General features: G+C 41.2%; 1 protein-coding gene across 1 annotated transcript; it reads right to left on the bottom strand.

The window, feature by feature from the left end:
- Nucleotides 1-12,828: 12,828 nt before the first annotated feature.
- Nucleotides 12,829-54,898, bottom strand: CDX1 (caudal type homeobox 1). Its single transcript, XM_073621083.1, has 3 exons — nt 54,304-54,898; nt 18,176-18,321; nt 12,829-13,815 (listed from the first exon to the last, which is right to left on the bottom strand). Exons 1-3 carry the CDS (start codon nt 54,758-54,760, stop codon nt 13,615-13,617), a joined length of 804 nt encoding a protein of 267 aa, XP_073477184.1. The 5' UTR covers nt 54,761-54,898; the 3' UTR covers nt 12,829-13,614.
- Nucleotides 54,899-72,089: the final 17,191 nt, after the last annotated feature.

Below are 72,089 nucleotides of genomic sequence, written 5' to 3'. Positions count from 1 at the left end.
GTGAGTGAAATTAGTACATTTGTCTTCAATAAATTCTTCTACCCAGGATAGTATCCAGGTGAAAATGTACTCCTGTGCATTTAAATAAATGGGATTATCCTTTAAAGAGTATAAAAATTCACTTTTAGTCTGGGTTCACACTATCTTTGCATGTGGCTCACAGCAGGGGTCCGGTGCGTCCCCGTTCACCATTTCAGGTCCGATTTCAGCCTGAAATTTTGGCAAAATTCGGAACTTTAACGGACCAAAAGACGCACAGGACCCCGTGCAAATTTGCACCAGAGATATGTGAACCGGCTCTGTAGAGAGCCGCTCAGAATCTCCTGCTATTGCTAATTGGATGCGGGGAACCTGCATCCAATTTGCAATAGTGTGAACCCGACCTTAACACATCTTCTGAATGTGGCAAAAGCGTGTATACCGGCTCTTTGGAAACAAACTACTCCACCCACACTTGCACATTGGTGAACCAGGGTATATGACATCCAAGTTATGGAACAGTTAACTGCATTTATTAACCACTTAATGACCGGGCCTATTTTTCAAAATTGTTGTTTTGAAAAAAGGTAAAATCTGTATTTTTTTGCTAGAAAATTACTTAGAACCCCCAAACATTATTTTTTTTTTTCAAACACCCTAGAGAATAAAATGGCGGTCATTGCAATACTGTATGTCACACTGTATTTGCACAATTTTGGGGGGAAAAAAATACACTTTTTTAAATTAAAAAATAAGAAAACAGAAAAGTTAGCCCAATTGTTTTCTATATTGTGAAAGATAATGTTACGCCAAGTAAATTGATACCCAACATGTCATTTCGCCTGCTTGTGGAATGGCGACAGACTTTGGTATTTAAAAATCTCCATAGGCAATATTTAAAATTGTTAGGAGGAGTGGTGCAGCGCTAGAAAATACGTCTAAATGTCCCCATAAAGGTAAAAATAACAATAGCTGAACAAAGTCCTCTTCATCAGAAGGAAGTGGTGACACTCTGTTTAGCGGGATCCATAATGAAAGGACACTCAGAAAAGAGATGTAAACACCATCACCGACACCCAAACAAACTGACCCTTACCATCAGTGTATGGGTTATACACGTGTGTAGAAAACAGATAGCGAGAGGCAGTCTTCCTGGGAAAGACCAACAATCCTCCAGTGGAGTAGCAAAAACATATTCCTTTCCCTCTAAACTAAATGGAAGGCTTTAGGTCTCCTCCTTGTGACAAGATTAAGAGCCAGGTATAGTCCAGTGGGTATATGCGCCTCAAGAATCGTGGTATATGGGGAGTAAAGAGAAAACGCTCATTGCGCAAATTCCATCAAAAACGATAATTTATTGTATAAAAAGTAAAAGTCACTCACATTTCGTAAGAAGGTACAGAGCAGTATGAAGCGTCCAGCGCTTCTAACCACAAAGATGGTCACCGTCCAACCGCGTCCAGCGTCACCAGTCTCTAGTCGCCCAACGTTTCATCATCAACATGCGTCATCAGGGGCGTGATGGTGACAGTGTTTAGATCTCCTTTCTGAGTGTCCTTTCATTATGGATCCCGCTAAACAGAGTGTCACCACTTCCTTCTGATGAAGAGGACATTGTTCAGCTATTGTTATTTTTACCTTTATGGGGATATTTAGACTTATTTTCTAGCGCTGCACTACTCCTCCTAATATCTCCTTATTGTACCCAGCAATTTTTTGTGTCAGCAGCTTTTATTTTACATCATATTAAGCGCAACAGATCTTGTTTTTTATAACATTTAAAATTGTCTGTAATTAAGTTACAGAGGAAGTGCTAGGATTATTGCTCTCGCTCTAATGATCGTGGCGATACCTCACATGTGTGGTTTAAACACCGTTTACATATGTGGACGTGACTTGCATATGCGTTCGATCTGCGCGGGAGCTCGGAGGGACAGGGCGCTTTCAATTTATTTATTTTTTTCTTATTTATTTTACTTTTTATCTTTTAGTTTTACACTGTCTTAAAAAAAAAATAGTAATTTGATCACTTATATTTCTATTACAAGGAATGGAAACATCCATTGTAATAGAAATAGGTGGGACAGGGCCTCTTTAATGTGAGATCTGGGTTAAAAAGACCTCATATCCAACATTTAGACTTAAAAACAATTAAAATAAATAAATAAATAAATAAATAAATAATGTCTTTAAAAAAAAAAAAATTCCCCTTTAAGACCATTGAGCGGAAGTGACGTTTGACGTCACTTCTGTCATCCAATGGTATGGAGTCGAGTGGGGGCCATCATTCCCTCACTCAGCTTCCTGACTCTCAGGGGAGAGGATCAGATCATCTTTGGCGCTACTGACGGATCCGGTAAGCTTTGGAGATGACCGGAGCGCACCTCTCCCGCCGCCGATAAAAGTGATCTTGCGGCGAATCTGCCGGGAAGACCACTTTTATCTTGCAGCGGACCGCCTGCCTTTTTAAAAAAATACCGGGGTTATGGCACCTATCTGCTGCCATAACAATGGTATTTAGCGTCAAAGTACCGACATATAACAATGGCAGGCGTTCCGGAAGTGGTTGAAGATTAGTCGGAGAAACATTGTTCGCTGGAAGGATCGGTCTGTCAGTCGCAGGAAGGAACACAGTAAGGAAGGATCGTTCAATCAATTGCAAGAAGGATCTGTCAACCTATTGCAGTAAAGATCAAAGTAAGGAAGGTTTGTTTGATTAATCGCAAGGAAGGATTGGTCAGTCTAAAGAAAGATCAAAGGATTGATCGAAGGTATGATTTGATCAATCACAAGAAGGATCGGTTGGTCCATCGCAAGAAGTATTGGTCAGTTAATTGCAGGAAGGATCGATTGGTCAATCGCAAGAAGGATCAAAATAAGGAAGAATCGATTGATCGATTGATTGAAGGTTTGATCAAAGGAAGGATCGTCGATTGCAGAAAGGATTGGTTGGTTGATTGTTCATCCCTTGTGAAAGCTATAAAGTTGATAAAAAAAGTTATAGACAGTGTAAAAAAAGGTTTGAATGAAATAAATAATAAAAAATAATAATAAAAAATTTTTAAGCGCCCCCTCCCCCGGTGCTTACATGTAAACACCAATGCATGCGTAAGTTGCGCACGCATATGTAAATGGTAATCGCACCACACATGTGAGGTATTGCTGCGAACATCACAGTGAGAACAATAATTATAGCACCAGACCTCCCGTGTAACTCTAAATTGATAACCTGTAAAGGCTTTGGAAGCGTCGCTAATAGAGATTTTTAGGTACCGTAGTTTGGTGTCGTTCCACAGGCATATGCAGTTTTAAGGTGTGCCATGTTTGGTATCTATTTACCCAGCATAACATCATATTTTATATTTTAACAAAGAAAATGGGTATTATACAGTGTTTGTGTGCAAATAAATTCATTCCCAAAAAATACAGCCCACCAGACATCGCCATGTGGCCCTCGCACCAAATTTTCCAGCTGGAACATGGCAGAACTCTATTTTCTCACCTCCGGCTCTTAACCTCCGTTCCCTCTCCCCTTTGGGCCATGTAGGAGAGAGAGAGATGCAAGGCCCCTTTCACACTTGTGCTACTCCAAAGTCACGCGATTTTGCTGCAATTTCACGGCCACGATTTTGACAAGACAGTCATACGACTGTGGATCCGACTTTGCCCCACGACTTGAAGTACGACTTCAATGAGCAGGGACACGACTTTGATTACCAAATAATTAAGGGGAACTCCATGCCAGGGTTTCCCCTTAAAATCCATACCAGACCGAAGGGCCCGGCATGCTCATGAAGGGGGAACCCATGGCGTTTTTTTCTTTAAAAAAAATTGGCGTGAAGTTCCCCTATATGCACAAGTCGCATGCCAAAGTCAGATCAGTTAATATGGAATCCGACTTTGATCCGACTTCAGAAAAAAAGTAGTGCAGGAACTACTTTGAAGTCGGCATGACTTAAAGTCGTGCCAATATGAATGGTAGTCATTCAAAATCATGGAGAATGACTTGTCAAGCGATTTTGCAGTCCAAAATTGTCCAAAAGTCGTATAAGTGTAAAAGGGGGCTTAGGGTTGCACTCTGTAGGTAGCGCACTCCTAAACCCTGTACTCTGTAGGTAGCGCACTCCTGAATCCTGCACTCTGTATGTAACGCACCCCAGATACAACCGGCCTTTTGAGGGCAACCATACTGCTGATGCAGCCCATAATGAAATTGAGCTTGACACCCCTGCTCTAAGTAATTTTCTAGCAAAAAAATACTGGTTTTTACATGTTGGAGAGAAATGTCAGAATTGCACTGGCTGGAATTTCCCGAACTGATTGTTCGGGAAAACAAAACAATGCTGTTCCACCTAATGAACACAGCCAAAAGTTGAATTTCATCCTTGTGGGTGAATGGCTCTTGAGGGTTTACAAATCTGCTTAATGGATTAAATTAGAATTGTTAACCACATTTATGAGGCTTTTTACTCCTCCTGGGCAGGCTGGAAAACTTAAAAAAATGTAAAAACCTGCAGTGATCAGACTGCTAGTGTATCTGCTGATTGTGTAGTGGGGGAGACTGGCACTTACTTTGATGGAGGTGGTGAAGATGGATCGTAGTCGCAGATGTGTGTGCAGCACTCCTCTGTTTACATATAGTAGGAAGAATTTCGGAAGCTGGCGTGGAATCAATGTTGTTGACCTGTAGGGTGCTGGGTTGTCATGAGAAGTCATCTCTCATGGCTGTTGTTGTACCATAAGAATAAAGGGAGAAACAAAATAGAACAAGCTGTAGGTGGAACAAACAGAACAGGGTTATAAAAAGAGAATCCGCAGTGGGATTCATGGACACAGAACGTTGTGCATGAACCTTGAGGGGAATTTGAAAGACGTCCATGCTTATCCATAGCCGGGGGATAGGTTTTTGCATTAGTAGTTGAAATATGATCAGTAGCCCCAGTAGACTTTTTCTTTTTTGATGATCTTTTGCGGGACACAACTTGCCATTCCGGTTGAGTGCTCATTGACATGTTTAACGTTATGTGTAATGGAGAGTAAGGCTGGGTACTTCTATTTATGTGGAATTTGGTGGTTGCTTTGGTAATTGTAGCCAAGTTGCGCCTATGTTGGAGAGTGTGCCTTGAGAGGTCTGGGAGTAGCTGTAGTGAAGCATATTGTGCTGGGTGCTGGTCGGCTCTGGGCACATCATTTGACAGAAGTTAGGGTTTTGGTTTTGGTATGTATTCTGTCTACCGTGAGCTTAAGTGCCGATAGAGCAGGTGCAATGGAAAACAATTATTGGGCATATTGTGGTAGCTGGGCAGTTGGTACCGTTTCAGGTATGCCTCTTATTTTTATATTGTTTCTTCAAGACCTGTCTTCCAGGTCGGCTATTTTATCCTTTATCCACATTATATTATTCCTTTGGGCACTGTGGGCATCTACCAGTGTGTTGAAAGATGTGGAATGCTTTTTTCCACATGATCTATTTTGTCTCCCATTGCTTGAACCCCCTACTGGCATTTCTTTACTGTGGAAATCATGTCATTGCGCTAAGATGATCTGAGAGACATCAACATTTCTTTTAGAACTGTGTCTGACACTGGTTGGCCTGATTCGGGGAATCCAGCAATGGGGTCAGGTGTAGTGAGTGTATTAGACTCTTGATAGGCCTGAGGCCCTTTTACCTCCATGCCTTGGTCTCAGTGTCCTTCTCCTGGGGAGGCTGTGCGCTGCTTTGTTTTAGCTGGGCTTCTTTTTGTGGGTGTGGAGGCCTCTGAGGATGATCCGCTGGTCGGGAGAGCTGTTACCCCAGCCAGATGCAGGATATTAGAGCTGGATGGCAGGGGTGCGGCCTTCTTGTTCAGCCGCGTGCCGTGGGTGCCGTCCCCATTTTGTTACGGACCTCTGGCAGCTGTGGGGGAAGAAGCCTGTCAGTTTGTGCGGTTGCGTTTTTTTCCTTTTACGTGTCATCATCCAGGCTGCTCAAATTCCGCAATGTGACTGGATGTCTTTTGCGGGCAGATTGGGCTCCGATGGATGTGGATTCCCCTGGCTGTCTGGCGGAGCTCCTAGGCTAAGCGGCCATCACGGAGCTCAGTCGCCACGCCCCCACTCTGCCTTATATTGATAGATTTTAGCTTGCATTGCTGCATCTTTTTCTAGTAGAACTAGATTAAGGCAGGCCATAGGTTAAGTGATTTTATTTCCTGCAAAGAAAATGGCTTGATTCCCCCACAGTCAGTTTTGATGGGGGAATCCCTCCCACAGAGCTATTGTGTTCTCCTGGCGGGGGGATGCAGGGAGTGGTCTCTAGAAATTTGACATGCTGGTTGTACCCAAGTTGATCCATTGATCCATTGATCAACTTGGGTGCAATCAGCCTGCCCATAGATGGATTGAATCTTAGCCAGTCCCTGCTGAACCGGCCAAGCTAGGGCTGGCGTAAAGCTGGCCATAGATGGGTAGAATTTTAATGAAAATTCTTAGGAAAAGAACGTTCTAAGAACATTTGTTCACTTTTCTAACCATTAGAGAGGTCCAATTGACATTGCTTTCTACTGTAGTGACGAGAAAATTCAAAGGAGCGGGATGGAAATTTTTTTTTGAACAAATGAATTTCTAACAACATTCCAAATGTTAAAAGCAAACAAAAGCTTTCAAAGAACATTTGAATGTTATGAGAGATTTTATATGTAAGATTTTTTCTAAGATTTATTTTTTATCCATCTATGGCCAGCTTAGCCACTTGCCGACCCGCCACAGTACATAGGCAGGATGGGACGTGCAGGCACAATAATGTACACGTACACGCCTACTCCGGTTTGGGAGCGGGCTGCGTTCACCCCCCTCCCCTGTCAGAGTACGGGTCCCGGTACCGAGGCGCCTTCTGCTATGCGATCATATGATTACAACGTAAACAAAGCTATTATGAATGAATTAATTCATACAACTTTTCTTCCTGTACCAGTGAGCTGTGATTGTACCACAGCTATCTCATGGTACTTGGGTCATTCACAACACCCTGTACCATGTGATTAGCTGTAGCCAATCACAAATCACTAGTAAGCACAGCTGTCATGAAAGGAACCCACTCATGGCAGTTGAAAACATGGCTGTTACAATGATCATCACAGCAATCAAAGTGTATAAAACAAAATAAAAAAAAAAAACCCGACTCTGATGTATGTAAAAAATAAACGTTAAAAAAATAAGAAAAATATGAAAAACTATTTAAATTTTTTTTTTTTTTTTTATAACATACTGTCACCAGTCAGTGTCCCTGATCACCACCACACCAGTAATATGATGACTCTATACTGCGCTGGTGACAATTATGGAAAAAACAAATTGTGCAAAAAAAAAAAAATGTAATTTCTTTTTTCCAAAAAATTGCAACAAAAAATTACACCTCCAAAAAACTCCATGCCTCTTACTAAATGCCTCAGACTGTCTACTTTCCAAAGGGGGGGGGGCTATTTGTACCATTCTGACATTTTAAGGGCCTCGAGAAATTAGATAGGCCATCAGTACATCAGGATTGATCAGGTTTCAGATATATACCATAGTTTGTAGAGTTAAAGTAGGGCAGTGTCAAATAGCAAAAAACTACCTGTTTATGAAGAGGGTTAAATCTTCCGGGGGTGAGGTGGTTAAAGTTATTGTAAAAGTTACTTACCTGCTCTGTAAGTGAGGAGAGAGGGAGAGGAGAAAGCCACTGCTGGATCATTGTCCCTTTGGACGAAACGTGTCAGCCAGGATATTTGGCACCGACGTCTTACTGCTGTGCGATTCTGGGTCAACACCAGCTGCCTATGTGAGCTCTTTACATTTGTTTACTTGCTGTTATGTGGCTTTTATCTTTGCAATAAATATACTACACTATGAAATTCCTTCCGGGCTCTTGGTGAGCTTATTTATTCTCAGTTGGACTCTGGCCAGAGCTATCTGTGGGATTGATCCACTGTGACATTTCCATAGGGAATTCCATAAGTGTCTAAGGTCTCTATGCTGCTGTAACGGCAGCCACAAAGTCCGGTGAGTTTGCATTTCACTTGATGGTGGCGGTTTACTGGGCTAGACATCACTACTATACATCTTTCTCGCTGGATTGGTGGCTTCAGGTATTGAATGCTTCTCATTTATATGGACTATTTCTTTGATTTTACTTTGGACTACCTTCTACAGTCAAAAGACATCACAATTATGTCTATGTCATCTAATTTTCATTTGTGTTTTATTGATCATTTACTTTAGCATTGGGTTTCTGGGCGCTACACTCTTTATGCAGGTTGATACTTGAGCCATTGATTTTGACAGAGAAATCAGGGGAAGAGGCACGTGGGGGAGGAAATATTATGAGCTCCATCCAGGCTGATATATCTGTTAGCTGAGCTGAGGAGTAGAGAGATCAATTTGGGTATCATCAGCATAGAAATGGTATTGAAAGCCATGGGAGGCAATCAACTGACCCAGGGAGGAGTTGTAGATCGAGAATAGGAGAGGTCCAAGAACAGAATCTTGGGGAACTCCGACAGAGAAAGGAAGAGGAGAAGAAGGAGTAGAATTGTAAGTGATACCCAAGGTGCAGTGGGATAGGTAAGATGAGAACCAGTGAAGTGTACAGTCATGGAGACAAAAGAAGTGGAGTTTTTTGAGGAGGAGGGCTGTGTCAATGGCAGCAGAGAAGTTCAGGAGTAGCAGTACAGAATAGTGTCATTGGTTGTAGCCATTAGTAGATCATTTGTGAGTTTGAGGAGAGCCGTTTCCGTGGAGTGTTGAGGGCGAAATCCGGACTGAAGGGGATCAAGAAGTTTGTTCTCAGTCAGATGGTTGCTCAGTCGTAGACCAGATGTTCCAGCTGCCACTGTCTTGTACCCTCTTCTCTTCTTCTTCTCTTCTTCTCTTCTTCCGATGTTGACACAATGCTCTCTCCTGCTGGAATGCTGTGTGTGAGCTGCGCAGCCATTTATATAGGCGGTGACCCCGCCCCCTTGTGACGTCACAGTCCCAGCATGCGCAGGGACTCTGGGGTCACGCCCCCTTATGACGCCAGAGTCCCTGCGCATGCTGGGACTGTGACGTCACAAGGGGGCAGGGTCCTATATAAATGGCTGCGCAGCTCGCACACAGCATTCCAGCAGGAGAGAGCGTCGTGTCAACATCGGAAGAAGAGAAGAAGAGAAGAGGAGACAAGACAGCGGCAGCAGACTGGGCCCCTGCTAGCAAAAGAGTTGGAAGAAGATAGCGGAAGAGCCCGGGAGAAGAGGCGGAACACCGGGAGAAGGAGCCGAACACCGGGAGAAGGAGCCGAACACCGGGAGGAGAGCCCCAAAGTCGGAAGAAGACCCCCCGAGCTGCCTAATAAATTACCTTTAAAACCTGTGTACTGTGTTTTTTTATTGACACTTTTTTTTCCCTAGGTGAATGGTACGATGTACCCCATACTCATTCACATAGGGTGGAGGGTCGGGATCTGGGGGCCCCCTTATTAAAGGGGGCTCCCGGATTCCGCCCTTGTCCTCATCAACATGGGGACAAGGTGCTTTGGGGTCGGGGGGCTGCAGGGCGCCCCCCTCCCCCAAAGCACCCACCCCCCCATGTTGAGGGCATGCGGCCTGGTACGGTTCAGGAGGGGGGGCGCTCGCTCGTCCCCACCCCCTTTCCTGACCGGCCAGGCTGCGTGCTCGGATAAGGGTCTGGTATGGATTTTGGGGGGGACCCCCACGCCGATTTTTCAGCGTAGGGGGTTCCCCTTACAGTCCATACCAGACCGAAGGGCCTGGTATGCTCCCGGGGGGGGGAACCCAGGCACGGCGTCCCCCCTCATGATTCATACCAGACAGCTGTCAGCACTGCCTGTCACTCATCGCGAAAGGAAAAAAAAGTTTTCCTTTCCCGATCAGCGAGCCATCTCGGCGCTGGCTCCCGCGAAGGGGCTCGCAGGTGTCAAATCTCGCCGATAAAAGTGTCGAGATTGACACAATATCGCGGTCACCTACTGTACCTCCCATAGAGAGCAGAGTGTTTCGCGGGATAATGCCTTGATCAGATTTTCTTTCCAGAAGGACAGAGACATCTTTTTTCAGGCCTGAGATGCTGGCTTAGATACAGCACTATCATGTCAATCCTGCTACCTGTGCAGTTCTTGTCCATGTTCACAAATGTCTGATACAGATTAGCCCTCTGCAGCAGCCTCTAGGCTTCATGTACACGGGACGTTGTTCAACCTCTCCTGAACAATTTAACTTGACAGCTAGAAACCGGCATCTAAAAACGGGCGTCTAGCTGCGTCTACATGCCACGTTTAGTCGCGTTTAGCCACGTTTGCATCTAGAAGCGTTTGTAAAAAAGAAAAAATTATTATTTTTTCGTTAAAATGAAAAACGTCTGTAAACGAAACGCTGCTAAACATGGGTTACCGCGTTTAGCAGCGTTTACAAGCTGTTACAGGCATTTGGCGTTTCAAATGCCTCTGAACATCCGTCTGCACCCACTTTTTTGCGTTCCAAAAAATGCTTCTAAACTCAACTGCCTAGAAACGACAATAAACGACCCTGTGTACATGTACTGATAAGATAACATAGAGGAGAGTTCAGGGGCAGCTGAAAAAAATGCCCAACTACTCCTAAATAGCCATTTACCAGCAGCAGTGTACATGAGGCCTAACCGTACGAGGTTCTACCAAGTCACATTGTTGTAGTCTGATCACTGGAGACTGGGGAAATGTTTCCTGCTGCCTGCAGCAGACTGCCAATATCATTTCAAGCAAGAAATAGTCACTGGATATCTTTATAATAATAAAAGATACATATTTTATGAGAACTGTAGAGGTTAAATTCTACCATTGCCATATCTTTAGACCTTAGAATTAATTCTAAAATTAAAGTTCACTTTTAGTCAATAACCCGAATCAAATATGCAAACAAGGTTTTCTACCTTTCCTGATATCCATACTTGTTAAAGCGGGGTTCCACCCAAATTTTGAACAATATCTGTATGTATTCTCTTCCTTGCCTAGATGCTGACATGCCGTTTAAAAAAATTTAAATCGCCGTAATTACCTTTAATTTTTCTATTCTTCTTTGCACTTCCTGGTTCTCCTCCCGTGGGAGTAGGCGTGTTTCTAGCCTCTCCCAGACTCCTGGGAGCTAGTCTCAGGCTTCCCAGGATGCCACTGAGCATGTGCGGGAACGAGCGGTGAATGCTGGGAGCACAGCATTCACCACATCCAGGAAATAAATGCTTGTGGGCTTCAAATGCCCACAATGAAGATGGAAACCACCTGCAGTGAATAATATAAGTTATTCTTTCCGACGAAATCTGACACAGGCGGACATATTACACACAATATGTGAGTATGTAATGCTGAGAAGAAAAGTTTGTGAATGAACTAAAAAAAAAAAAAATGATAGATAGGTGGACCCCCGCTTTAAGGGTAGTGGCTTAATGTGTTGAAGCTACTGGGACAACATAAGAGCCAGGTATCTAAGATTATTATTAGGGGGGCATCAGAGCCTTTCTGCAATTGTCTTGTACAATTTTCCTTTAGATTTACCAAAATCATATAATATGACATCAAAACAAAACACTTTCAATTTGTATGTAATCGGACAGGCCCTTGCACTACATAGTTGAAAGTAAATCTATAGGAAATTGAACAAGAAAATTGAATAATGTATGGCCAGCTTAAAGTGGTTGTAAAGCAGAAGGTTTTTTTTTAATCTTAATGCATTCTGAATGCAGCAGCCCCCCTCAGTCCTCCTAATACTTACCTGAGCCCCATCTCTATCCAGCGATGTGCATGACTGCTTCAGCTGTCCGAGGAAACATGGAAACATGTTATACATACGTACTATGTGAAATGGTTTTTGCACAGAGCAGCCCAGATCCTCCTCTTTTCGGGTTCCTCTTCGACACTCCTGTCCCCTCTCTCCTGTTGAGTGCCCCCACAGCAAGCACTTACTATGCCAAGCCGCAGCTCGGTGTGTCTATTCAGACATGGATAAATAGATATTCGCCAGCCCACCAAGGATCATCAGTTTCGTCCAAATAGCTAGGCAACTGGCATTTTGAAAAGAGGGCTAGCAATGGCAGTTCTCATTCATTTCTAATCACAAAATCAAGTTAACAAGCACCAAAGCAATGTTTTTCTATGTCTCCAGCTATTTCAACACTTGAAACCTTTATCAACTGCTTTCCCAGGAGAGATAAGGATGTCTTTACATACTGAGATCATGGTGCAAGCCACAGACAGAAAAATCACAATTGTGAATCTAGGAAACCATCCAGCAACTGAGGTTGATTATAAAGAAGAAACACAATGGCAGAAGCGGTTTGATTGAGCAGATGAGTTACCCTATTTATAGGTAAATCAGGCTCACTCCTGGTCCAACTTGCCTGCTGCTTCTCTGACACTTTTGGTTTTGGTTACAGTTAAAGCCCCCGATCACATTGACTGCGGCTTTGAAATCATGCAACTTCACCTGAAATCAAAAGTCACACCCAAAATCGACAAAAGTATTGCAGGAACTACTTTCTCAAATCGGTGCGGCACCACAAAGTCGGACGGTGCACCAATCGGAACAGTGCGATTGCATGACAAGTCGCTCCAATGTGAACAGGGACTTAGTCAGGTGCTTCATTAGCAGCCAATTAGCACCTTGCATTTAACAGAACCCATCCTGAATCAGCTGAGAACCGGAAATGTCAGAGAAGCACTGCACCAGTTGAACATGAAGGGAGCTTGCACTATCTAATGGGTGAAAATGTAATATTTTAGCGGACAGTAGGGGCACATAACACAAGAGGCTCCAGAAATATTTCAAATATTTATGTGTTGGGAAATTTGGTAATAAATGTCTAATATTTTTTCAGTGATAAGTGATACCAGCTGGCTTTACAACTCTACCATTGAATGGCTTTTATTCCAACAATAAAACAATAAAAATAGACTTTTGTGCAAACTTTTATCTTTAGAAAATAGATAACCACCATACCCTAATTAAATCTATGTATAAACATACACACTGTTTACATTATGCACGCATTCAACAATAGTGACCCTTTAAATTAGAAGGACTGAAGCCTGTGACTTCATTATCTGAGCAATTAGGCCACTTGATTTCTAAAGTGGTTTTCACAAATACACAATTTTTTGAAAATTTACCCAAAAAGGAAACAGTTATTAGAACTAAAAAAAAACATAATATACAACATACAAAAATGCCTCCTTTAGATTACAATTTCGTTTTTAAATACGATAAAACTAACTACTTAAGAGAGAGTCCAGTTTGGGTACAAATTAATTATTTTTCTTGTGCTAGATATTTATGAAATTGTACCAGCAGTTCTTTTAGAAAGCAGAAAAAAAGCTATTCTTATTGGTCCACAGCAATCAGTCAAGTTATCACGGTTACTCTCCCTGTGCAGTGTGAGAGAATGGATGAGAGAATCTGACTGGCTGCTATGGGCAGCAAGGACAGTTCTTCCTTTAGACATTTCTGATAAATAAGACGTGTCTTCCATTCTGCTGCAACAGTTGGCACCAAAATGTTGCACTTTTCTTCTAGCATACAGGTTTGTTAGATCACTGCAAAGAATGAATATATGGCATCCTCTTGAGTCCCAGTGTGTTTGAAGGCCTGATAAAATTTATGGAAGATATTCTTCTTTTATAGTCAGTGCACCTGGTGATACCATGTTACTGTTGCTGCTGCTACAAAGAGGGCCCATGCCAATGGTGGAGCCTACAGCGGGGGGTGTTGGTGTTGTGGTGCTGGCCTGTTGGCTCTGCATTTTCTTCTTATTCACTTTCCTTTCTTTTGCCCTTCGATTTTGGAACCAAATTTTTACCTGTACAAAAAAGAAATCACAATATAAAATGATGTGTAGGAACTCTTCCCTTCCTGTAGCTTGGTTGACCTGTAATAATACAGTAACACTGATATGAAAGCAGTTCATTCATGGAAATGCAAGGTCTGATGGTGGCCTAGATCAGCATGGAAGTCTAACAACTAGAATTTCTGGAAAGGGGAAGGTATTCAATTGCAGCCTATGTGTTTCTCTTAAAAGATAACTAAACCCAAAAACAAAAAAAAAGTAATACATTGCAGCTTACTGGTCCTTAGTGCACTGGTTACATTCATTTACATTTTTCAGGCCGGGATCATTTTCAGCAAATACAAAATCACCTCTTGATCATGCCATTGCAATTTCTGTGAGTTGAATTGAAATTACTGCTGCTGCAACAATTTTGGCACCAAAATATGTGTGGTGCTTATCCCCTTAGTGTTTCTAGAATATAAAATTGTTGGGTCATTACAAATAAAGACGATTTGTCATCCTTTATAGTCCCCAAATTCAGATGTGTAATTTAAAATGTTATATCCATGATGGACTTTCAACTGGGAAAGTATATATTGAACCCAAGGGGTAAAGAAGCCTACCAGAGCATAAGTAATGGATGCTTGGTTGGGGGGGATTGCTTGGGTATTCTTTACAGCTTTCCCTCCATTAGTTAAGTAATCAAATATAAAATGTGCTTGCAAAACCTTCATCTGTGTGATTGGCCACATTCTAGTGTGATTGGCCACATGCATTTTTCATTCCCTGTGGAATTATTTGGTGTTTTATTGGATTATGCTCAGATTGCATAGACCAGTGGTCTCAAAAGCCCTTTGCCTGCATTAATCCGGCTTGCCTTTACCTTGGGACACTTTTCCTCCAACTGACACCAATGATAGGGCACCATTCCGAACACTGATCCCATGGATGGGGCATTATTCCTCCCACTCATACTAACAATGAGGCACTATTCCTCCAACTAATAGCAACAATGAGGCATTGTTTACTCCCATTATTGCTGGGGCATTTTCCCCTCCCACTCGCCACAGTTTTGCCCCCCTAAAGCCTAAGGCTGCATTCACACCTGGGCGTATCGTTTTCAGGCAGAAAGACACGCTTTTTTTGCCACGATTTTGCTGTGATTTTGAACAGGTCAAAAGGCCACCAATGCAAAAAGCAGAAAAACGCCCAAATCTGCCCAAATTGAGCTCCAAAAAAAGCTCCAAAACTTTTTTGAGCTTCAGACGTTTGGCTTCAGGCAATTTGGAGTGGAGATGTGAACCATCTCCATAGAGAATAATACATTTTTTCTCCCCCAGCTATTTGGAGCTTCAGGCTTCAAGCTATGAAGCGCTGAGGTGTAAATGGGGCCTAAAGGACAATAACCTGGCCCTTTGTTCAGAAGGTTTGGAAACCCCTGGTATAGGCAATGCCTTTTTTTAATCATGTTGCCCCCAAAGTCCTTTCTTTATGACATTTTAAAGAGATCTGTAAACAAGGGTTGGAGATGAAGATTGCTGCAATCTCATATTGCATGACCTGCAGGCCAGAAATACATGGAATATCCTATCAGTTCAGCTTTCTGAACATGACAGCATTACTATGTGGGTAAGACTAGATGCTTTACATCATAACATCATACAGATAATGACTTTACTTCTTACCAAATTGAGTGGGCAATGTTGTTGTCTTTCTTCCTATGCTACTTCTGTGAATTTTTAAGACAAGTCCCCCCGTTGACTGTGGTCCTAACAAACTTACTGTTTAAAGCTGGGTACACATGGCCCAAAATTCAGCTGGTGAAATACAATAGCACAGCAGTGAGGATTCCGCAATTCCCCTTGCTTGCGTGGACTGGGGAATCCATGTGTCTGTTTTTTTTTATTCAGCCCGCCGAATGAACGAACAAAAAAAACAAAACAAAACATGTATATCCAGCTAAGAGTGACAACAATACTTCATAGATACAGTACAGTGAGTAAGCAATTGTTACCCTAAGGCAGGATCAGCAGGTTAAAGCAAAGGGGAAATAAAACTAGTGCTGCCATCACATCTAAGGATTGGTAAGCTGCAATGTAATATAAATTACATTTTTTGTTCTTGGGTTTAGATCACCAAAAGGTGGAAAGAGGTCCTGATTCCCCTAGATACAGTATATCCTTAGTGAGACCTCATTTGGCATACAGTATTGTGTCTAGTTTTGGTGACCTCGCTTATAAAAAGATATTAGTAAGATAGAACAAGCCCAGAAATGGGCAAGAAAAATGGTCTAAGTTTTGAGGGGTAAAACATATCAGGAGAGATTGCTAAGATCAAGAACATGGAGACATGACCTCAAACTAGCAGTAAGAAAGTTCAAAACTAAAAAAGTAGTGGATGCTGGGAACAGATTTGATTGGGAACAATAAAAAAAATGGCAAACAAAAAAAATGAAAAAAAGAGGCGGACTCGATGGATCACTAGATAATTTTTCTGCTGTCGCTTTTCAATGTTCCTAAGAAACTCACTTTTTGATTTAATTATCCCATCCAAAAGCAGTACAGACCGGAATTTCAGATTTCATAAAACTATAAATACATTTATTGTTTTATGTGTAAGAAAAATGAGTATGCTGGAGCCACAGTTCTGCAACAACAAAATTTTTCGCCTTCAGAACATTACTACAAAACAATAGGGATATGTTTTGCCATTTATGATGTTATTGCACCTATGTACTGTATATTTTTAGACTGCTGCAAATTTACAAAATCGTCATCTAAAAAGTTTTGGTACTGCCATTTAAAGGTACACTCCAGGCTATTTGAGATAGGCACCTCTCTTCTTCCCACACCCCCTTGGCTCCAGTGTTTGATAACCTGGAGTTTGAGTCGGGGACGCATTCTATTGAGAAACCCTTTCTTTCCTTTCTTCTTTTTCTGACCTACCCTCTCTTTTTTCTGTTGGATTTGATGTGACTCTATCCTAGTGGACATTGATTTTTCATTGGTGCCTTAAGGGCACTTTTGTGAAGATAAGGGCACCTATACCTTTTATTATCATAAGTATGGGCCTGTTTGGTCTGGATATGTTCCAGTTCATACCTTGCACATGTTATATGACAGGTGCTCTTATTATTGTGATGTTTGATAGCTATGTAACGTACCCTTGCTACTTATAGGAGATGTTCACTTATATGTTCCTTGTTGTTTTTGTAACTGCAACATTTATGAAGTATATGGTTTGCTATGTTTGCAAAAAAACTTTAATAAAACAGATTGAAATATAAAGGTTCAATCCACTCAGAAATAAACACTGTGTATGTGAATTCATTTAGATGAGGACCTGTTGAATGGCTCATAAATTTGATCCTGCCATTTACTTTGCGCAGATGGACCCCTGCTAGATAAATCTACTCAGTCACATGCATGTTTAGTTTCTGAATGGCTTAAATATGGTTCTATGAGAATGCACAACAGGGTGTTCGTTGGCTTATACATCGCCATAGAAGAAGAAGGGTTCTCATGTCAAGTGCAGGAGTGCCTGTATATATCTGCAGTAGCCTAAATACCCTGCATTTACAGGCAAATTGCTGTTTTGACAGCAACATTTTGACACTTCCAGGAGTGCCTGAGCTTGCCACAATCTTCCATCTCCATAAATTTGATGGGCTGCCTCACTGGGCAATAGGGATGTGCAGGAGGCAGAAAGGGCCAGGAAAGCTTTGGCACTCACTAACTGTAGCATAACCACTGCCCCTACACTACACTTTTTAGCAGCTCAGTCTTGATACTAAAATGACTAGAGATAAATCAGTAGGAATTGCAATTGCTTGTTGAACAAATTAAACAAAAGGCTGTCTGGGGTTGATTTACTAAAGGCAAATAGACTGTGCACTTTGCAAAGTGTATTTGCACTCCACAAGAGCAGTTGCTCCAGAGCATAGTAAATGAGCAGAAGCTCTACTGACTTCCATATCCAATCATGTGCAATCCAAAATTATTATTTATTTTTTTTCCTTGAACGTGATTGGGTATTTGCCTGTGAAGTGAAGCCTTACCTCATTTAATAAGCTCTGGGGCAACTGCACTAGCAGAGTGCAATTGCACTTTGAAAAGTGCACAGTCCTTTTGCCTTTAGTAAATCAACCCCTCTATGTAGTAAAGTACACAAATAGCTCATAAATAGAGATCAACTAACCCCCGATATCACCGTTGTGTCCTTCACTGATGTAGGGGTCGAAGGAAGGAACCCCAGCATGCAGTAGGGGACACAAGCATATGACACTCCCAGACGTGTTGAATGCCAAATGCTGCAGCCCTGGAATGGAGGGGAGATGGGGGGCCGCTAAGGAGGTGACTGCCGGAGATGTAAATATATATAAATGGATTACCTGTCGTTCTGTTAGTGACAATGAAGCTGCAAGTTCTGCCTTCCTGCGTATTGTGATGTAGCGACTGTAGTGAAATTCCTTCTCCAATTCTAGGCGCTGATGATCCGTGTATACAACACGGTATTTGTCTTTTGTTCTGGTCTTTCCTGAAAGGTAAAACAGGCAGATGTCAGTTAGCGGTGAAGCCAAACATCACTGGTGAAAAGTGTACACTGGTCTGCATACTTATTCCAACCCAGAAAGTACGGAAGCCATTGACAATCCGGCTTAAAGCCAAAATCCAATAATACACTATTGTTTGTATTTTTTAATGCAAGCAGTGCACATTGAGTAGCTTTAAGAGCAGAGTGACAAAGATGTGAACTCAGCCTGTTGCTTCTCCTTTACTGTCCAATCAAAGACAGGGGAAAAATTAAGTTACTTAGAGCTGAACTCTGGGCAGATACAGAAGACACAAATTAATGCAGGCCTGTATTTATTAATACACCATTGAATATGTTTTTAAATGCAAGCAATGTAAGTACCTGACCTGATATCAGCTTCTTGCAGTCTCTGTACAGCAGGGCTGAAGTATAAGAGGAAGAAGTAGCACAAGGAACCAATCAGTACATGTGCTGACAAGAAGCATGCTAATAGGTGGAGAAAGCAGGGAGATAAGCTCATCACTGTGTTGTTTCCATTTTACTGTCCATAAACAAGAAGGGGTAGGTCCAGGACAATTTGGGCTCAGAGAAAGTAAGATGAAAGATTCTGCCTATCAGAATGGGGACATCCAGCGACAAAAAAATTATTGTTTTTTCCACGTATTGCAAGAGTAATCTTTGAATTGAACTTAAATATTGGAGTAAAGTAGGTTTTGTTATTTTAACTTTTATTAGGCTATTCATTTTATCTTGCTACTTTTGGCAGGAGATCTCTGCTTTAACTGCAGGAAAAAAAATCAGGTCTTCTGCCCTACCTGACAGGGTTGTGCAGTGTAGTAGAGTTCTGTAAATATTGATTGGTAGACAACATTTCAAATCCTTTGGCAGATAAAAAGCTCCCTTATACATGTGTGTGTGTGTGTAATATATATATACAGCTTAAAGCAGAACTAAATTCACCAAATTAAAGTGGAACTTTAGTCAGAAAATTAAGTCCTGCTAGCTTTCTTCAGGCTGGCCCTTTTTGCAGGTATAGCTATGTAAAACATTTTAAATAAGTGCCTTTACTGTTTAAAATCCAGTAATACACAGTCTCACCCTGCTCTGCACATGCTCAATTGCTCTCTATTTTAGGGCACGGTGCCGGTGTTCTGCCGAGAAAGTTCCTCTCGGCGGATAAGGACCCCCCTCTACTGCGCAGGCGCAGCGCTTGCGCAGTAGGAGCCGGCGGAAATAGCCGAAGCCGAATAGACTAGAATTCAGCTGTACACGGCGCCTGTAAGAGGGCCCCTCGCGGGCTCCCTTCGCTCGCCACGCTTCGAGCACGGCCTCGCTTCGCTCGGCACTTTTTTATTCTCCCTCTAGGTCTACATGGATGGTGGGGCTTCAACCTGGACCTAGGGCGCAGACACCGTGTACAGCTGATTGAAGTTTTTCAGCTTCGGCTATTTTCGGCGGCTGCTAGTCCTCCGTACTGCGCAAGCGCTGCGCCTGCGCAGTACAGGGGGTCCTTATCCGCAGAGGGAACTTTCTCGGCAAGACACCGGATTTGTAGAGGCTGACCTGCTAACATCCTAAAGATTTACTGCTGTTCAGAGGCTCTGGGCTTCAGCAAAATGGCAGCCTCCAGTAAGAAAAAAAAAGGAGCAATGCTGACGGCAATTTACAGCATACACTCAATTTGGTAGCATAATTATTCATGTGAAATGTATGTTGTTTGCTAAAGGACATTGTTTTTTATACAGTTGTTATGGGTAAAGTTCCACTTTAACTATTGCCCAAAACAGTTACATTCAAGGTATGCCGTGAATGATAATTGTCAAAGTTGTATGAGCCCTAAACCAAACTGCTGGTGTCCTAGCTGATCACATGTACTGCACCATGGCAACTGCAGATCAAATAGAGGCTAAGATGGCAGCTTCCTTGGGTGTAAAAGATAGTAGGGTTTAGTTCTGCTTTGAGTTTCTAGAAATAACCAATAAAGAAGCTATGTTTGCCTTTCTATCAACTAAGCAAATGAAGGTTGTATTTTAGCTATGTAACCAAACAAATCTGTATTACAGCCAATATAACATTTACAGTTATATAACAGAATAAACTATAGTTAAGCTTGACAATAAAAGACTGCATTTAACCATCCACTCTTTGAGTTATTTATCATTCTGATTGTAAATTATGAGTACGGATATAGTGGGGTTGATTTACTAAAGGTAAATAGACTGCACTTTGCTAGTGCAAGTTGCACTCTGCAAATGCAATTGCTCCAGAGCTTAGTAGAGGAGGGAAAGCTCTGCTGACTTCCAACATCCAATCATGTGCAAGCAAAAAAGCATTTTTTTAAATTTTCCTTGCATGTTATCGGGTATTCTTTAAAAAGTAAAGCTTCATCTCATTTACTAAGTTATGTATCAACTGCACTTGTCAAGTGTACAGTCTACAGTATTTGCCTTTAGTAAACCCACCCAACTATGTTGCTAGTTTATCAATGCTATATCATTTCAATTTGTTTTAACTGCACTTTGTTCCACCCTTTTAGGCCTAATTAACCCATGATGCTTGACGGAATTTCGGAACGCCTCTGAACTAAACCTAATATGCCATAGGGAATCTGAATGGAGTAATCTCAAATGTACCTCCAGAGGAACCCTATACAGAAAAATAAAGTGGGTGGGCTTCATTTCGGAGTCGATTTCTGCTGCCCTATGTAATGTCTTTATGGCAACCCATTTCTTGGGTTGTTGCATGGTACTACTTTCCATATTGTTGCTGCTCCCTGTCATATAACACAGGAACCAATCTCTGACAGTAACAGGACCTCACAGGGGAAGATCTACCTTTTGGGGGTCACACACAGCAATACGAAACTGACAGACATTGTAACTCTTCTTGATTGTACTTAAAAGGTGGTTTTCTAACTTTTTGATTTTATGTTAGAAGATTATCCCATCAATTCTTGTTCTGGTCAAAGGAAATGGGAAGTGAGGGGTAATATGGGGTTAGGGTTAAAATACAATGAGTATCCATGTGGGGATACAGGGAGAATTAGTGTTAGGGTTGGATATAGACCGCTTTCACACTGGGGCCGCCTGGGCGTTTGCTGTAAAGCTCCGCTCGTTTTAGTGGCGCTTTACTGCTGTTTAAGCGGCGCTTTACCGCTGTGTAAGCGGTGCCTTTACGTTGCTTTTCGGCCGCTAGTGGGGTGGTTTTAACCCCAAAAAAGGGGTTAAAAAGTCCCGTGTTGTGGTGCTTCAGAAGCGCTTTTCAGGTGATTCGGAAAGCGCTCATTCTTTGCAATGGGCAGAAGTATTTTGGGGGTGCTGTATACGGTGCTCCCAAACCGCCCCAAGATGCTGCTTGCAGGACTTTTTCTAACATCCCGCAAGCGCACCGCCCGGGTGTGAAAGCACCCATTGCAATGAATGGGAGGCAGTTTTCATGCGCTTTACAGGCGCTATTTCTAGCGCTAAAACGCCTGAAAACTGCCTCAGTGTGAAAGGGTTCTTAGGTTTAATTGTAGGGTTAGTTCAAGGGTTGGGGTCAGGTTACAGGGAGGCATAGTGTGAGGATTGGGTTGAGGGTGAAATAGAGGCTTAAAGTGACTGTAAACTCTGTTACACCACTTTTACCTACAGGTAAGCCTATAATAAGGCTTACCTGTAGGTAGGTACCTTGAATATCTCCTAAACTTGCACATTTTAGGAGATATTCAGTATATGCGCTTCTGCCGACATAATCAGTGCATGGCCGCTGGTGCCGTTTCTTCAAGACTCGTGCCATAACTGGTGGCTCCCGAGCAGCGCTGGACCCGCGAACCCGGAAGTAACTCCGGTTGAAGATGTCCGCCATGTACTTGGGAGTGCCGACGCCGATTCGGGGCATCGTTCTAAGGTAAGTATTTCATAATGAGCTAGTATGCCATTCATACTAGCTCATTATGCCTTTGTCTTGCAGGGTTTGTTTGTTTTTTTTGTTTTTTTCTGAGGTTTACAACCTGTGAAAAAACATGTGCAATATCTGCGCTATTTCAAACCATGTGAATATAGCAGCCACTTGAACTGTCTGTGATATAAAGCAGCGCTAATAAATGAATATCAGTGTTATGAAAACATAGATAAAATTAAACATAACGAAATAGACTTATAAAGTGAAAAAAATTGGTAAAAAAAGTTTACTAAATAAACCAAAAAGTCCATCATAGTCCTTTAAAACATTGGCTAAAATAAATGTGCACCACAAAAAAAGTTCAACAAAAAGGGGAGGGCAGGTTATGCACAGATCACTTCATCCGCAAGTGTCCCCACATCCATGAATTCACAATGCTTCCACCACCAAGTGACACCAAGTGCTCATGCCTCTTACCAGATCAAATGGACCATCATATAGTATGGTCAAATGCGTGTATTAAATCTCCTTATGCAGGATGAACTCTAGAACACCAGTTACATGTAGGGTTAGTGTGGGAGTTGGGAAGCGTAGTGTTCAGGTCAGGGTTAGATCACAGGAAGTATTCCATTCTGATGGCTAGGTTTACAAGGAGGTTAGTGCAAAAGGTCGCTTACAAGTAGGAAACTCTTCTAGCTTTTGGAAAATCTGTGCTGAAAACTACCAGTGATGAGCTCCCAACTCTATAAGCTAATGTCTGAAAAACATGCATAAAGACCATAGCTACTACAAGCATAGTCAAACATCCTGACACATACATAGATTAAAAAGGAGACAAAGTTGCTTAGTGTCTGTTGACCCTATGTGGCAAGCTTGGATTTTCACACTGATAAGTGAAAGGTAAAGGGGTTAATTGTTGCTCTGGAAATTCAAAGGAACGTGCTGTAAAGTTTGTCTAGCACTCAGTTATCGATTTTCCTTTTCTTTACCAACCTATATTGTCATTTAATGTTAGGTTATCCCTTCTAAACTTGGAGTCTAGCTGTCTGCGGGGAGATCTAAAATAAATTATTACATTTCCACAAATCAATAAAGTATGATGCGCAACGCAGTTTGTTTACATCATGCTTGCTGAATCACTATTACTTCAGCTTCATTCATATAAGCAGCGTGTACCTGGGCAGTACTCTAAGTTGGGTTAATGTTCATTAATTACACACTTCACTGAGGGGTTGATTTACTAAAGACAAATAAACTGTGCACTTTGCAAAGTTGCCCTCTGCAAGTGCAGTTGCTCCAGAGCTTAGTAAATAAGGCAAAGCTTCACTTTGCAAAGAATACCCAATCACATACAAGGAAAAATAAATAGCATACAGTATTTGCTTGCACATGATTGGATGATGGAAGTCAGCAGAGCTTCTGCTCATATACTAAGCCCTGGAGCAACTGCACTTGCAGAGTGCTACTGCACTTTGCAAAGTGCACAGTCTATTTGCCTTTAGTAAATCAACCCCTCAGTGTTATGATGGCAAGTATATGCATTATGGTCAGTTTATTTTGTAGGCATGGCATGGTAACCCAATGTAGACAAAAGATGCAACACTCTCACCAAGGAAGCCTCCTGGATATAAAGGTAGAGCCCACAATAGTGTGCTCTGGCTGCTGTGTCCTCCAGACAACACTTAAAGGGGTTGTAAACCCTTGTGTTTTTTAACCTTATGCATCCTATGCATTAAGGTGAAAAAAACTTCTGACACTGACCAGCCCCAGCCCCCGTTTTACTCACCTGAGCCCGTTCGTTCCCACAGCGGAGACATGCTCTACCTATCTGCCCGTTGTCTCGGCTCTTGATTGGATAGATTGATAGCAATGCAGCCATAGGCTCCCGCTGCTGTCAATCAAATCCAATGATGCGGGGCCGAGTCCGGCATTCTGTGTCTATGGACGCAAAAGCCGGACTCGGGAGCGCCCCCGCATGGTAATCCCCAGGTAGAGTGCTTCCTCTAGGGGGTTTAGCGATGTGGGGAGAAGCTGATAGCACTGCCGGGGGACCCCAGAACAGGTTAATCTAGGCCAATCTGTGCAAAACGAACTGCACAGTGGAGGTAAGTGTACAGAGTGACATGATGGTGGTGAAGTAAGATCCTCACCGGCCCTCCCCTTTTTCTTCACTTATTCTGTTTGATTTGTTGTTCGCTTATTTATGTGCATTTGTAGGTGTGCATTTTTCTACGTGAATGCATTTTGTTTTTGATGCAAAAAAAAATCACTTTTCCATTTGTCTTCTGATTTTCACATATGTTTGTTTGCTCTTGGTTTTTGTCTTGTATGTGCATTGGGCTTGTATTTTTCTCCTGTGGTAGGTATAATTGTCACAGCAAGCTGTGTCCCTTGGCTGACTGAGATGGCAGTAAAAAGGCTGGCAGGGTGGCACAGCTTGAAGGTTATTGATGAGGGCTAGAGGGCTGGTCAGCTTATCAGTACCACTAACAGCAAGGGAATGAAAAATGTTGTTTTCTTATGTAGCAGGTGCCCTGCATATCCCATGGCCTGGCCAAGCTGGCCGAGGTTCTTCTGTGAGGGAGAGAAGTGCCTGTCAGCGTCTGAATGGGATTTTTCACCCCCTCCTTTTTCTTCTCTTCACACAGACACACAGAGCTGCTCACTCTGCACCCTTCCCTGTGTCCCTATTGGCAGGAGGAGGAGAGCCAATGACAGGAGCAATTACAGGAGCAAATCAGAAGGACTGTAACAAGCAGCAGCAGCAAAGGATTCTGGGACATGTAGTCCCCATCTAAAACGGCTCCATAGCTTTTTATGGAGTCAGAACTACAAGAGCCAGCCTGCTCTGGGGGCAAAGGAACTAGAGACTTCATCTTGCTGATCTGAAGAGACTCTCAGACAACATGAGGCAAGAGAAGAAATTGGACTTAGTGGAGAGGTGCTGCCTCCCATGTCAGTCCACTGCATTGTTTGAGGCATCCACAGCCAGTCGGGGACATCCAGCCTGTGAGAGGGAGATCCCAGGTGCATATCCAGATGCACCTGCCTAGACTGTGTGAGGCATTCCGGTGTGAGTGGACCAGTCGGGTCGCTAGAAGATCCTGCCTGTTCCAGGACGTTTGTTTTGGCCCGGGCCGCAGGATTGGGTGAGAGGGCTTTTGCCCATTTGCAGGAAACAAGGACACTGCACAGATAGAGTTGTATGGACACTGTATACATACAACATGCTGTTAGTCACCTTGCTGACACTTGTAGTGCCACAGGACACCAGGCCATTCAGATACAGAGACACTGTATACAGACACCATTCCCTTTCATCTTGCTGAGGAAGATTCTGCATTCTTACTTGATAATCCGGGCCAACAAACTTAAGCGGTTCCTGTGGAGGTAGCGATACACTTAAATATGCCATTTATGTTTTAACATGCATTGCAGATTTTTGGAACGGCTGAAGCCCTGGTAAGTTCCTTAACCAGAATAAGCAGTTAGGGACAGTATTGGCTTCAGACATGAATATGTTATTGTTATTTTGGTAGAATCCAGAAATTCGTGGCTTGTAAAATCTCAGATCAGCCAAAAAAGGATTGTTTTGGTATTTATGTTTTGGACATCAACATCTATGGTGTTATCTTTTGAAGCTGTGACCGATATATATATTTACATAAAATATATATCATTCCAACAATTCCTCTTGTCAAATGACACAACATGCTTTTTTGCGGACTAGAATTGCAAGACTTAGTGTCAGCCCTGCTCAATTGTCTGTTGCTACATTCTCCTTATCTCCACACCATAGGGACTAAATGTTCTGTAGTCCAAAATAAAAACTGGTACAACTCTTTGAGATAACACAGAAAGGGTGTATAGGAAAGCTCTGAATACCTAACAATGTGTATGCACGTAACTAACAGATATAACAAAATACTTTCAGTGGTATATTTAATACACCAAAAGGGAGCAAATAAGAGATGTTCATCATTGGAGTTTACATACATTTTAAAGAGGAACTGTAGTCTACTCACACCATTTTTAATAAAAACATCTTTGCCATTCTGAAGCTTCCTTCCAACCACTTTGCATATTATTTTATATATACTGTGGTTCTGTACTTCCCAAATATGCTACAGAAATCTCCCTCCACTGAGTCTGGCTGCAACCATTTTAACTGTTGGCAGCTGAAGCTGCTGCCTATTCACTTCCTGGATATACACAGAGGCACACCTCCAGCTCTGCAGCCCTGCAGCTCTCATTGGCCTTCTTATGACTCACCCCCCTTCCTTCCTGGCAAACTCTCACAAGAGTAAGAGAGAAAGAGCCGTGCATGATGTCATAAGCCTAGGCTTTTTACCAGACAAGAAACAGGAAGTGGGCTGTATAAGGTATTTACTGGCAGAAAAAAATGTTTTACTATCCAAAGTTAAAACAACAAGGGCAGAAGATTTAATAGATGGAAAGTTGAAAAAATGACTGAAGTTCTGCTTTAAACTGATGCAAGTAAATTGATTTTAATATATGTAAAAAAAAAAACACAACATAAAACATGCTTTAGACTAAGGTGAAAAAGCATCCTTTCAGCATTTTTTTTTCAAAATGCTTCTACATATTACTTGTGATGTGAGTGAATCAAGCCTGAGGTTACACATGTAGTGTGTAGCACAACATGGACACCTGTGGCATAATTATGCAATAAAATTTGCACTAGCGGGTAGTGAACAATTGTAATGTGAGCTTGAAGACACGTGAAAAATAGGTGTTTATAAGGATCATAATTTCCAATCTTAGTTTGTTATAATAGTTGGCTTTACTATTCAGGAATAGGTGTGGGTGCTGTTAATCACTTGTCTTCTCTTCCTGTCAGAGCAGAAATGTCAGCCCAGTGTTACGCTGTAAAGTCTTCATGAAGGCTCAACTCAGGCAAGAGATATCCAAGTGATTTTGGCAAGCTTTTTAAAAAGGAATGTATACTGTTTTTTTTTTTAACATAATTTATTTATTAGGCTCCATGGGCCTTAAAAAAACACTAGTTCCCTTGGAAGAAAAAATTCACTTATGTAGAGCTTTTTTGTACACATGTTTAGGCACGTTTAGGAGTGTTTAGCTTTTTTTCTGCCAGAAAGCTGCCATCGCAAAAACACAAACTAGAAGTGTTTTTTTTTCCTGCCTCTAAACGCTGAGCTTAAAATATGCCTCATCCCAAAGTCCATGGACACATAGGATAACATTGAGCTGCCTCTACAGTCAAAATACAAAACTCCTGTAGAAGCAATGTTTTTAAGCTAGTGTGCATGGACCCTTGTAGTTGGCCCTAAAATGTTTGTTTTTTTTAAATATTAACTTAGGCATTAATGCTGAAACAAATATGAAATATAGCATACTAATAATTTTCTTTCTTCGTTTGAGCAAGCTGGTGAAGCTTTGGCATTTAGAGTCCATTTACACTAATGTGCCACCATAAGGCACTCACATGCGTTGGTACCCTCTGGTGCCATTCATTTTGAAGAGCACTCCAATGTACCTGTGTTGCTGTGCACCACAATGCATGTAACTCATCTGGAAAGCTGGAATATATACATTTTGTTATAGGGTATTGAAACGTTTTAAAACACACTATCCTTTTAAACTGATCCTGAATGTCCTCCAATCTGAACACCCTCTGATCTGTAATGGTGCTGTCATGTTCTGAGTTCAGAAGAAGGAAATCTGGCTTAGAAAAATGGTAATATTTAAATAATCAATATTTTAGAAAGATGTGGTCTAAGCTTTTTGTGTGTTTATTATAAGAGAAAGGGACGGCACCTTTGAGTTATTTTCACATCAGTATCCACGTAAGCCATCTGTTTATTTATCAGCATTAATGAGCCACTTCATTTGCAGTCCTCTAATGTATAATGATTTATAACTATCCATAAGATAAGCAGAGGTATTAATTTCCTATCCCAGCTGTAGACAGCTGGCTAACCAGCGGCTTTCATGACCAGCCTATTATTGATTTCTACAGGAGCTGTTGAGTGAAGTCATAATCAGTGGCATTTTAACCTTGCAGCTAATTAATCTGTGAAAGAACATTAACAATAATAGTCCCGACAAACCTTAAAGGAACTGTGCTGTTCTTATTCATGGCAAAGCAACAGGTTCTCTTTTATGCCCCCCTACCCCAAGAACACATATTTACCTTCTCCCCATTTCCTCAATGTTCAATTTCGCTTCTGTTATTGAAAAATAATTTGGCTATGAAGGAGCGTGTGACTTATGCCCCTTCCTTGCCCCCTGACAGTGCTACCAAGTGGATGCACAGAGAAAGTTCTCAGCCCTCTGTTAGCTCCAACTAAAGGAACTCAAGCAAACTAATGAAGCCTACCAGTCAGGACTCGTTCACACCATAAGGTGTGTCCAAGCATGCACTTTTTGTGTTTTCCCATGCGGTGCATTTAGGGCAGTCCATTCGTTTCAATAGGCTGTCCTATGTGCCTGAAGAGTGCAAAAATAGGGCAGGTACAATTTTTCCAGGCAGGTACACGTTCCTGCACTGAACCTGGTGTAAAAAAAGCCCTCAATCATGAGAACAACCAGGAAACTAGTACTTTCAGAAGGTGTTCAGCAATGGCAGATTCCATATTCTTCTCAGCACAGTTCTCCAGAAGACTGCTGAAGTGGAGATCCATACTTTTCACATCAAACAATTCTTCATGGTCTATGTTGGCCATTATGGCTTGTCAGCTGACCTACTGTACATTTATGGGCTGATTGCAGGTTCCTGTAGTACGTACGTCAGCATGGGTCTGAACATCAACAGACAAAAAAATTACTTTCTGCAGTTTGTTTCCGCTAATGTACAGACTGGCAATGTAACTATCTTCCAAAAACATTCATTTATCACACAGATCAGTGGAAGACTTCTGACAGCCAATGACAGTGGTCAAACTCAGCACATGATTTAGGGTGTTTTTTGCACCTAATGTTATTCTTTTCTATACAACTATCCTTTCTTTTGGTCCAATGTAGAACTGTGTATTAAAATGCACTATGCATCATAAGCATCTGTAATATTCTGAATCTGCATTCCTAAATTGTGTATCCCAATCTCTTTGAAATGAATTGATTTTTGGCTATTTACTTGTATTCTCCCCCACGTCATAGAAGATGTGCCCGGTTGAGTGTGAGGTTGACCGTTAGACCATCCTGTCTCCTGCCACAGTTGCTGCTGATAACAAATACACAAAAAAAGGAATGATGTCATATAGCAAGGATGATGTGAAAGGATGTAAAGGCTTAACTGACAGTCTTGACAACCTTCAAGACTTACTAAAACTGGAGCACTCAGAATCTGGTGCAGCTATGCATGGTATCCAATCAGCTTCTAAGTTCAGCTTGTTCAATTAGAGTGTAACTCCACTTTTGTTGAGAAAAAAACATTCCCCTCTGGGTGATCTATGTACATTGCAAGGATTATAACAACCTTTGTTGCAGATTCCTACCTTTTGTTATTCTGAAGAAATCCCTCTGTGTTCCTCTGTGCCCCTGTGGGAAAATGAATCTAATGGGAGTGGTTTCATAATTATCAATCAGCTTTGGCACCTGCAGAGCACTAAGGCTGGGAAGGCTGCTGGGTCTGCATCCCTTTAGTTGTGTTACTATTGGAAGTATCTCACCAAAAATTACATTTTTGCTGCAGGGGATGCCTGAAATCTGACTTGTATCTTAGGCAGACTTCTAGGAAAATCAGTGAGCCAATCACACAAGCAGGAAATTATGTTTCTTGGGGTGTGTTCAGTACACATTCTGTGTACAGAATAACTCCAGGTAGTCATATTGCATAGCATTTTCAGATAATTACCGAGCTGCAGATTGAAAAGGAAAGGTCATTTTTAATAACATTCAATAACAATATGATTGTGTTGCAATTGTATACGCTATATTATTTTTTACTTTATTTGCTATTTTCCCCCCCCCCCCGCGAAAGTGGAGTTACCCTTTCAGCTTTGACAGTAAAACCTGGAAGCTGATTGGCTTCTTTGCAGAGCTGCACCAGATTTTGTACGCTCCAGTTTTGGTAAATCAACCCCGGAGTGTTAGTTATAAGCCATGTCCTCAGGCAGGTGCCCAGCAGTCTGGCAATGGGGTGACATCTCTAATAGGGATTGAATACAAGTGAATAATAGACTACACACATAACCCCAAGAGACAGCAGAAGCATTTCAGACCCCAAACCCTTTCTTTCCTGTGCACATGCTTTACTGCATATAAAATGTAAGTCCAACTTAGTTAGAAATATTTAGTTTTGGTAACTAACATGACTTTTTTTTCAAGCATTTTGATCCTTTTGTTTCACCTGGTGATTATGCCAGTAATACACTTCCAGCCCCAAGCTGATAATGTCCACTCATACCCTACTGTCTCAAGAGAACAGAAACAGCACATAACTACTGAGCGCTTCCCTGGTCATCTTATCCATAACACAGAAGGACAGAGTCCTTTAGTCAGAACAATATAACTGACAGCACTGGCAGGGAGCACCAGAAATTATCAGCCAATATGATTTCTGGGAAGATCAACTTATTATATATATATATATATATATATATATATATATATATATATATATATATATATATATATATATATATATTAAATATATATATATATTAAATATATAGTCAAAAGTATTGGGACAACTGCCTTTACACGCACATGAACTTTAATGGCATTCCAGTCTTATGCCCCGTACACACGGTCGGACTTTGTTCGGACATTCCGACAACAAAATCCTAGGATTTTTTCCGACGGATGTTGGCTCAAACTTGTCTTGCATACACACGGTCACACAAAGTTGTCGGAAAATCCGATCGTTCTGAACGCGGTGACGTAAAACACGTACGTCGGGACTATAAACGGGGCAGTGGCCAATAGCTTTCATCTCTTTATTTATTCTGAGCATGCGTGGCACTTTGTCCGTCGGATTTGTGTACACACGATCGGAATTTCCGACAACGGATTTTGTTGTCGGAAAATTTTATCTCCTGCTCTCCAACTTTGTGTGTCGGAAAATCCGATGGAAAATGTCCGATGGAGCCCACACACGGTCGGAATTTCCGACAACACGCTCCGATCGGACATTTTCCATCGGAAAATCCGACCGTGTGTACGGGGCATAAGTCTGTAGGGTTCAATATTGAGTTGGCCCACCCTTTACAGCTATAACAGCTTCAACTCTTCCGGGAAGGCTATCCTCAAGGTTTAGGAGTGTGTCTATGGGAATGTTTGACCGTACTTCCAGAAGCGCATTTGTGAGGTCAGGCACTGATGTTGGAGGAGAAGGCCTGGCTCGCAGTCTCTGCTCTAATTCATCCCCAAGGTGTTCTATCGGGTTGAGGTCAGGACTTTTTACAGGCCAGCCAAGTTGGGAGCATGAAATTATCCAAAATGTCTTGGTATGCTGAAGCCTTAAGAGTTCCCTTCACTGGAACTAAGGGACTCAGCCCAACCCCTGAAAAACAACCCCACACCATAATCCCCCCACCACCAAATGATTTGGACCATAAAGACATGGATGAGCAAGTTTAGGATGGAGGAACTTGACTGGCCTGCACAGTCCTAACTTCAACCCAATAGAACACCTTTGGGATGAATTGGAGCAGAGGCTGCGAGCCAGGCCTTCTCGTCCAACATCAGTACCTGACCCCACAAATGTGCTTCTGGAAGTACGGTCTAACATTCCCATAGACACACTCCTAAACCTTGTGGACGGCCTTCCCAGAAGAGTTGAAGCTGTTATAGCTGCAAAGAGTGGGCCAACTCAGTATTGATCCCTACGGACTAAGACGGAGATGCCTTAAAAAGTTAATGTGCGTGTAAAGGCAGGTGTCCCAATACTTTGGACAATATAGTATATATATATATATATATATATATATATATATATATATATGTACATATATATATATATATATATATATATATATATATATATATATATGTACATATATATATATATATATATAAAAAACAGACCAAGGGAGAGCAAATAAGAGAAGCTCGTTGTTAGGGTTTACGTAAACTTTCAATAACCTAGGTATGAGTGTAATTCTTTTTACTGCTCCTAATTAATTTACAGTGTCTCCATTATATTATGTATCTACAAATGCTATGAATGACTTTTATGAGCATGAACAATAGTTGTGATTTATTTTTTGAGTATTTCTCTATATGTTGACAGATAACACATACAAATATTATACATCATAAATAGAAACCTATAAAATTGTGAGATCGCATTGTTAACATTTACAGCTTAGACAAGGAAAGGGTGTGATTCAAGTCAAGTCAATTTCTCTTGTTTTTCCAGTTTTCCCTTTTCTCAGACATAGTTTGTAGATAGTAATCCAAAAGTACCCATAGATATTAAATTAGAGAAGTTTAACAAAAGGTTTTGATTTTTAAGTAATCATACAGTGTAATTCCAGTAAGGACAAAGCTGAGATATTACTGAGGCTATCTTAAAGTTTACTGTCTAATGCCCCATACACACGGTCGGACTTTGTTTGGACATTCCGACAACAAAATCCATGGATTTTTTCCGACGGATGTTGGCTCAAACTTGTCTTGCATACACACGGTCATACAAAGTTGTCGGAAAATCCGATCGTTCTGAACGTGGTGATGTAAAACACGTCCGTCGGGACTATAAACGGGGCAGTAGCCTATAGCTTTCGTCTCTTAATTTATTCTGAGCATGCGTGGCACTTTGTGCGTCGGATTTGTGTACAGACGATCGGAATTTCCGACAACGGATTTTGTTGTCGGAAAATTTTATATCCTGCTCTCAAACTTTGTGTGTCGGAAAATCCGATGTAAAATGTGTGATGGAGCCCACACACGGTCGGAATTTCCGACAACAAGGTCCTATCACACATTTTCCGTTGGAAAATCCGACTGTGTGTACAGGGCATTAGTGTTAGGTTTCAAAGCGTAAGTTTACATTCAGGAAGATTTTACAAAAAATCCCGCTATGCAGTCCTGTATTCAATAATAGTACATACCAGAGCTCCTCCTGTTGTAATGATGAAGGTCCACCTATTACCGATGCAGTCTGAACAGCCCTGAGAGGCCACTAGGGGGCACATTATTGTGATATTCAACTTGTCCTGCAAATGGCAGGATGAAGAGGAACAGGGGGTTTGGGACCACAACATCTGCATCTGTAATGGAACGACCTTTACCTGAACAGGAGGAGCTCTCATATGTACTATTCATTGGATACAACTGCATAGGGGTATTTTTTGAAAAATCTACCCGAATGGAAACTTACACTTTGAAGTTTTTATTATTAACATTGAATTAACACTAACATTGCTTACTCTTTCATATTTTGCTCCCTCTTATCGGCAACTGCATAGTGGGGGTTTTATTGACATTATCTGTTGGGTTTTTACTATCATATGTTTCCTTTTTGGGGAAATTTCCTCTCACTTCCTGTGAGAGGAAGGCGATGCAGGAGGTGATGGGAAATCTCTCCAACAAAGATACAGAAAAAATCAAAAACACATTTCTAATAGAGAAAGGAAGGGTCAGAACTTCTGACCATGTTTTTATTGCCGTTGATGCCTTCCTGTCCCACTACCCTTATTTCTATTTCCTCTATTCTTAACTGTTCTGCTGAAAATTCTTGTGTTTTATCTGCTAAGGTTATGGTTACACCACTGCACACTCCCTTAACCTCCCTGGTGGTATTCCCGAGTGTGGCTTGGGGTGGAATTTCAGAACCAAAAGTGGTGACCCTGAGCCAGACTCGGGATCGCATCGCAGGATCCAGGAAGAGCTTACTTACCTTGTCCCCTGGATCCTGCGATGTCTCCCCGCAGTGTGAACGGCTCGTCCTCTGCTCGATTAATCACGGAGCCGAGCTCCATTTCCTGCGAGTGCTGCGACACACGGGAACGGAGAACGCCGTCAAATTCAAAAAGTGAAACACACACAATACATACAGTATACTGTAATCTTACAGATTACATTACTGTATGAAATTATTTCACCTCCCTTTTGTCCCTAGTGGTTTGTCCAGTGCCCTGCATGCAGTTTTATATTATATATACTGTTCTTTCTGCCTGGAAACTGGAGATTATCCATAGCAACCAAAACCGTCCCTTTGCATCTAAAGTGGTTTTAGACCAGCTAGAAAACAGCGATAATAAATTAGAATCACTCACAGAATTGAGCGATAGTGATTTGTGGGGAGATCCGTCATCAAACACTGAAAAGTAATGACAGCGACAATTCTGAAACTGAGCAAATTTCAGTGTTTTTGACTTGATTACATTATTGAATAATTTTTATTATTATTATATTATTATTTGGTATAATTATTTATAGTTATTTATTATATTATAATTTATGATTTCGTGTTTCAAACTTTATCATACCCGAGATGTCTACTAGACTCTTGTTTGGACACATTTAAGTGGCCTACAATATAAAACGCCAAATTTCCATGCAAAATAATTGTACCGCTTTCAGCATCAAAAATATGAAATAATCATACCGCCAGGGAGGTTAAGAGTTGTTGGTTGCTTTATCAATGTAACTGGTTCAGGCTGTATGGCTGCCTCAAGCATGAGCAGCAGTAAACATACATTATAACTTCTAAGCCTCTTAGTGAACGGTAATAAAATCAATGCATTGTACTAGAAGTGAATGTAGTTTAGAACTTCATGAAAAGGCAGGTAATTTGCTCAAATCTTGTTAAAGGATTGCAAAGTGGTTCACCATGGAGAACTGATCTAATTGCTTGGGACTGGCAAAGAGGTCATTTGGAACCCTGTATCCCTTCACTTATTGGCTCAGTTCACAGAAAGCATTTCATGGATTTCATTTACTGCCAGAGGGAGTGGGGAATTATGATGTAAAATCCTCCTCACCTTTCAAAGCACAGTGCTATACTTCTGCATTCATTTACAGGGAAGTAATATCACAGAGGTGAGAATCCGGAGAGGGAGAATGAACTCTTATGCTGCCTACACTAGAGATGTGCGTCGTCAATAAATTTGTTTCGTTTCGTTCCGTTTCGTATTAGAATTAATTTGTATTTCGTAAATTCGTGTCTGAAATTTCGTCCGAAATACGAATTTCCGTTCATTAACTTTTCGTAACAATTACGAATGTTCGTTATGAACGAATTTATCATTATGAGGGGCTCCCACCATCCCTGTGCTGTGCGGACTTCCTGGGATTTTAACTTTTAGGTTTGTTAACTTTTCGTAACAATTACGAATGTTCGTTAGGAATTTGGATCCGAAATTCATAAACGAAATTTCGTACAAAATTCGGAAGCATAGCAATTCGTATTTCGGATCCTGTTGGCCCAAAATTCCGAACATGAGAATGCGGTGATGTACAAGACGTAGGACGAGCCGAGAAAAAGGAAGTTCAATAGCCAGTGCAGCTCCTTCTTCTTGATTCCGAGCATGTGTGAATTTTTGTGCGACGGACTTGTGTACATACAATCGGACTTTCCCACAACAAAGTGAAGTTGGTGGAAAATTTGAGAACCTGCTCTCAAACATTTGTGGCCGGAAATTCTGACAGCAAATGTTCAATGGAGCATACACACGGTCGGACTTTTCAACAACAAGCTCACATCCAACATTTCCCGTTGGAAATGTGTACGTGGCATTAAAGTAGTTCACTTTTTGGCTAGTGGATTGCACATATTTGAACATTGGAGCAAAGCTCAGCCTCCACTGGATCAACTTCCAGTCTCCATTCTCCTGAATTGTCATTAGAGCAGAGTAATATTAGCTCATCTAATGGATTTAAAAGCAAAACAATCCTGCATAAAAGGGAGTGATCTGGCTTAGGTGGTCATAGATGGGCAGATGTCCCCAGAAGACAACGGATGGGACTGGACAGACAGGTCCGGTACCATTGAAGAGGGATGGATTGTTTCTTGCCTGTATAGTGATTTCCAATAAGCTGCAAATTCTTCATATGCGACATATGTTCGATGTGAGCTTGTTGTCGGAAAGTCCGACCGTGTGTATGCTCCATCAGACATTTGCTGTCGGATTTTCCGCCAACAAATGTTTGATAGCAGGTTCTCAAATTTTCCGCCAACAAAACTTTGTTGTTGGAAAGTACGATTGTGTGTACACAAGTCTGTGCACAAAAGTTCACGCATGCTCAGAATCAAGTACGATCCGGAAACGCTCAGTCTTGTAAAACTAGCATTCATAATGGAGATATCACATGACTATTGAACTTCCTTTTTATCGGCTCGTCGCACGTGTTGTACGTCACCACGTTCTCATGTTCGGAATTGTTGGCCTATATTTGTGTGACCGTGTGTATGCAAGACAAGTTTGAGCCAACAACCTTCGGACAAAAATCCACGGTTTTGTTCTCCGAAAGTCCGATCATGTGTACGGGGCATAAGACTACCCACAGATAGCATCATAGATAATTGTCATTAAATCTGACTGATAATGAGAATAATTGTAATTTAGCATTCAATTTCATCAAAGGCTGAAGCCCAACTCTAGACTCTGGGCTCTCCTCCCTCTTGTTCATAACCCACACCCTTCCTCCAGGGGAGCACCCCCCAAACCTTTACTAAAAGAAAAAACTGTATGCGTACCTTTTTTTCCAGGCGTCTGTGGTTTGGTCATGTGACATCTCCTCACCCTCTTCTAAATCCAAACATGTGTCAGTTGTAGATGCTGAAGAGAGTAGTGCTACATTATTACTATGCAGCATTCTACTGTGAGCATGGGGTGGTAACTGTGATGCTCTCAGGTTACAAGGTGGTTGAATGACACATTCAGCCTATAAAGTGAGCAGCGCTGGATTGATAAGTGGGTGAATGTGTCAGACACTACATTCTTGTATTTTTTGTCCAAGTTGGGCTTGGGCTTTAATCTTAGTAAAGTCCAGAGTTCCAGAATTCTTAGTCAAGGGCATGCCTATAAAATAGAAGGCCAGGTGACTGCTATGGGGCAGAGAAGCACAAGGCACCTACAGCTGTTTGGCTACACGTTAATATGCAGTTATACAGTTAGCAATAAAATCTGATAAAAATGTTTTGAATAAAATAGACATATACTCTTAATCCTATTGTATTGTATTATAACTGTATTGTCTCCCTTTTATATTGTAAAGCGCTGCGTAAACTGTTGGCGCTATATAAATCCTGAATAATAATAATAATAATAATAATATACATGCTTTGAAAGCAATTTGTGTTCTGTACCACTAGACACACTGGGGTTGATTTACTAACAGAAAATAGGCTGTGCACTTTACAAGGTGCAGTTGCACTCTGCAAGCGCAGTTGCTCCAGAGCTTAGTAAATGAGGTAAGGCTTCACTTTGCAAAGGGTACCCAATCACATGCAAAGAAAATAAAAAAGTACAGCATTTTTGCTTGCATATGATTGGATGATGGAGCTTCTGTTCATTTACTAAGCTCTGGAGCAACTGCTCCTGCAGAGTGCACAGTCTATTTATCATTAGTAAATCAAAGCCACTGCCTCTAAGAAGAACAGAGTGAGAGGTGCTCCACATTGGATAAGCAATGGCACCCCATCAGCCATAGTTATGATCTTATATTTAATATACCAAAATATCCAGCTATGATAGAAGGTTGTCAATTCAATATGATCTGTACCATAGACAGAAGCAGCCTTTTACACCCAGATAAGTCATCAAAGAGGAAGCAGTAAGTACATGTCCTATGTTTTGTCCTCCACACTTTCTCATGCAATCTGATTCCTTATTTTAACTGAACAAGGAAAACCACCTGAATTTAAAATGCAAGAATTGTGTCAAAGATCAAAGCTTTTTCTTTGTGTTCCTCCGCCCTAAAACAGGGCAGGACAAAGCCTGGGAACAAAGATTATGAATCAATGCTCGTGTTCTTCTCCTCCCTCTTCCTGTACAGAAGCCTCTCGGAGTCATGACTTCCTCTGATTTACATCAGAAAAAGGGAGCCAGTAACATTTTCAATTCTTCAAAGGCAACTATATATATATATATAGATATATACAGTATAGATTGTGCCATTACCTGTCCCCTGTGGCCTGTAACTATTGAGCACCTAGTTTGTGACATCGAGTGCATAAAATGGAAGCAGTAGGGTCGATTTACTAAAACTGGAGAGTGCAAAATCTGGTGCAGCTCTGTATAGAAACCAATCCGCTTCCAGTTTTGTTTTGTTTTTTGTCAAAGCTTAATTGAACGAGTTGAAGTTAGAAGCTGATTGACTACCATGCACAGTTGCACCAGATTTTACACTTTCCAGTTTTAGTAAATCAACCCCAGTGTTTTTTTCATGGCGTGAACAGGTGAACTTTTTACAGAATAATACTAATGTTAAATGTTTTGTGGTTAAAAAAAAATGTTAAAAACCTAAATGCATGACATTACTAATGTTGTTTTAAATAAATATACCCAGAAAGGAACCCAAAATAATGTATTTTTTTAAAAGTTAGGCAGTACATTTCTTTATTTAGCTTGACAAAACCCCCTCAGAACTATATATACTGGCCCTCTTATGTAGATGTTCCTTCTCTATACACCTGTTGCATGGCTTGCTTTTGGATGGGCGGTGTTCACTTATTATGATGTAAGCAGTAGTATGGATGTCATAACAGAGGTCAATGCTTAAAGCTGAAATCCAGGCAGATTTCTGTATTAAGTAAAACATCCTTAAATTATTATTATTTTTAATGCAAGCAGCATAAATGCCTACACTTGACCTGGTATCAACCTCATGCAGTTCCAGTACAGCAGAACTCAGCCTGGGACAGGAGGAAATAGTACCGATAGAAGGAGACTCCAGATTGGTAGAGAGATGAGCTAATCAGTCTGCTTCTTCTCCCTCACTGTCCAGTAACAGGCTGGAGGAAGACCTATAACTGTTCTTGAATATGTGGGATGCAAATGAGCAATTGTTATACTATGCAAAATTATAATAACCAGAAAAGGGTATGATCTCAAGTGTATAGTCCAAACAGATGTTTTGTTAGCTAACATCTTTATGGAAAAAATGGATTAAGCCAGCCATTGATGGTTCAAATCTTGGCCGGTTCAGCAGGAACCGTCCGAGATTCAAACCATGTATGGCAGGCTGAATGTACCCAAGTTGGCTGATCGATCGATCAACTTAGGTACAACAAGCCTGCCAGGATTTTACATGCGATTCTTGCTATCAGCTGTTATAACTGCTAGCAAAAATCACTGAGTTGTCCCCGCGGGGACAGCTTCCCTCACCCACTGCCAGGAGAACACAATGACTCAACAGGAGGGATTTCCCCCATAAAACTTGACTGTTTTAATGGGGGAATGGAGTTATTTTATTTCCTGCAACCGAAAATCACTCCATCTTTGGCCAGCTTAAGACAAGTTTCAAAACTTGCCATCCCCCTTTCTCCAATATGTCTGTGGTGGTCTCTTACTGAACTTCCTTCCTCCTCACTGCATAGGCCTAAACTTGAATGCATGGCCAAGTTGAGCAAACTATTTTGGCAAGGTGTGATCAAACAGACTCGGCCTGCTTGTTGTATCTGGGCACCTTCATTTCTTCAGGTAATGCTCAGACTGGGTTTAATTTTAGATTGCTGACTTTTTATGTGCAAATATGCAGTGCTCAGTACTACATATGACCTCAAAGAAGAGATTCTGTGTTTTCTTTAAAGACCCATTCAGATTAAAACAAAATGCTTTTTTTTAAAAAAAAAATATTTGGCTGTGTATTTAAACCAAACACAGGTTTGCCGAGGTAAACAATTTACTCTAATAAAGCTCTGTGGCTAGAAAGGATCTGGTTGTTAGGAACTTGATCCTTGAATAGCTCTCTTTGGAGAAGGGTGCTGCCCTGTAGACTGTATTAGGGTACTATATGGTACATTCATGGTAGGATCTCACAGTACTAGGTCATTAGTGTTCAGCTTCATTTGCAGGTAGGTTATTAGGCATATACCGGTACATTTATCCAACTGATATATTGCAATGCAGACACCAGTGGGGTTTCCATACGTGCTACATTTGAGATATAAATGCAGTATCATGCAACAATATTTAGGTATATATATATATATATTTATATAGTGATCCTAAAATTACATTGGTCGTTTCAACCAGTCTTACCTAGAATTATGTATTATGAGGTCCATCTTACTAGACTCAACCATATTAAGCTTGTGGGCTCACCTTACCTTGTAACATTTTCCTGGGTCTGTAGAGTAGGCACCTCCACGTGCAAATATAAACCAATGCTTCCATAGTCAATATTGTGGCTCACATTTTCTCACACCTTCCTGTTGACCATTAGATGCAGTGGGTTGTCTCACTGGCCAATAGGAAGGGGTGGAGGCAAACACCAGGCCAGAACTTGACAGTAGAAGTTGTGGTTGATATTTGCATAACAAAGCGCTTAAGATTTTGGGGCTTCGAGGGTACTCTGAAGATGAATAGCGTTGCCTGCGCTATGAACCTGGGAACAGTTTATGAGGTAAAAAGAACTTAAAAGGTTTCTTTAACATTCACACATATATAATTGTAATAATTGTAGTACTGATAGCTCAAAATCTAACTATGTATTGTCAGCATATAGAATACAGTATACAATCACATTAAAAAATGAAGTTATATTGCAGAATCTGGACCTTTCCTCATATGGTATGAAACATGACCAACCCAGATTTATTTTGTTCTATGTATAAATGTACTATAATTCTACATTATAGTTCAGGTCAGGAAACATGTTTTTGCATTACATATCCAAACTGTTTAGGAGAATTTTATATTTTATATAAGGAACATTATTTTTCATAACCCACATACATTTTTACTAATAATGAAAGTTATTTTGCATCAGACACTGAAATAACTTTTTTTCACACAATAAAGGAAACCTATATTGAAAGAATTATAAAGGCTGCAATTGCTGATCTCATATTGAATACCTGGCTGTCAAGCTGATTAGTATGGACATTATTCGGACTTCACTCTGTCATTGGCTGTTCTGAGTCAGAAGGGTTGATTTACTAAAGCCAAATAAACAGTGCAATTTGCAAAGCACAGTTGCACTCTACAAGTGCAGTTTCTCAAGAGTTTAGTAAATGAGGTAAAGCTTCACTTTGAAAAGAATATCCAATGACGTGGAAGGAAAATTTAAAAAAAAAGACCAGCACAATTTTGCTTGCACATGATTGGATAGTGGAAGTCAGCAGAGCTTCTATTCATTTACTAAGCTCTGGAGTAAAGTGTACAGTCTTTTTGTCTTTAGTAAATCAACCCCAGCCCCCCAACCTCAAAGGAGGTCATCAGTGGTAATCTGTGTATTTCTCCCAATAGATATTTACTTTAGTGTCACAGTCAGGTTTTTTGGTTAGTTTTGAATAGACTAGGGAATAGTTAAAGTGGGAGTAAACTCTCATACATGAATTTTACCTATAGGTAAGCCTATAAAAAGGTGCACCGTTTAGGAGATATTTACTGGACATGCAGCAGGTGACGTCACCAGCGCATGCGCTCTGAAAGAACAGCCGCCCGGCTGTTCCTTCAGAGTCTTGTGTCATAAATGGCGGCTCCCATGCGCATGTGCAGAAGTGACGTCATCAAAGCTCCGACCCCTCACACAGCCGGGGTCCGTGAACCCGGAAGAAAGACCGGGTGAAGATGTTAGCCCTGTCAGCGGTGACAGCTCACCGCTGGCAGGGCTTTGTTCTAAGGTACGTTTTACATAATGTGCTAGTATGCGATGCATACTAGCCTATTTTAACTTTGCCTTGTAGATTAAAAAATAAAAATCGCCGCTTTAAGACCCCTGGCAGATTTTTTTTTTTTTATGTCCCGAAGGGGAGATTTTCTTTCACTTTCTGTCCCAGAGACACAGCATGAGGTCAGAAAAGATCTGTTCAAAGCAGTGGCAAATTCCCTTCTTGGACTGTTGTCACCAAAACAGGTGTACCCACTGGAATATTTCCCTTTACCCTCTGTTCCTGTGGCAACTCAGACCCATACCTCCCAACTTGCTAAAATGGGGAAAAAAAGGATACCCTTTAATACAGAGTGTGCTTAGACAAAGGACATACCCCCATTTATGTGGTCATTAAAGAATTACTTAGCAAAAATGATTGCCTAAACCCAAAAGTACCTTTTTCTATCACTATGTTTTTTTACACTGGCTTTTTAAAAACATATTGTTATAATATTGTATGATGTGTTTAGTGAAGGGTAACACTTTTGGTAGTTAAATGTTTATTATTTATTATAGAGACCTACACATCTGTCCAAAATGAGGGACAACTGAAAAGGAGACAGATGGATTTGGTTCCAAAAGAGGGATAGTCCTTCCAAATAAGGGACAGTTGGGAGCTATGTTTTGGATTTTCCATCACTTTCTGTACAGGAGACAATGGTCACCAGGACCCACAGTGAGAGTGAATCTTCCCAAAAAGGACACAGACAATGGTTTGGCCGTGGACACACAAAAGGTTTGGGCTTCAATGCAAAAATAAAAGTTAAGCGCCCAATATGCAGGAGACAGGATTGGTGGGAACATACCCTATCAAAAACATGAATTGTCTTATGTCTATGTCTCATTTAGCCTACAAAAAAATTACTGCCAAATGCATGATAATGAATCAAGCAATTATTTTTGCCATTTGAGCTGGGTTGTTTTTTTAACATGTTATGGCCCTTTTTTTTTTTATCTTGGGTTATCTCAAGCAGAATTGAAAAAGTTTACAAGACCTTGTTTGACACTACAAAGGAAAAGGTAACGATTTGCAAAGACAATAGCTCTGTAGAGTTGAAAGGGTTAATCTAGTACTCTTTTTCAAATGCTGCCCAGGTAGCCTTTGAACTGCAGATTGCAAACATGCTTATTTTGTTTTTCATGCAGAGTTACTTCCACTTTCTTTGGAGGGAACAGCTTCCAGTATCCTCTTGCTTTAACTTCTAACCCTTGCACTTGTCAGAGGGTCAATTGTATGATTCTTTATAAGAGGACAGGTGAAACCACTTGGCATAGACTGTGTGGAAAGGTGGAAAGATTCAAGTGGTTACATTTAAGATGTAAATGTCACAATTACATTCAACACAGAATACGGCAACCTAAAGGCACTCACAGTGGTATTTAGATCTGAGCACTTGTTTCAATCAGCCAAATATGTATGTGGGTTCCATTAGAGGAGGTTGGGGAACATTAGACATTGCTGGTACTCTCTTGTCCTAAAAATAGTGAACCCCTGTGAAAGCCTAACCCAGCTGATTGATTGAGAATTATGAGAAATAGTATGTGTGGCAAGCAGTGGCGGCTGGTTTGCTCCTTTGGGGGGGAACAAACAATCCACCCACCGCAGACCCCCCCCTCTAGTCGGGTCATGGACAGCACTGAAGCCTCCACCCGTTCGGCCAGCCGGGTCACGGGCGGCACCCCCTATCAACCAGCCAGTAAGTCAGGGGCAGCACTCGCACCATCTTGCTGGCAGCGCTCCGGGCGGCGACGGGGGCTTCTCTCCAGGCTGCGGGCAGGTCTAGGTTCCCCAGCCTCTCCTCCCTGCTCCTCCTGGTGGCCAATCGGATCACATCTCCTTCGGGCCATTCGAGTGACAGGTCTCATGACCCACTTCCTGATTGGCTGGGAGGAGGATCAGTGTAAAAATAGCGAATATTCATTCGCTATTGTCACAACTATTGACCACCCTTTTTTGAAGCCTTTTAGAGCCTCTGGCTCTAATCACTTGCTTTAAAAAAACACACCCCAGCCATTGGAATCTAACACCATATATGATCTACATACAGGGCGCCGGACGCATGGATAGGGGGGCGGTGCCTGTACGCCCCTTATGGATGGGCCGCCACTGGTGGCAAGGTATGAAAGTGTGCACAGACATACAGTCATTTTTCAGTCTTAATTGAACTGCTCAGGGCAAAATCAATGCTTTGAATTTAATTAAACTAACCTCTTGCCTATCAGCCTCCATACTGCTGCTTGTACATCTAGGTCTCCCTGAGCTACTATGTGCCAGCTTATATCTATATGAGGAAATCTGTATACAGCAAGATGCTGGTTTATTGTCCCCTGTTGGCATTTTCAAAAGGTGCAGTAGATACTGAAGTAACTGCATTGTATTATATTATCTTACCTTGAACACTCAGTTATGAGCTAACAATATCATAATATATATGTATATGGTCCCTGACCAAACTGTCCAAATTGTGCTGGGAAGAAAGAGAAGTCTATGGGGTTCTACTGCACATGCATATATATCAGAATGAAGAAACCTGCATGTAAGCATTGCAGTGGAACTTAGCAGTGAGAACTCAGTAGGTATGGATCTTTGAGCTAAGGAAAGTGTGCTAGTCCTGCTCAAAGGTGTGGGAGAAAAAAGGCTACAGAACTTTGAAAGTTTCCAGACCCTTTAGGCTACTACTAGGAATGGGATGACATTGTTTTTAGGACAGATCATGTGATAATCTCATGTCTTTGAGTCATCAAAGATGACAACTATCGGCTGCAGTCAGGGGGACTATTTATCAGGCAGGTTACAAAAACTGTGTAATAAAATAGTGTTTCTCTAATCACTGTGACAAAAAAAAGCAAACAAAAAAAAAAAAAACACAAAAAATATTATATATGCACATTACAGAAAAAAATCTATATAAATTCCACTATTTACCAAGTGTCATATACATAAAAATCAGTATATTTAAAATGATTTCCGTCCCAAACTCCTTATGTGAAGTAATGTTGTGCACATCCAGAAATATCCTGAATCCTTTGGACATTCACCAGTGTGAATAAAAAAAAAAAAAGTCTTTAACAGGTGCACGAATTTCCAAGCGTTCTCTCCACTTTTCTCCACCACATGCTGTTGAAGGTGTACCCTCACCTTCATGGGTGGACCTCACACTAAATAAGAGGTCTAATATAGCTTTCTATCAGGTTTCAATTATCATCCACAGTAGCAGCGTAGGAAATTCATTTTAGGGTCACTTTTGATATTGCTTCATATAAGGAGTTTTTGACTGAAATAATTTTAGATGTTCTGATTTTTATGTGTATGACACTTCATAAATAGTGAAATTTATATAGAAAATGTAAAAATTCTGCACTTTACATATATAGTATTTTTTTGTGTTTTTTTTTTAATTATTATTCTTTTTATTTTACTTTATGTCACTGTGGGGTTGATTTACTAAAACTGGAGAGTGCAAAATCTGGTGAAACTGTGTCTAGTTGCCGATCAGCTAATAACTTCAGCTTGTTCAATTAAGCTTAAACTTTGAAAAAAAAGCTTCAAAAAAACCTGGAAGCTGATTGGCTTCTGTTCAGAATTGCACCAGTTTTAGTAAATCAACCCCAGTAATTAGAGAAAAGTGCAACACCATTGTATTACACATATTGATTTTGAGTTGGTAATTAAACAGGGGGTGAGAGCGTTTTTTCCTTAGGCTATATCCATTTGAAAGGATTGGAGCAGCACAGGGACATATTTGCACTATACAGTTTACAAAATCTGCCTTTATTGGTCCCATATGACATATGTCTCTACAGTGGCGTCTTGTCTGTGCTCATGCCCCCCCAGCATTATTTGGATTTCCCGCCCTAAATGGAATTGGACCATTAATGTCTAGCTCTCCCCCTGTATAATTAGTCAGTCTTAAGGCTGCCACAGATGGCTCAAATGTTGCCTGATTCCTGCCGAGTTGGCTGAGATTCAAGCTGTTGGTGGCCATATCTGTACCACCTTGCTTGACAAAAGTTGTTGCGTTTTCAATTAACTTTTGTTGAGGGAACCAACAGAAAAATTGTCAGCCAAAGTGACTACATCCAATCAGATGCAGTCACTGTTTGGGTATTTTGACAGCTGAGGGAGCTGGCTGGCTGTAAGAATACAATAAGCTCGCATGAGATGGAGGGATCTATGAGATTTCTTTTGTTCAGCCATTTCTGTTGTTCATCCAGAACACAAAACAAGAACAATCTACACGTATATTGATAGTTGTAGACTCTTCATCACATATATTTCTTTCCAATTATATATTGATCTGGTGGGGAAATTTTTAATACTGATTATCTGCAAAGAAGAATTGGACTGCACTTTTAATCTGTGTTTTGGTGCCGTGTGTAAAAAAAAAAAAAAAATCTTGCAAGTTGCATAATCAGTGCAGTTTCCATCAAAACTCATCTTCCATAGGGATGAATGATAATGCATGTAAAACGTGCTTGAAATGTACAGTACTGAGACTGCAGTGAATGAAAAGTACAGTGTTGTGAATGTTTTTTATAGGGGTGCGGTCTTCTATCAACAGGTTTTTTTTTTATTTTTGATGATAAAGGATAAAACCCTAAACATCTAGAGTATAATTTACAGACCATAGCCCTCAACAATAATATCCAACATTGACTATCTTTGGTGTATACCAGGTTCTTCATTACATTAAAACTATGTTCACTGACCCAGAAAAATTACTTCAACCAACCGAACACAAGAAATAATTAAATAAATAGAATTTCCCCTAAATAAATTAACTTACAATGTAATATCTATATAAAAGAATAAAGTTCAGTTTATGCTGGCGTTAGTTAGTATTATATTTCTAACTTTGACAAAATGTTAAAGCCAGTAGTAGAAGTAGGAGGCAGTAATTTATGAATACCTATTAACGTCATGATGAGGCAAAATACATTCATAATAATCTAAAAGTATGGTATGACAATAAATTAGAGCTTATAACCAAAAGGAAATAAAATATTTGATTTAGTCAAACTGTAATAACATTTGAAAATAAAAAGTTATAAATATTAATAAATACTCAGTAAGAAACAAATCCTAACCAAATCTAGCAAACTCACATGGCATATTTGTATATTGAAAACATATTTTCTAGTCTTTCTCAATACATATTTATTTTGTTGTTAAGTTAATATTTAAGGATCCAAAACAATTTACTTCTAAAATAAATAATTTTAATCTTAATGATCTTTTTAACTAATCCATATATTTAAGGTATGTCCGCAGTTCCGTTTAGTGGTGTGGAGCTTGGGGTTGCATGAATGTCCAGCCACAGTTGCAATGTGTTATTGTTTTTACTATGCAGTGTTTGGTCAAATTAATATTTCTAACATGTGTTTTTATGTCCACCACACAGAATTTTTTATATATATCCACCCTATGAGCTCCTGTTCCCTGAAGAAGCCAATGTTTTGGCGAAACATGTAGGAAAATGAGCCCCCCCTCCTTCAACGGCCATTTGCCATCTGGCCCACTTGACCATTCTTAGGGTCACTTACAGTACATGTATCCACAAAATTTGTATAATTACTGTATGAATTGTTTATAATGTACATTGTATTTATGATAGACTATTAATAAAATTTGTAATTTTAGTATTTTTTGTTTTATCTTTTCTTCTCTAATCTTCCTGACCCTAGCACCGCTATAATCCCTTGTCCACACACCCATTTAACGTTTTATATATTTAAATAAGCAAAATAAAATTAAATTGCTGCCTTTTCGAATTAATTTCTATTTTTCTCCCAAATGCATCAAGTAAGCTTCATATTTATTTGTAACAATATAAGGTACTCCATTTACAAGCTTGCTTTTGCTTTATTAGTTATTTTAATAGAGTAGAACTAATAAAACCTATATCACCATGTATCCTTCAGAAATGGGTCCTAAAAAGTTTATTAAATAGAATCTAGTAATTTTTTAACAACATTGAGCATGCAGCACCAACTAGAATGCACTAAGGCTTACTATAAGCACAAGACAGTGTCCAGGACTCTGGACAATCCCTTGGATAAAAATTATTACAATTGAAAGATTGTTCTATAAATAATAGCTTTTTGTTCTCCTCCAAAAAAGTTCAAAAGGGATCATATTGACAGTATGCTTGCGGGTACAGAAAGGAAGTATGTATTTTATATTCATTTATATTTCAGTAACAAAATAGACATGCAAGAAGACTGTTGGTAACTGAAACTTCCATCTCTACAAAATACAAATTTTACCCACATTCGTCTATGAAAGATTGTCTTTACATGGGTGAACATTCTGCAAACCCTTATTTTAAGTCTATGACTAAAGCCTAGTACACATGTTAAGTTTTTTATTTAAAGTTCAACCTAGCGGGCTAAATGAAAAAAAAACAGGGGCTGCCGTACTAACTATGCGGTGTTAGTGCGGGGATTTCCCCCCCCCCCACTGCTGTGCTATTGTGTTCTGACAAGGGGACTGCCAGCCCTCTCCCCTCACCCTCCAGAACACAATGATCAGCGCTCACAGCCGGCGCTGATTGGCTGCTGGGCGAGTGCTGGTATTCCAGCATGCCCGTTCGACTGAAGCCAATTGTGAGACCGGCTTCTGTCGGACAGTTGGCTGTACACACTGTCCGAATATTCAGATCATGCGTACTTAGCATAAATGTTTAGGAAATGGTGCTTCATATAAAGCTAGAGTACATATACATGGGCATTCATCTAGATTAATGATTCCTATCCCATCAATATTGTTCTACCCAAATAAGGCTGGTTCTGAGCTTATTTGAGCATCTGGGCTCATCCAATAATAGTCTGTAGGTCTATGCACAAATTAAAGAAAAAAAGACCACCAAAGTAGTAAACAGCTTCATCTATTTTTACTGTTTTAATAGAAGGAAGATAGCATGCAAAATCAGTCAATTTGACCAAATAGTCAAGAAATATCTCTTTGCTACTTTTCCGTATGACCTCTTAAGGTCCTGCATAGCCATCACAATATTGTGAATGGGTAGCCATAATTTTGTTAGTACTATTTGTCCATCAATGCTGTACAACACAATGAATAAAACAATTGGGAAGGTACAAACCTTTGTTTCAGAATAGTATAGATATAGTGTGCCACCCATTCACTAGAAACTTCTTAATTAGATTGTATTACTGGTACTCTAAACAATTCATCCAAAGCCTCATTCTTTCTCTTTTAGGTTAACTTTGTTTACAGAACTATTGTTGACCGCCACTTAAAACTATAGAGTCTTTCAAAAATGGAGACAATACATTTAAGGTCTCATTGATACATAAATTACCTATAAATAGTTTTGTGACAACAACCAAAAAACAAACAGGCAAGAATAAAAAGTCTGAAGATATTTTAGTTTTGAAATATGACCCTAATGCCATATCACTAATATCATGAATAGGCATACCTAAATCTTTCCGTTCCTAGTGTCTTCAGTAGATTACGACCTCCCAAGACTGATATGTTTTATCATATACATAGTATGCATTATTGCTAAATAATCTGTGTATGCATAATAAGAGCACATAATCATATTACTACTAGCAGTCACATTAAACAATCAACAATGAACTGAGATATTTTGTTACATATAAAGCTAGAGTCACAGTATTGTAAAACATCTTAATCACAAAACTCATTTATGCATCTCTAGACAATTAATTAGGAGATAAGTTACCAATTTTTATTTTGTTTTTTGTTTTTTTACACGTTGAATTAGGAACCCTGCTGTTTCTGGAAAATTCAGAGAATTATCCAATATGGCTACACTCATAAAAAATGTACTAGTATATAATTAAAAAACCCAGCAGATCAGCCTTTCTCAACTGTATCAACAGTGAGGAACCCTTAAATGAAAGTTCAGATCTCAGGAAAATCCTGTTAAAAATGATTATATCTACAGCTCATGGTGCTTAACCCACACCACATTAGTGGTCAATGTGACAAAGACCACCTTACACTCATTGTCAGTGGAAAGGTTGCTCTGTTACATTAGTGGTGAGAAAATGGCCATTACAAAGGTGGTCAATGCAAAAAAAAAAAAAAAAAAAAGTTGCCCTACAAACAGCTAACATGGTCCACGTTAGCTTAACTTAGAAATTAGAGCAGACACTCTACTGTTCCAATGATTCTGAGGAAACCCTGGGGTTCCAAGGAATCCAGTCTGATAAAAGCTGGTCTAGATGTTCAAGTATAGAATGCCTCTATATACCTACAGGTGCGGTTCCCCCTGTTTGCACTAATTTAAACTAGATAGATACAATATTATTTAATACCGATATCCAATAAAATGGACATTTAGAGCTACAAGACCTTTTGGATCCGAAAACAATTGTGGTCTTCAGTCTTGAGAAAAGGGTTAGGCTTCAGGGAATAGCCAATACTGGTGATGGTTTGGGTTTGTACCTAAGCTGGTGTACTTGAGGTAGGAAATGTAATATTGTATATTTCTTTGCTTCAAAGACTACCAGCAGTTTTTTTTTTTGGCGGTGTGGTACCATATGATTATAGAATGCACAAAAGTCTGGAATAGTTTGTGGATTGAAAATATATAGTGTTCGGCGATACTTTACATACATGAGAGTGGGAGCTTTATTTCCAGTTCCACTTTACTTTTACTGCAAAGATTCCCACTAAAGATAGCTAGTAAAAGTATTCTAATAAAATAATGTATATTATTTTGATCTACAGAGTTACCGTTCATCCTTGAATATTTATTGGTGGAATAGAAGCACACTCTATACCAATATTCATCACCATCAATACCTACAGAAGTATAATATAAAAAATGCAATAGTAAAAATAATTTGTATTATTATAATAATAACTATAATAATAATTCAGAATCTGAATACTTTATTAATCCCAAAGGGGAAATTGTTACATCCCAAAGGGAAATTATTATTTCCCTAATTTGTATATATATTAATAATATTAATAGTAAAAACAATAGTACAAAGAATTATTATTATTATTATTTTGCTAATGAGAATAATACGTATTATTATTTGCTATTGGTATTACAACTGCTATTATAAATATTTTTTTTTTCACAATAAAGATTTATTGTAATAAACAAAATAATTAACATGTTGGATATCATATTTGATTTTTAACATGAAAACAAATATAAATATTATATTTTCCACATCATAGATGTTATGTAGGGTTGTCCCTGGATTTGAATACTAATCATCTAGTTATTTTTATTAATTCTGTTAACAATACTTTTTAATTTTAAATTCTGTACTCACTAGCTTTTGTTGTTATTACTACTAGTATAAATATTACATTTTAAAACAAGGGCAGCACAGTGGCTAAGTGGTTAGCACTCCTACCGAGCAGCATTAGGGCTGTTGTTTTGTATCCCAATTACGACACTACCTGCACGGAGCTTGCATGCTTTCCCTGTGGCTGCGTGGGTTTTCTCCCACACTCCAAAGACATGCTGGTAGGTTAATTGGCTAGCGTCTGAATTGGCCCTAGTGTGTGTATGTATAAATGTGAGTTAGGGACCTTAGATTGTAAGCTCCTCGAGGGCAGGGACTGATGTGCATGTCTAATAAATATGTACAGCACTACAAAAATTTATGGCGCTATATAAGTACCTGTAATAAATAAATAAACCTCCTGAAGGAGTGAGAATGTATCCTTGGTTTTAAATACTTAATAACAAAATTTTTTATACCACATTGTGTTGTTATTGTTTGATAATGATAATGAAAATCATAAAAAAATATTTTTAAAATGTGAAACGAAAATGTTTTCTTGTGCCGAACAAATACATCTGCCACAATGGAAAATATCTTTATCACTTTAGCAAGAGTGTCCCTTATAATTATTTTAAAATGCTGGCCACTATGTTTTTACTATTGCCACTGGTTTTGTATATTTGACTATTGACATGATATTAAATATGCATCTGTGTATGCATACATAATGTAAATAAAACGCAAGATGGGCCATGTGTAACGCACAACATTATAAACCGGGGTTGAAGTTCATATTTGCTGACAGAACAGACAACTTGAGAAAAATATGTTGAAGAATTGAGCAAGAGTTAGAATGATACTGAGATACAATAAACTACGATTATTTTAGCTGCATACGATATATCTTTTCGTCTTTTAGTTATTGTAAAATATTTACATTTCATACATCACAGAATATTGACTTTAATATGGGGTAAAGCAAACCCGTGTAGTACACAGGAAGACACTGCAGAAGTTGCTTTTATGTTTGAAATCCACAACACCATTGCTAATAAATCAGCAGTGGAAAAATTCACTGTTTTGCCTCCTTTGCGTAAACCTCTGACATTTTGGGTGAGAATATTTTAGAGACACAATTAAAATTTGAGCTCTTGATACTTATTATTATTCGACATGGATGAGCCTGGAAAAAAATGAATTTACGTTGTAAGGTTAATCCAGCCGCTGACGCATATGATAGCAGATTGTTATTGTATCCAGTATGTGAACTGCCTCATGTTCAGGGGCTCATTTGTTTTTGATCTCTTGATTCTCTCTAATGTCCCGTACACACAATCTGAAAATCGGACGACAGATCGTCCGTTTTTTGTTTTTTTTTGCATGATAGTCGTATATATCGAACCTGAAGAGTTTACTAAAGTAACGTAAATTCTCGCACGACAGAATAAAAAATCGGAAGTGATATGTTGTAGTGTATTTGTATTGTATTTTCAGACTGTACTGATTAAACTAACATCATACAATCTGCTATCGTACGAGAAAAAATTTCCTGTTTGTCCGATTGGATAATATCGGATGAACTATTGTGATCGGCTCTCGAAAGCTTTGTACTAATGATCCGATTATCATACGATCGCGTCGAAAGCACTATTTTTCGTCCGATTTTCAGATCGTGTGTACATGCTGCTGACGTATTACTGTCAGCTGACCAAGTAAAGCATTTTATTGGCAATATTGGATATTGGTGACCCAACAATCTCTATAGAAAAGCGTGGTTAATCATGCCTTGATCCCATTTATACTAGACCAAAAACAGTCTGGGTCTGCTGAGGGACTATAGCCAACAAAAAAGGGTTTATTAAATAATTCTTGCTCTTCGTATTAATCTGTGTTTCTTTCTATGGTTTACAGGAGAATTAGTAGTACGTTAAAGAGAAAATTAGTAGATTAGTAGTAAAAAACAGCAGATTTAGTAGTAAATTAATGAGAAAAAAAGGTTGAACCATATCTGCAGTTTTCCAATAATCTCACTGTGAGCTTACATTTTAAAAACAGTGCCGCATTGCAAGTTATAACCATAGGACATTTTTACTCATAGTTCCATCTTGCAAGCTATAACTGGAAAAATTCCTAACGTGCACCAATAGGTGGATGAATGTGGCTAATATCCGTGATTCATTTCTGAACATATCATATGATCATATCCCTTCATGTATGGCCAGCTGTAACACAATGACAAATGGCTACCTTTCATAGCAATTTTGTATAGGAAGCTACCGGTATGTCTCCTTCCTGCTGAGTTGCATCAACTTGTAGTAGGTATAAAATGAAACCATGCTCCTGCATTGCCCTTTACCCATTTTTGTTTATTACACCATGGCCAGAACTTAGCAATTATAGTTGTTTTCCATTCATAAACATTATATAAGGTTCAATGTGAAAAAAAATATTTGCAAATTTAAAAAAAAAAAAACTGTTTATGCTAAATAGGTTGCGTCATCCCGAGAAGCAGTGCCTGTAAATTTTTGGTCTATTGCACGGTATTTTTTTGTCAGATTAATCCAGTGGAGACACGCTCACGTGTCTAAAATACATCTAAACACTATTGCATTAATTTATTAATGCATGTTTAACACATTAAACTTATTGAGTTGTAAGATCTATATGCCTAAAATTTTAAGAATGCATGTAAGTGAACATAATAGTAAAAATAAGTATGTAAGTCAACAATACTAATAAAAATAATTATAGTAAACACATTAGGTAACAATTTTTCCTAAAAAGTTTCACCCTGGTGAAAAAACAAGCTGATAAATGATGAGCAAATGATGAGCAATGCTTAAGTCTTGCCCCTTGGTACTGCCATTGAGTATACCTGGCTTGCTAATAATGTATGAAATGGCTGCAGGATGCAACCTTTAAGCCTGCTATGGTACAAGATTGTAATAGGCACAGTAAGAAATACAACAACCCGATTAAATGATATAACATTTTTTTAAAAACTGTAAGCGCTTTAAGAACTATTGATAGATAGACAACATGAAAACCTATGCTCCATGCCAAAATGTATGCTCTTATTCACAGTCAGTATTGTATTCTACTTACCACTGGTAGGGTTGTTGACTGGTACTCCACTGCGCCTCATCCAGTCATAAGGATTGCGCCTTTGAGAGTTAGGAGACAAGGGTGGCACTGAGCTGTTGATGGCAGGTGGTAAGAGTCCAGAGCCCGGTGGCTGAACAGGATTAAAATCTGTAGGGCTGAAACCAATCTGGCCTGGGTTAGCTGAGGATGGAGCAGGTCCTGGTGGATAGGAGTGCCAATCCTCTCTGCTTGGAGCATAGGGAGAACCCCAGGTGCCGGTAGGCTGCCCATGATGTGGGTCGCTGTTAATTCCAGGAACATGATGATAGCTTGCAAAATCTGAATACTGTGCTGGACCTGGGACATAGTTTTGGTGGTTGAGGTTCAGGCCAGGATGCCTTACAGGATTGGGGTACATATTGGTTTCCTTATCAAAAAGATAACCCACATAAATTTTTCCCAATGGGTCCACTGCCATAATGTGTTTGCTTGGCCAGCTGTCTCTTCTCTCCTGGAGTTTTCTTCAACTCTGCTTCACTTCTTCCTGGTTCACGGCTGTTCCCTTCACCTTCCTTGGCAGCTGACTAGCTATCACTTTGATAGGCACCTCCCTGTCTAAAGCCTTTTATTGGGCCAGTAGGCATACAATTTGCATTGAAAGACAGCTTTGCATTTCAAAGAGACTCAAGTGCAAGAATCAAAGTGGAAGCCACTAGGTGAATTCAAATGGTACAAATTGCTTAACAGATAGCCCTGGTGTGTCACTGTGTGTATGTCTCCAGGAAAAACTACAAAACTTCAAACTTAATTAACAAACCAAAGCACTTTCAGTTCAACTCAAACACTGAAAACGTTTTAAAGACCTTCCAAAGTTCACTGCGGCTGCTAGTAGACAGCATTACAGGTGTATACTCATTGCTTGTGAAGGAAGTTGCTAATTACCTGTAGCAACTTCTATAAAGTAAATGTGTATTTTCGTATAATTAAATGTGTAGAGCAAATTAATTGAAATCTTTTGTTGATTTATTTAAACCTGTAGAGAGAAGATTGTTTTGACAGGTTACTTATGTGAGCCCCGTGTTGACTCCCATTTGTACATCAGGTTAAAGCCAGAAGGAATAAAAGAATAATGAAGCTACTAACAGTCAGTTTGGGAACCATTTGTATTGTTGTAGCCACACAACCCTAGCTGATGCTCCCTGGCCAAGCCTCCTGGTTGAAAGTTAATCACCTGGGATGGATTTTCCTGGTTAGTCATCGTTTACCCCAAGCCAAGCTGGCATCTGCAGTGCACCACATTCCCTCCTGCATAGACACAAACATGCAAGTTCACTCAATGCAAAACTGAAAGTCTGTAGAAAGGTTGTACATACCCTTTGTGTTGTTCACGACAAGCTTAGCTTGTATCTAAGACCCCTTTCACACCGGGGCGAGGGGTCAGTTTGTGGTAAAGCGCCGCTAGTTTTAGCGGCGCTTTACCGATGTTTTAGCGGCGCTTTTCAGGCGCTAGCAGGGCACTTTTAACCCCCGCTAGCGGCCCGAAAAAGGGGTTAAAAGCGCCTGTGTTGTGGCGCTTTAGAAGCACTTTTCAGGTGCTTCAGAAGCGCTGCCCATTCATTCCAGGGGAAAGGTTGGTTTAGGAGCGCTCTATTTACTGCCCCAAAGATGCTGCTTGCAGGGCTTTTTACCCGTCCCGCAGGCGCACAGCCCCAGTGTAAAAGCACTCGGGCTTTCACACTGGGGAGGCATGAGAGGCAGTTTTCAAGCGCTTTTTTTAGTGCTAAAATGCCTGAAAACCTCCTCAGTGTGAAAGGGTGAAAGTCAGCTCCTCCATACATATAAGTAGTTTCTATGGTGATGAGAGGTGGAATATGCATCCGGACCCCCCAGCACCAGCATATGTGATAAAGCGCATGCGCGCAAAACGTGTCGTCGAGACAACCCAACACCGCTTGTGAGTCACCGCGTCCCATCCACTATCATCATCTATGACAACTATCTTCAGCAACTATTGGTAGCTTTGAGTATCACCCCAGTTCCTCAACCCAGCTCTGACTTCTAGCAGTGTGCTTTACACCTCCACTGCAACGTTTAGCTTGTCACGTGCCCGTGTGTAGAGGAGAGACCAACGGCTATTACATCGCAGCATTGCGGCTTTCTCCCTCTCCCGTGTCAGTGTCTCAGCTGGACTGACGTCACTGACATACATGGGACGGAGTTTTCTTTCCATCTTCCCGCTGAAACGCTGCTACCGTTTCCTCTCCCCACACGTCAGATCACCATCCACACGCTGGCGAGCGTGTCCCATCTCTGGCTGCAACACAGCAGGGGTACTGGTGGCCGCCCCCCCTCCTTTTAGCTGTAAGTGAACTGACTCAACCTGGACATTATCGGTTCTTCGCTGCTCAGTGGATTCTTGGTGACATTGTAAGCTCCTCTTTCCATTTCCCTTGTTTTAATACAGGATTGGTTTTTATTAATACAAAGATTGAATAAATGTATTTGTTATTATTTTTCATCTGCTGTGGGACTGCCTTCTTTTCTAACCCATTGAGCGCTGGATTGTTGTGTTTTGACTGTGTCCCTGCACAGATAGGCTGTTATCAGCAGTTTTTGGCGGGCGTTTTGTGCCTGAAAAATAACCCCAGAACTAGTGGATTTAAAGAGGAGTTTCTCAGCTGTAAAAATGCTTTAACTCTGAAAAATGCTAAAAAACACAGCTACTCTGCATTTATGCTAAAATACTGCAAACCACAGAAAAACTTGCATCTTTAACGCAGCATTCTACAGCTAAAGCTACTGGTGTTTTAATAATGTCCATTGTGCATGAGGCCCAATGCAGGTGCGGGCCCCTTTTACTCTTTTTTCCACAACTCCCTGGGTCCTGGACATGCCCAGGGAAGATATGTTTTCTTGCTTCCCCCCCTCAGAAGGTCTGAGAGGCCACACTCGGTGAGGCAGCGGTAGCTGGGTAAGTAATCTGCAGCCAGGTGAGAGGCCCTCCACTGTCAGAACTGGTAATTGGGTATCTGAGCCAGAGCCAATTAGCCCACAGCTTCTCCAAAAGACCTGGCTACTGTGGGGATCCCCTCCCTGATTAATACCAGATCCAATGAGGTGGTGCGTTGTCCTTGGATCCCTCCAGTTGTTCACCTGTGTTACCAGAGCTACCCTGGACTTCACTGTGAGGGCCATTGTCTATGAGGACAAATGCAAGTAACTGTACTCTGTACTGTTTAACTGAAGTAATGATTCTCAGCCCAACTCTCTGTTGTTATAGAGTTTTATAGAGACTCTGCTATGCAGTCACATTACCCTGACTGAGTCACAGAATCCCTGACTTAACTGGAGGAAGGCCTAAAAGTAGGTGAATTTGCACTGGAAGAGTATAACTGGACAGAAACACAAAGAGTGGATCCAGTGGTTGCCCCCCTAATATAGGGAATATGGTTATGGTTGTGGCCCAGTCCTAGAGGAAATTCAAAGCTGCTACCAGAAACCAACAAACTGGTGAGTAAATGTTGCCATCCTGTCCTGAGAGATGGTATACTGTACCACAGAAAAATGTTCCCCCACGATTAAATGATTAATTAGTGACCTGGCAGGTTCTACTGTGAATGATCCAGGTCTTCTTTGTGGCAGAGAAAATCCACATGGTTCAAGTATGTGGGTCTGTTCCAGTTGGTTGAACAAATATTCTGACACTGTGTGATGTTTCTTGTCAAAGGGTGCTGAACTCCCAATTTCAACTCTAACTTGACACAAGTCTGCCCCACTGGAAGTACTGACGATTGACTTTCTTAAACTGAACACGTCAAAAGGCAGATACCATCAAATTCTAGTGGACTACTTCACCAGGTTTCCTGTGGCAGTATGAACCCGTGACCAGACCATCAAAAATGTTGTCCAGGTGTTGTGGAAGCCCTTCTGCTTTCCCTATGACAGTCCACTGAAGATACATTCAGACTAGGGATCCTGATTCAAGAGTAATTTCTTCCAAGAGTGCCTTAAGGGGGTCACACACTAACCTGTACCACCTTCAAGGCCATGGGGCACATAGAAGAGGCTTGGCTCATGAGAAATTGAGGACCATGTTATATTTGGCCATACTCCTGGGGTCACACAGACCTATTAGGAAACAGTGGCAAAAAAAAAAAAAAAAAACTTGAACACACTCTGGTTTTCTAGATTCGGGATTGGAAACAATGCCTGGCTGAAGTCAAATAGTTTGTTAAAGACTGGACATAGAGTTAAAAGTATCAGACTTTGAGATGCAATGTAAAGGCACGTACCAGCAAGCAAAATTGCAAACACCATCAACAGAGGTTCATTATTGACTGCCTTTACTCTTCCACCATTACCCCTAGGAACCCCAGGAAAACCATGGGTCCTGAAAATATTACACAGCCCAAGAGTCACACAGCTCAGATCCATGTTTCCATTGTGGAGCCCTCTGAACTACCCACCACTGATGTGCCTGAAGACAGAGATGCATTGCCTCTTCTTTCAGAAGATGGAACTAAGACTCAACCCCTGAGGAGTTCTCAGAGACCTAACTTTAGTAGATTCCTGTACACTTTGCGCAGGATAAATTTGAATGGTCTGCAAATTTGCCAGGGCCAGCAATTTCAAGTGAAATGCCCATTTACTCACCATGCTTAGATGCAGACGCAGGCCCCTCTAACTCCCTTTCCCACAACTCCCTGGGTTGCTGGACATGACCATGGAAGATAAGTTTCTATGCTTCCCTCACTCAGCAGCTCAGAGAGACAACACTTGATAAATCAGAGCTCAGCTGAAACGGCGCAAGTCTTCTCCAAAAGAACCAGCTACTGTGGGATGCCCCACGCCCCAATTGTTACCTGAGTACTTTAGGGCTTTGGATCCCCGCAGCTGTTCACCTGTGTTACCAGAGCTACCCTGGACTTTACTGTGAAGGGTGCTGCCTATGAGAATTATTGCAAGTGTTATGTACTGTTTTACTGAAGTAGTGATTTTCAGTCTTAAATAGAATCGCCTATGCAACCACATGGTTGAAAGACAGAGATGTTGGCATGAAGAGTCCATGTATGCAATAGGTGCATTAAGATTGTTATTGGAATTGGTGGATGATACACTCAGAAAACCTAATATTAGGAGGACCCAGGAGTTTTATAGTAGCTTTTTTGAGTTTGATGTATTTCTAAAAACTAGTCAGCAATGGCAGCCCCATATATACATTCTTCCAGGAAGCATTTTTAAGATTTTAAGTTAGTTTGGCTGGAATTCTATTTTAAGGATTTTTCTTGCACAGAAATGCATCTTGGCAATTATAGTCTGCTTTACCTTGTATAGTTAGAAATGTTAATCAGGTAATCACCTGAATGAGCCATACACAATCCATTATAAGCATTAGGAACACCTTGGCATTGGTCCAATGTAAGCGTGCATATGCCATACCTGTTGGACCGTGGAAGTTGAGAATCACTTTAGTAGTCGCTGCTGCTACAGAGATCACTTCTCTCTTCTGCGTCCTGTGGCCTGCTGCAGCATAATAACCACAGGGGGTTGCTCGCTTGACAGGAGCGCAATTTACAGAACGCTTTGCATTTTTTCAATGAAGCAAGGCATTCTCTGATTAAATAGGGCAGGGATTGTGAAATCACTGCCCCACCTCTCCACCTCATCCACTCAAAGAATGCTGTGTAATCATTGAGAAAAATGAAGGGCATTCTGAGATGGGCACCTATGCTGAGTGAATTACCCCCTGTAGTTACTATGGACATATGAAAAGCTCAGCAATAGTATAAAAGAATTTTTTGAGCTCCAGACAAGTGACTTTGCCTAGGATGAGATGATGACAACGGTTTGCTATAAACAGGAGGATGCACCTCCCGGTCTCCTGTTTCCCAGTAATTAGACTGCAACATTGTAAAGGCTGGTACACACGGGCCAAATATTGGCCGGTTCCACAGAAACCAGCTGACATTCGGCCATGTGTACAGCAGCCTGCTCAACTGAAGCCGTTCTAACGAACGACTGCTATCAAACGAGCATGCGGGAAAACCAGCATCCGATCAGTGCTGAGAGCCAATGACTGCGAGCACTGATCAGTGTGTTCTAGCAGGGAAAGGGCAGTCCCCTTTTTCAGAACACAATAGCACAGCAGAGGAGATTGCCACACTAACATCGCTTAGTTAGAACAGGGACCTCTCAGGTTTTTTTTCGTTCAGCCCACTGAGTTGAATGAAAAAAAACTTCCCGTGTTTACCTAGCTTAACTTTGTCGTAAGTTGGTAGTAGTTAATCACATTCAAATGGACTTTTTCTATAATGATGTTTCACTGCTTAACCAAGCAGTCTCTTAAAGCAGTGGTCATCAACCCTGTCCTCAGGGCCCACTAACAGGCCAGGTTTTATGTATTACCTTGGGGAGATGCAGACTACAATACTGCAATCACTGAGCAGCAAATTATATCACCTGTGATGTGTTTCAGTTATCTTGCAAACCTGGGCCCTGAGGACAGGGTTGATGACCACTGTCTTAAAGGATGCATCATTCTATGCATTATTATAAAAAGCCTTCTGTGTGCAGCAGCCCCTCTCAGCCCCCCCAATACTTACCTGAGCCCCATCTCTGTCCAGTGATGTCCATGAGCCATCCGAGACTCTCCCTCCTGAGAAACAGCAGCGGTGCCATTGGCTCCCGCTGCTGTCAATCAAAGTCAGTCAGCCAATCAGGAGAGAGAGGGGGCAGGGCCGGGATGCAGCTCTGTGTCTGAATGGACACACGGAGCTGTGACTCGGCTCGCGTGCCCCCATAGCAAGCTGATTGCTGTGGGGGCACTCAACAGGGGGGAGAGGCCAGGATCACAGAAGAGAGACCTGAGAAGAGGAGGATCTAGGCTGCTCTTTGCAAATCCACTGCAACAGAGCAGGTAAGTATACCATGTTTGTTGTTTTTATTGAAAAAAAAACAAGACTTTACAATCACTTTAACTGCAGCCGCCGTTATTATACTGTGGCAAGGTGGGTCGTTCCCGCAAATCGCCGTAGCTCTACGTCATACGTCTCTGTTCTGACAGGGGAGATCATACAGATCCTGTCTTTCTGCTATGCAGGAAGACGGATCTGTGTGTTTCCCTCCCAGTGACACAGTCCCCCATACAGTTAGAACACACAGTGAGGGAAGACATTTAAACCCTTGATCGCCCCTGATGTTAACCCCTTCCCTGCTAGGTGTCATTAGTACAATAACAGTGCATATTTTTAGCACTGATTACTGTAATAATGTCACTGGTTCCAAAAAAAGTGTAAAAAATGTCAGTTAGGTGTCTGATCTGTCCTGAGCAATGTCGCAGTCCCGCTAAAAATCACTGATCGCTGCCATTACTAGTAAAAAAATAAATAAAAAATAAAAATGTCATAAATCTATCCCCTATTTTGTAGACGCGATAACTTTTGTGCAAACCAATCAATATACGCTTAATGCAATTTTTTTAATCAAAAATATGTAGCAGAATACATATCGGCCTCAACTGATGAATAAATTTGTTGTTTTACATTTTCTTTTTGGAAATGTTTCATAGCAGAAAGTCAAAAATTTGTTTGTCACTCTTATTTTGTTAATAGTTTATAGCGCAAAAAATAAAAACGCGGAGGTAATCAAATACCACCAAAAGAAAGCTCTATTTGTGGGGGAAAAAAAAGACATCAATTTTGTTTGAGTACAGCATGGCATAGCTGCGCAATTGTCAGTTAAAGCGATGCAGTGCCATATCTCAAAAAATGACCTGGTCAAGAAGTGGGTAAATCCTTCCAGGACTGAAGTGGTTAAGTGGTTGAAGTGGCTAAGTTCACCTTTCGAAACATGTTACTGTACAGTATATGTTACATCCATATTCAGATTGTAACATGTAACATGTTGCGAATGGACCATCCCCCGCAACCCCCTGCTCCCCGATCTGACAGTAAACGGGGATCTTCTCCCTCCCCGCTAGCTGTCACAATTGAAAAAATACATGGCTGAGAACTGAGCGGGGAGACCTGCAAGGCACCGGTGATCTGCTGATCGCTGGTGCCATGCTTTACAGGCTCCTGAAACTAAAAATAATAAATGCACATTTTTTTACCTGCGAAAAAATGTGCATTTATTTTTTATTGAAAGTGAACTTATCTTTTAAGTTTGAGTAAGTCACAAGGCGAAAGGCTGCAGTAGAGGCTAATCTTTTGCACACATATAGGACACAGTAAAGAACTGTACAGGCACTGTATCTATATTGCTTTGTCATCTCTGAGCCAGAAACTCAGTCCAGGAAGCAAATGCTGACTCTGTATGATGCCTGTACAAAAATGGCTTCATGACTGAGGGACCTGCAGAATGCAGAGGCTCTGATTATCTATAAAACATTAAACATTTAACCAATCCCCCTTCCAAAATGATGGAATGACACATTGTATTTGGAGTCGAATGACCATAGCAGCCTTTTATTACAAACCATTAAATACAACAATAACAAGAAAACAAGTTCAAAGCATTTAATACAGGCAATGCATAACAAATAAACCAAACTCAGCTTATGCCCGTTCTAAGGTCTTTGAAGGCCTATATACTTACAATTAACCGGTTGTATCTGCCACCCAATCAAAGGCCCTCAGCCGCGACTACATCGACAATTAACCACTTACGTACTACCAGATACAACCTGATTAATATCCTGATGTTACCTCCTTATTGTTAGGAAGGGACACTCATACCTCAGATGGGCCCAACCCACAATTTTCCACAATTATTTAACCAGCACCCCCTTCAAAGACCCAGTAGACCCCCTGCCTGCTGCTATGACAAGAAAATAAGGTCTAAGGTCTTTGGAAGCCTATACAGTGGGGACAGAAAGTATTCAGATCCCCTTCAATTTTTCACTCTTTGTTATATTGCAGCCATTTGCTAAAATCATTTAAGTTCATTTTTTTCCTCATTAATGTACGCACAGCACCCCATATTGACAGAAAAACACAGAACTGTTGACATTTTTGCAGATTTATTAAAAAAGAAATATTGAAATATCACATGGTCCTAAGTATTCAGACCCTTTGCTCAGTATTTAGTAGAAGCACCCTTTTGATCTAATACAGCCATAAGGCTTTTTGGGAAAGATGCAACAAGTTTTTCACACCTGGATTTGGGGATCCTCTGCCATTCCTCCTTGCAGATCCTCTCCAGTTCTGTCAGGTTGGATGGTAAACGTTGGTGGACAGCCATTTTTAGGTCTTTCCAGAGATGCTCAATTGGGTTTAAGTTAGGGCTCTGGCTGGGCCATTCAAGAACAGTCACGGAGTTGTTGTGAAGCCACTCCTTCGTTATTTTAGCTGTGTGCTTAGGGTCATTGTCTTGTTGGAAGGTAAACCTTTGGCCCAGTTTGAGGTCCTGAGCACTCTGGAGAAGGTTTTCGTCCAGGATATCCCTGCACTTGGCCGCATTCATCTTTCCCTCGATTGCAAACAGTCGTCCTGTCCCTGCAGTTGAAAAACACCCCCACAGCATGATGCTGCCACCACCATGCTTCACTGTTGGGACTGTATTGGACAGGTGATGAGCAGTGCCTGGTTTTCTCCACACATACCTCTTAGAATTAAGGCCAAAAAGTTCTATCTTGGTCTCATCAGACCAGAGAATTTTATTTCTCACCATCTTGGAGTCCTTCAGGTGTTTTTTAGTAAATTCCATGCAGGCTTTCATGTGTCTTGCACTGAGGAGAGGCTTCCGTCGGGCCACTCTTCCATAAAGCCCCGACTGGTAGAGGGCTGCAGTGATGGTTGACTTTCTACAACTTTCTCCCATCTCCCGACTGCATCTCTGGAGCTCAGCCACAGTGATCTATGGGTTCTTCTTTACCTATCTCACCAAGGCTCTTCTCCCCCGAAAGCTCAGTTTTGGCCAGACGGCCAGCTCTAGGAAGGGTTCTGGTCATCCCAAACATCTTCCATTTAAGGATTATGGAGGCCACTGTGCTCTTAGGAACCTTAAGTGCAGCAGAATTTTTTTTGTAACCTTGGCCAGATCTGTGCCTTGCCACAATTCTGTCTCTGAGCTCTTCAGGCAGTTCCTTTGACCTCATGATTCTCATTTGCTCTGACATGCACTGTGAGCTGTAAGGTCTTATATAGACAGGTGTGTGGCTTTCCTAATCAAGTCCAATCAGTATAATCAAACACAACTGGACTCAAATGAAGGTGTAGAACCATCTCAAGGATGATCAGAAGAAATGGACAGCACCTGAGTTAAATATATGAGTGTCACAGCAAAGGGTCTCAATACTTAGGATCACGTGATATTTCAGTTTTTCTTTTTTAATAAATCTGCAAAAATGCCAACAATTCTGTGTTTTTCTGTCAATATGGGGTGCTGTGTGTACATTAATGAGGAAAAAATGAACTTAAATGATCTTAGCAAATGGCTGCAATATAACAAAGAGTGAAAAATTTAAGGGGGTCTGAATACTTTCCGTCCCCACTGTGTATTCACGATTAACTTGTTGTATCTGACATCCAATCAAAGGCCCCCCAGCCACAACTACACCGACCCAGGGACAATAAACCACTTATGTACAACCAGATACAACCTAATTAATACCCCAATGTTACCACCATATTGCTAGAAAGGGACACCCATTCCTCAGATGGGCCCAACACATAATTTTCCACAGTTAGGAAGGGACACCCATCCTCAGATGGGCCCAATCCACAACTTTCCACGGTTAGGAAGGGACACCCATACCTCAGATGGGCCCAACCCACAATTTTCCAAGATTAGGAAGGGACACCCATACCTCAGATGGGCCCAACCCACTATTTTCCACGGTTGGGAAGGGACACCCATACCTCAGATGGGCCCAACCCACAATTTTCCACAGTTGGGAAGGGACACCCATACCTCAGATGGGCCCAATCCACAATATTGCACAATTATTTACCCAGCACCGCCTTCAAAGACCCATTAGACCCCCTGTGTGCTGCTATGACAAGAAAATAAAACGACCAAGAAATTGAATGGCAAGCTAACAACATTAAACCTGAAAACTCACTACAAATACCCCAGCACCTTGAGAAGGTAGGAGGCTCCCCCAAACTAAAATAAACAAATGAGGGAGCGTGCGAAAAAACTGTCTAATGCTGTGATGAGCTCTGACTGAGCTGTTGCATGATCCCCCCTCTCTACCCACTACAGGACACACCCTCTGCCTTGAACTCTTCAATCTGCTAAGCAGACTGCATCATTCTAAATCACCCATCAATACTCCGCCTCTTCTGCAGGCCCCAGTCATGCTGGTCCTCCTCCTAGTTTCACTCAGCTCCAGGCCATGTACTTTCATCTCAGGAGAAAAAGAGATGAAGGCATTATCAGAAGGAGGACTTTGATTTCTATGATAGGCAATAAATAAATGTGTTACCCTTATGCATGCATGTTCATGTGACACATTCTGTCCCAGAGACACAAAAGGAAGTTAGAGGAAATGTTAAGGTGCTATCCTCTCTTAGTTCTAAGTGGAACATGTGTCTCCATTGTAAGGTTTCCCTTCACCTTCTGTTCTAGGGACAGTTGTCCAAAGATAACAGGATAACACATTGGACAGCTTCTTCAACTAATGCAAGATTGTTCCTTTTCTCTGTACATGCAGTTAAAGCCCAGTTCCAGTTTGGGTTCAATAAAAACCAGCTGACATTCAGTCCATGTGTACGTCAGCCAGCTTCTGTCGGACAAGCATGCTGGAAAACCAGCAGCCAACTGGCTCCCGATCAGGAGTGTTCTGGCGGGGGGCCGTCCCCTGTCATAGCTTTGAACGAAAAAAAACTATTAGTGTGTACCAGGCTTAATTTTCATTCAATGTGTGACAGTGCTAAAAACGTCCAGACTTGAGGTGATTAAAGTACCACCTACAATATAAGCTTTTTTAACTCCGTCAAATGCTCATCAATAATTAAGTGATCCTCTAACCAAAACATTTTTATAGCTTTGGGTAGAGTAAGGAAGAGTTAGAGCCTGTGATGTGTTATTATTTCTGTCTTTATTCTTGTTGGAGAGATTGTCCATAACTTCCAGTCATAGCCTTGTAAATGGTTTGACTGGAATTTCACTTTAACCACTTGCCGACCAGCCATCGCCATTATACAGTGGCAGGCTGAATCGTTCCCGGGAATCGTCGTACCTGTATGTGGCTCCTTTAAGAGCCATAGCAGGCAGCATGCGGAAAAAGCGCGCGTGCTGCACTAGGGGCGCCCGATACGCGTGGTTGGTGGCAGTGATGTTCACTGGCCACCCACGATCGCAGGCACGAGAGCCAGAACGAGGATTTGTGTGTGTAAACACACAAATCCCTGTTCTGACAGGGGAGGAGAGACAGATCTGATGTTCCTAGTAATTAGGAACAGCGATTTGTCTCCTTCTCCAGTCAGTCCCATCACCCCACAGTTAGAAACACACATGAGGGAACACATTTAACCTCTTGATCACCCCATGTGTTAACCCCTTCCCTGCCAGTGACATTTACACAGTAATCAGTGCATTTTTATAGCACTAATAGTCCTCCATTCCCAGACGTAGCCTGTTAGGGGGGAAACAAGTTGGAAGGAGACGGGAGCTGTGACATAGTGAGCATCCAGATTTGTTAGTGATCTTCATGCTTGATCATCCTCTCTCTACTGCCTAATATTACTATCTCTGTTGTAAGTGCATATATTAGCTTAAATAAACCCACTGTTTTTACACACTATGCGATGAGCTCTCTTTCTGTGTTCGATTATCCTGCACAATGAAGCACAATGATCATCTTGAGTGAGGCAGGCTGTACTGGGACGCTGTGGAATATACTATCAGTGTGGAGCCAGAGTCCAGATTGAGAGGTGTTGGGACGCTGAGCCTGGAGCTGTCAAACCCATCCATCCATCTTGGAGGTCGGGAGACACACAGAGGATGTGGCCAGGCATCAGGAATTTTCTTACCTCATGCATTAGATGATCTCTTATAATTTAGAGATTATCGGAAGTTGGTAAGAGGCCAATTTAATTTTCATTTGGATTGTTATACTTTATTATCACTGGGATCGGTGGATAGCACATCCAATTGGTGTAATACTAATGGAATAATTTTTTATACACATGGACACTTGTTTATTGAACTCTTTATGTATCACTAGTTGATACACTGTGTTTGTTACATTTTTTGATAAGGCCCCTTTCACACTGGTTTAATACGACAGTCGACTGTGGATCCGACTGTCCTGCGACTTGAAGTCCGACATCAGTCCGACTTCAATGAACAGGGATCCAACTTTGATCCCCGACAATACCAAGCACTGTCTGGTATGAATCTTTAGGGGAAACTCCACGCACAATGTAAAAAAAAAATGGCATGGGTTCCATCTCCAAGAGCATACCAGGCCCTGCGGTCTAGTATGGATTTTAAGGGGAACCCACACGCCGAAAAAACGGTGTGGGAGTCCCCCTAAATCTCATACCAGCCTTATCTGAGCACACAGCCCAGCAGGTCAGGAAAGGGGGTGGGGACGAGCGAGCGCCCCCCCTCCTGAACCGTACCAGGCCGCATACCCTCAACATGGGGGGGGTGCTTTGGGGCAGGGGGGGCCCTGTGCCCCCCACCCCAAAGAACCTTAACCGCATGTTGATGAGGACAAGGGCGTCTTCCCGACAACCGTGGCCGTTGGTCGTCGGGGTCTGCGGGGTCGGGGTCTGCGGGCGGGGAGCTTATCGGAATCTGGAAGCCCCCTTTAACCAAGAGGCCCCCAGACCCTCACTCTATGTGAATGAGTATCGGGTACATTGTACCCCTACCCATTCACCTAAAAAAAAGTGTCAAAAATAAAACGCAGTACACAGGGTTTTAAAGTAATTTATTAGGCAGCTCCAGCATCTCTTCCGACTTCTACCCTCTCAGGGTCTTCTCCGCTCTCCGCCGATGTCTTCTAGCCCTCTCTGGTTCTTCTTCCTCTGCCCGCTGTCTTCTTCCTCTGCCGGGTCTTCTACGCTGTCTTCTCGCTCTGTTCTTCTTCTGATGTTGACTCAACGCTCTCTCCCGCTCTAATGCTGGTTGCGCGGTGTACCACTACTTATATTGGCAGGGGTGGGGTCACCGGAGGCCCCAAAGCACCCACCCCCTCATGTTGAGGGCATACGGCCTGGTACAGATCGGGGGGGGGCCCTCGCTCGTCCCCACCCCCTTTCCTGACCTGCCGGGCTGTGTGCTCGGATAAAGGTCTGGTATGGATTTTGGGGGGATCCCTACACAGTTTTTTTGGCGTGGGGGTTCCCCTTAAAAACCATACCAGACTGAAGGGCCTGGTATGCTCTTGGAGGGGGAACCCATGCCATTTTTTCTTTTTAATTTGCCATGGAGTTCCCCTTCAAGATTGCATGCCAAAGTCGGATGTGCAGGGACTACTTTGAAGTCGGCACGACTTGAAGCCGTACTAATATGAATGGTTGTCATTGGAAATCATTGGGGAACGACTTGTCATGCGACTTTGCAGTCCCAAGTTGCAGGACAAGTCGTACAAGTGTGAAAGGGTCCTTTTTTCTTTGTTTATGAGACAGTGCAACCTTTTACATTTTCACATTTTTTTCATTATCTCCTTGTATCCAAGGAGTGATAAAAGTGCAGCAGTCTACACTTATAATTAGCTGAGATTTTCACACACATTTCTATTTTTATAGCACTGACTGCTGTAAAAATATCAGTGTAAAAAATATCACTGTAAAAATATCAGTGGTCCCAAATAAGTGTCAAAAGTGTCTGATCTGTCTGCTGCAATGTCGCAGTCCCGCTAAAAATCACAGATCGCCGCCATTACTAGTAAAAAAAAATAATAAAAATGACATAAATCTATCCCCTATTTTGTAGACGCTATCACTTTTGCGCAAACCAATCAATATACGCTTATTGCGATTTTTTTTTACCAAAAATATGTAGAAGAATATATATCGCCCTAAACTGAGGAATAAATGTATTTTTTTTTTTTTAATTTGGGATTAGAGCAAAAAGTAAAAAATATTGTTTTTTTTTCAAAATTGACGTTTTTTTCTGTTTATAGCGCAAAAAATAAAAACTGCAGAGATGATCAAATACCACCAAAAGAAAGAGATATTTGTGGGTAAAAACAGATGTAAATTTTGTTTTGGCGCAGAGCCGCACGACCACTCAATTGTCAGTTAAAGCGACACAGGGCTGTATCGCAAATAATGGCCTGGTCATTAAGGGGGAAAATCTTACGGGGCTGAAGTGATTAAAGTACAAATCTGGGATAATGCATGTGTCTTTGTGGTAGATGGTATCAGACATTGTGCTAACAAATCTTAAGCCTAGTACACACAATGAGATTATTGGATGAATGATCGTCTGGGTTTTTTTTTTTTGCATGCTAGTCTCCATAACAAAAATGAATAGGTTACTAAAGTACGAAAATTCTCGTCCGACAGAATAAAAATTCGGAAGTGATGTTATATATTTGTATTGTATGTATTTTCGGACAACTTTACTGATAAAACGAAAATCGTACGAGAAACATTTGTGTGTTTGTCCCTTCAGAACATTTTGGACGAAAGCTGTGTCCTAATGATCAGATTATCGTACGATTGATTTGAAAGCCGTATTTTTTTTGTACGATACCCTGATCGTGTGTAGGGGGCTTTAGGAAAACAGCAATTGGCCACGATCAATATTTCAGACATCTGCTATTGTTTCCCCTAAGATAAGGCAACCATGGTGGCTGTTTAATCCATTCTCCTCCTTTCTTGACTTAAGCTTGCACCTTAAGCCAGCCATACATATATTGAAATTTTGATCTATGTATGGGCACGCTGGTTGTACACAAGTCAATCTATTGATCAAAGGGGTTGTAAAGGTTTGTATTTTTCCACCTTAATGCATCCCATGCATTAAGGTGAAAAAACACCTGTCAGTGACCGCCCCCCCCCCCCCCCCCCCCGTTTTACTTACCTGAACCCTCGAACTTGTCCCACGGGGACGCGCTCTCTCTCTGCCCGGGGTTCTCAGCTCTTGATTGGATAGCTTGATAGCAGCACAGAAATTGGCTCTCGCTGCTGTCAATCAAATCCAATGACGCGGCCACCGGGGGGCAGGACCGTGTCCTGCATTCGGCGTCTATGGACAGCGATTGCTGGACTCGGGAGCACGCCCGTAAGGTAACCTCCCAGGAGAGCGCTTCTCCTAGAGGGTTATCTGATGCGGGGAGGAGCTGAGAGACCGCCGAGGGACCCCAGAAGACGAGGTTCGGGGGCACTCTGTGCAAAACGAACTGCACAGTGGAGGTAAGTATGATATGTTTGTTATTTAAGAAAAAAACCCCAAACCTTTAGTGTCCCTTCAACTTGTGTACAACCAGCCTGTTGGAAAACTTTGTCTGGATCATTGCCATCGGCTAAAGCTGGCAGTGCTGATGAGTGTATTCTGACAGTGGAGAAATCTTGGCCAGCAGGCTGAACAAAAGAAAATGACTAGTGTATGGCCAACCTTAGGATGATCCAGAATAGAATATTTACAGAAATATCTGTCAAAAAAGAGTATTTGTGTGAGATCAGATTATATGTGCACCTAAAGGGGTTGTAAACCTTCTTGAGCCCTGGAACTTGACCCGGCGGGGACGCGCTGCCTCTCTGCCCAGGGTTCTCGGCTCTTGATTGGACAGATTGATAGCAGCGCAGCCATTGGCTCCCGCTGCTGCCAATCAAATCCAATGACGCGGGCCGGGGCCGAGTCATACATTAGTCGGCTATGGACACCGGATGCTCGGGAGCGCGCCCGCAAGGTAACCCCCTCGGGAGAGTGCTTCTCCTAGGGGGTTATCTGATGTGAGGAGGAGCCGAGAGGGACCCCAGAAGACGAGGATCGGGGCAATTCTGTGAAAAACGAGCTGCACAGTGGAGGTAATAATGATATGTTTGTTATTTTAAAATAAAAACGAACCCTTACAATCACTTTAACACATTTTAGGCATGTTATTTACCTGTAAAAAACTCCTATGTGTAGAACATACATTACAAAAGCCCTGAGACTGCTGCTTGGCTCCACCATCTTGGATGTGATGTCAGCAGCCCTAGCAGACTCACTCAAGTTTCACTCTTTAGTATTCCCCTTTGCTCCTCCCTTGGCTGCTATTTAAAGCGGAGTTCCACCCAAATTTTGAACAATATCTGTATGTACTCTCTTCCTTGCCTAGATGCTGACATGCTGTTTAAAAAAATTTAAATCGCCGTAATTACCTTTTATTTTTCTATTCTTCTTTGCACTTCCTGGTTCTCCTCCCGTGGGAGTAGGCGTGTTTCTAGCCTCTCCCAGACTCCTGGGAGCTAGTCTCAGGCTTCCCAGGATGCCACTGAGCATGTGCGGGAACGAGCAGTGAATGCTGGGAGCACAGCATTCACCACATCCAGGAAATAAATGCTTGTGGGCTTCAAATGCCCACAATGAAGATGGAAACCGCCTGCAGTGAATAATATAAGTTATTCTTTCCGACAAAATCTGACACAGGCGGACATATTACACACAATATGTGAGTATGTAATGCTGAGAAGAAAAGTTTGTGAATGAACTCAAAAAAAAAAAAAGGATAGATAGGTGGACCCCCGCTTTAACAGGTTTTGTAGAAAGGTAAGGGGAGGGGTGGAGGAGCTGGACCAACACAGTAATTAGACATTCCCAGAAGAGGAAAGGGCTAAACATGCAAGGAGTGAGAGGGCTGTGCTCAGTAATTGACTGATCTTTTTTTTTCTAGCAAGTTCAAAGGCACATTGCAAGTG

Source organism: Aquarana catesbeiana, linkage group LG03, assembly GCF_042186555.1.
Source record: "Aquarana catesbeiana isolate 2022-GZ linkage group LG03, ASM4218655v1, whole genome shotgun sequence".
Classification (NCBI taxonomy): Eukaryota; Metazoa; Chordata; class Amphibia; order Anura; family Ranidae; genus Aquarana; species Aquarana catesbeiana.
The sequence above is the reverse complement of the archived record's forward strand: the minus strand, read 5'-3'. Positions and strand labels throughout refer to the sequence as shown.

What these genes read in the sequence shown, in the direction of transcription:
- CDX1 (XM_073621083.1), bottom strand. Translation starts at nt 54,760, where the DNA reads ATGGCAGTGGACCCATTGGGAAAAATTTATGTGGGTTATCTTTTTGAT. An exon ending in AGTCAACAACCCTACCAGTG is followed by an intron (nt 18,322 to 54,303) that starts GTAAGTAGAATA and finishes TTTACCTTTCAG; the next exon opens with GAAAGACCAGAACAAAAGAC. An exon ending in TGTCACTAACAGAACGACAG is followed by an intron (nt 13,816 to 18,175) that starts GTAATCCATTTA and finishes TTTTTTGTACAG; the next exon opens with GTAAAAATTTGGTTCCAAAA.